Here is a 72089-nt window from a genome sequence, read left to right on the forward strand (position 1 = left end):
CCAATATCCAAGCATCAGCTTCATAAAAAATATATTTTATAAAAAAATTTCTCCCTGCGAACCAAACAAGTTTTTTGGGCATATGGATATGTGTGGACCGACATGCTTCGTATGTTTGGCTCTTTCCAGTAAAGAGCAACCATAGAAGTTAAACAATGATTTTTTAAACAAAAGCAATTATTATTAAAGCCATTAATCCTTATCTCATATTCGATCGGACATAGTTCAGCATACTTTTTGCACGTCGTAACTAACCAAGCTGGAAAATGTACGAGCGTGTGGCATGGTCGATCTTTCAACGAAAATGGACGGTCATGAACCCACGAGAAGGGGCATTCTCTCAAACACATTCTGCTCCATCTTTACAGGAGTCACCGCAAACAACCCCACGAAAACGCGCGCAACTCAACGATGAAACGCTCCATTTGTCTTCGCGATCACGGGCTCCCTGCCGTCCCTTTTGGATCCGAACGCGAGCGGCTCGGCCTCTCATCACGTCAAACCCTTGGTTTCTAACATGGGCCTACCTCAGGCCTCAGCCGTTGGCCCCGTCCAAGTCTGTTAATGGTAAAACCCTTCTTGGACTTCAAACTTCTGAACCCATGCATGCATACGAAGGCTGACCTTGTCAATCGGTAAACTAGCAAACGAGAAGATGGAAACTTGCGTAGCTATATATATGAAGAGCTGCCTTTCTCCATCTTTGTCCCAAATTTCAGAATCAAACATATAAACAACATTATTCCGCAACGAAAGGACTCACACAGTCTAGTTCTTAATTAGAGACATGGGTCTTCGCTCCAGAGAGCTGCTGTTTCTCTGCCTGGTGATCTCAAGCTTGAATCCACTCTTGGCAGCTGCGAGGCCTTTGGAAGGAGAGTGGGGGCCAGAGGACGCTGAGCTTATTCTAGAGGTGCTGAGAGGTCCAGTGACAGGTTCAAGGCCTTCGGGCTGCACCCATAACCCAGGGAACCATGGTGGTCCTTGTACCCCTCATTGATATATAAGCCGATGGGCTCATTCTGCTAATGTTGGAACTTCCATGCTATCTTTCTCTTACATTGCATATATACAATAAGAAGATATTTTTTATTTCTTTTTTTTTTTAAGTTGATGATTTGCTTGCGAATGATGGAACACCGACAACTTTGGTCTAGTGCTGTTCTTGTAATACCCCTAAAAAAAAAAAAAAAAAAAAAAAAAAAGAAAGAAAGAGAGAGGGGTGGATGGGCCGGCCCGAAAAGACCGGGCCCATCCACCATATATGTGAAGGAAAAAATTTCCGAGTTGTCCGATAAAATCGAACGCCAGGCATGAAAAATCAGTTTTAATTTTTTTTTATATTTTATTTATAACAATTATAAATATTAAATTTAACTTTTATGTAAAATTACCTCAAGCCCGTAGCGGAAGTTGGTCGAGGTAATTTGAATCTGGATCTGGATCTAGATCCCTGAAGGTAGCTCTGCAAGGCCTGGATCTGCAAGCCCTCTACTTCGCACGCACGTCGAGCTTCGTAGGAAGGTTGGACGATAACTGTATTTTGCAAAACCACTTTTTGCAAAACGGACCCTAGAAGAAACACTTTTCTTTTCTTCTCTTCTTCTTCTTCCTTCTCTCCCGTTTCCAACCCGAGAGCTTCAATTTTGGACTGATCGCAGAGGAGAAAAGAGGAGACTAGAAAGCCGGATCTGAATGCTTTCCACTGGGAGAAGATTGAGAGAGAAGGACCACTTCTTCTCTCTTCCTCTTCTCCTTTAGAAAAATCCCACCGAAGCCGCCTCTGTCTGTGAAGTTTCTTCCCAAAATTTCACGGACAGATTCACACCTTTTTCTCTCTGATTCGTTCTGTATTCAAGAGGAAAACGTTGGTCTATCTATAGGCCAACGCAGAGAGGATTTAAGAGGAGTAATGACTGTCTTTACGAATCCATATGTTATAAATTCATAACGTTTGTTTCAAAAACAAACGTGGGAAAAAAACAGTAAATCCATCCGATAACAGCCGGATTTCAAAAATCAAATTTAACCGGAATGTAGCCGGTTCAAAACCGAACATTCCGGTCTAGACGGCAGAGCGGCCGGAGGCCAGACGGTGGCACGGTGTGGAGACGAAGCCGGGAGGAAGAAGGCTCTGTTTTCTCCTCCTAGGCTTTTCTCCATCGCGGTTCACAAAAAAATCCTTAAGGGTCCATGAGGGGGAGTGGTCCACGGGTCCATGGGAGTTTAAAAACAAGTCAGCCGTAACCATTTAACTGGGATTAGTCAAATAGGAAATGGGTTAGCCCATTTTGAAATAAAGCAAGCCTATTTGGTTCTAAACCAAATTGACAGCCCATTTGAATGATTTTTGTCCCGAAAAAATTCCACATGAGTCCGACTCATGAGAGATACAATTAGGTCCAGTTTCGGCTCGATCCAAGTCCGACTTAGATCAGAACAAATATGAAATTAAATCCCAATTAAATCATGATCGAGCCCAATTACACTAATTTAGACCCAATCAAATCCAATCTCAACAATTGAGTCCTGATCAAGTTCAATTATATTAATTAAAACTTGATTGACCCGAAATACAGACTTAATTAGTTGTTCATCCATGAATTTTAGCATGTACCTCATGTTCAGTGCTAGCTGAACATAGACAGAACCAAATTCCAAATGACCCACAATTTAATTCTTAATTAAATTGGGTCAAGACCTTCCTACTTAGCTTGACTAATGTGCGTGACTCCGATAGGTTCGAACACTAAGCCGGTAGTACATGGACTACTCCATGCACTAATCGAGGTGACCATCTAGCAATGATACCCGACGTCCGGATAGGTCGAATATGCAAAGCAACATTCAAGAACCTAGACGTATGGTTGTTGCATAATTCATCCCTATGACCATCGATGCTCAAGATGACCTCAGAGTGGACTGTCGAACTCTGGGTCCGGTCATCCATAGTGTATTTCAATTAATCATATCAAGTGACCATCACTTGGTTTACCCTGGCCAAGGTTTTACTGAATTGAAATACAGCGAGACATCAACTCCTATAATCTGGAGCGGTCAATCCCATCTTGACTCGTACACAGACTTCGCGAGTACTTGACTGCACCCAGCATCCTTCCGATCCCTGAATTAGAAATTCAGGTCATCCAGTGCCTAAGTACAGTGAGTTGCTTGCAAGTCACCGTGACAGTCTCAGGTCTAAGGGGTACTTATGCCCATACGCTTTGCGAGCTAACTCCCGACAGTAGAGTGCTACGCAGGTGAGTCACTGTTCAGTGATGATGTACTCCTACATCTCACCTGTATGCCATACAGTGTCTCCACACTTCTTGGTTTAAGAGGACAACCAACTAAATGACACACAACGACCTATACTTGACATAGCTATTGTCCAATTGACAGCTCATCATTTGGTCGCGAACTGGTTTAAGGACTAAATGATAAAACCTCTTTTATCCACTAAATTAGTCCTAAGGACTTCATCACAATACACAGGAGTTCAATTTGAAGATGTAACACTTGTGATGAATAGAAAATTGCCAGAATAAATTTTTATTCATTTTAATAAAATATATACATAATCCAATTTCTTACAATTAAAAATTGGCTTTGGGACACAATTCCCAACAACTCCCACTTGGACTAAAGCCAATTTGTACAGTATCTTATACCCATCTTCGATTTGTGATAATCGAACTCCTTTACAGAAAGGGCTTTAGTGAATGGGTCAGCTAGGTTCTCCTTTCCATCGATCTTCTGAAGATTGACGTCACCTCGTTCCACAATCTCTCGTACAAGGTGGTAGCGACGCAGAATGTGCTTGGTTCTATGGTGAGACTTTGGCTCCTTTGCTTGTGCAATGGCTCCAGTATTGTCACAATACAAAAGAACTGGACCATTGATTGAGGGAGCAACACCAAGTTGATTTACAAACTTCTTGATCCAAACAGCTTCCTTTGCCGCATCTGATGCAGCAACATACTCTGCTTCGCATACGGAATCGGCTACTGAATGCTGCTTGGAACTTTTCCAGCAGACTGCTCCTCCATTCAGGGTAAACACAAATCCTGACATACTCTTACTGTCATCATGGTCTGACTGAAAACTAGAGTCTGTAAACCCCATAAGTTTTAAGTCAGATTCTCCATAGATTAACCATTGGTCCTTAGTATTTCTTAAATACTTAAGGATGGTTTTCACCACCTTCCAATGGTTCTCACCCGGATCAGACTGATACCTACTCGCTACTACTAGTGAGTAAGCAACATCCGGTCTTGTACATGTCATGGCGTACATGATAGAACCTATTGCAGAAGCATATGGGATTCTACTCATACGCTCTCTCTCTTCGGAAGTTGTCGGACAATCTTTCTTAGAGAGAGAAATTCCTTGGCCTATCGGAAGATAGCTCTTCTTGGAATTCTCCATGTTGAACCGCTTCAACATAGTGTCGATGTACGTGGATTGGGACAATCCAAGCAACTTCTTAGATCTATCTCTATAGATCTTCATCCCTAAGATGTAGGATGCTTCTCCCAAATCCTTCATGGAGAATTGTGATGACAGCCAAAGTTTCACATTTTGTAATGCAGGAATGTCATTCCCAATTAAGAGAATGTCATCCACATACAACACAAGAAATGTGATCACTGAACCGTTAACCCACTTGTAGACACAAGGTTCTTCTTCGTTCTTAACGAAGCCATATGTTTTGATAGTTTTATCGAAACGTATGTTCCAACTTCGAGAAGCTTGCTTAAGTCCATAAATGAACTTTTGTAGCTTGCATACTTTGGACTCGTCTATGGATGTGAAACCCTCAGGTTGTATCATATACACCTCTTCTTCCAGCTCTCCATTTAGAAAAGCTGTTTTTACATCCATTTGCCAAATTTCATAATCCATATATGCTGCTATAGCTAGCATGATCCGAATAGATTTTAGCATTGCCACAGGAAAAAAAGTCTCGTCATAATCGATACCATAACGTTGACGATACCCCTTGGCAACCAGACGGGCTTTATAGGTCTCCACCTTTCCGTCTGCGCCTCTCTTTCTTTTGAAGATCCATTTGCACCCTATGGGTTTTATCCCTTCGGGTGGATCAACTAGTGTCCATACACTATTGATTTCCATGGATTCCATTTCGGATCTCATGGCGTTAAGCCACAACTCAGAGACGATAACTTTCCATTTCAAACTTGTAACCAATCCCCCCGAGGGGGACGAGGCCATAGGCCGAAGGGGGGAAACGAACCATAAATGGAAGGTAAGTTTCTCCGATCGGACCTCTGCATAGCATCCATATAGGTGATCGGATCCTCATTGTTCTCATCGAGCTCAATGGGATCTGCGTCTTGGACCAAGAAACCATAGTATCTATCCACTTGACGCAGTACTCTACCTGATCGCCTTAATGGTGCTTCTACATTGGGCTCCGGGTTTGATCTAATTGAATCCGGTTCTGTGGGTTCAGTAGATTGTGTTAAATCTTTTACCTGTTGAACTTCACTAAGTTCAACCTTAGAGGCAACAATTCCTTCACTAAGGAATTCCCTTTCCAAAAAGGTTGCCTTAAGTCCTACGAACACCTTTTGTTCATTAGGAAGGTAGAAGTAATAACCCCTAGTTTCCTTGGGGTACCCTACAAAATAACACTTATCGGACCTAGGACCAAGTTTGTCAGTTTGAGAACGTTTAACATAAGCCGGACATCCCCAAACCCTAAGGTATGAAAGTGTCGGCTTACGCCCAGTCCATATCTCATATGGAGTCTTCTCAACAGACTTACTTGGAACCTTATTTAGTATTATACACGCAGACTCTAAAGCATAACCCCAAAAAGATACAGGCAGACTAGTAAACCCCATCATGGATCGAATCATGTCTAACAGAGTTCGATTCCTCCTTTCGGATACACCATTGTGCTGAGGTGTTCCTGGAGGGGTCCATTGTGAGAGAATCCCATTCTCCTCTAGATAAGTCAAGAAATCACCAGAAAGGTATTCTCCTCCTCGGTCTGACCGAAGGATCTTAATACTCTTTCCAGTCTATTTTTCTACTTCATTACGAAATTGTTTGAACATTTCAAATGATTCCGACTTGTGCTTCATCAGATAGACATACCCATACCTGGATAGGTCATCTGTGAAGGTTATGAAGTAGGCATAACCACCTTTGGCACTTACGTTCATAGGTCCACATACATCAGTATGTATGAGGCCAAAAACATCGCTGGCTCGTTCACCCTTTCCAGAAAAAGGTGACTTGGTCATCTTACCCAGAAGACAGGATTCACAAGTTGGCAATGATTCACAATCATTGATTTCTAAAATGCCCTGTTGGGCTAACCTGTTTATCCTGTTTTTATTTATGTGACCTAACCGGCAATGCCACAAATAGGCTTCATTGACATTATCTAACTTAGGGCGTTTATTAGAGGTGTACATTACATTCACAGGCAGTGATAGAGTATAAATGCCATATTTCAATTGTCCACGAAAAATTTTAATACCATTCAAAATGATATCACAAAAATTTTCTTTTATTGATAAACAATAACCATTTTTGGCCAAAAGGCCTACAGAGATGACATTCATTAAAAATGTTGGACAATAATGACAATCATCTAATATGACTATTCCAGATTCAAAAACAAGCTGAATGACTCCTAAAGCTAGGACTAGAACTGATCTTCCATCTCCAACGTTCAGGAATCTCTCGTCATTCTTGAATCTTCTACTAACTTGAAGTCCCTGCAACGAATTGCAAATATTAATTGGACTTCCGGTATCCAATACCCAAGTGGTAGAATCATAAATTGAAAAATTACAAGGTGTTATCATATAATTACCTTGTGTAGCAACTGTTTGCTGCTTTTTCTTCTTAGGCCTGTTTGGATCAAGGGACGTTATGTAAGCCGGACAGTTCCGCTTCCAATGACCCATCTTCTTACAGAAGAAGCACTCTGCCTTGCTCTTATCGGCTTTACGCTTCTTAGTCTGGCTGGGCTTAGAGACCCCAGCACGAGCTTTTTGCACCTTCTTCTTCTTTTCTTTCTTAAAGGAAGAAAGTCCTGCAGAAGTCCCACCTACCACATTCACCGACTCCTTTTTGAGTTGGTGATCCTTCTCATAGGTCTGCAGTAAACCTAGCAAACCATGATAGGATACTTCAGGTTTAGTCATTCTATAATGACTAAGGAAGGTCAGGTAGGACTTGGGAAGTGAGTTTAAAATGGCGTCCTTGCCCAATTGCTCGTGCAAAGGAAAGCCAAGTTTACTTAGGCGATCGATTTGTTCGACCATGTACAATACATGATTGGTGACCGATGCTCCTTCCCTCATGCGGGCATTGAATATAGCGCAGGAGGTTTTATGTCGTTCAACATCATCAGGTGTGCCGAAAGACTCCTTCAACATTTGAAGGATTTCCACTGGCTGCGCTTCCTCGAATTTACGACTAAACTCGTCATTCATCGAGGCCCTCATGATGCAACGCACTGTAGTGCGATCGTTGAGCCACTTCTGATAAGCGTCTCTGATTGCACGTGGTGCATTGGCTGCAGGTTCCTCAGGTGCAGGATCCGATATCACATACAGGATCCGCTCATGCTCTAATACTATTTTCATCTTTCGATACCAGCTATCGAAGTTAGGTCCATTAAGCTTATCATTGTCTAATAGTGTTCGGAGGGATAATGAGTTAGCCATATCTGAAAAATAAAGGAAAAAACCCAACTAATCAGTATATGATTTATTTAATCCTAAAGACTTGGACTTTAGTCTAAAGTTTTCTCCCACTATTTTAATCGAATTAATAGCCTCTACCTTTAATTCGAGGAATTACTTTAATTCCCTAGTGGGTACTAGAATCCGCATAGACTGCATACGGGCCCAAGGAAGGCTCGGCCAACCCATGTGCATCTAAGGGTAGGTACATTACCAATTATTTCTCTAAACAATTTCTAGCAATCAATTTTGCCCCAAGTGGTAATCAGTAGGCGGAGGCCTCCACTGAAAATCCTGGTTAGGTCCAACCATTAATGAACTAACTCGATGATACTACCTAATGTATGATCAGGCCCGAGGAAGGCTCGGCCAACCTAATCACAATTAGATAGCTCAAAAAGCTATCATATAATGAAGGATAATTCCAGTATTTAGAGGAACACCAGACGGAAGCGTCCTGCATGTTCAACTGTAATATTGGACCTATTATCATTCACCTTAATGGGAGGCTATGATCTAGTTATCTATATAACTTTATCATTTTAAGGACCTAATAATTTAGAGGATTTTAAATGATATGTAACACTGACCGATAATTCTAAATCCTCCCACTGACTTCACCAAATCATATAGAGGACTAGCTCTTATTGGTCTATTAGACACCTAAATCAGTCACACTGATTTTTCTTAATGGCATGGGTGAGTGCCAAGTATCAAGGTACCTTAATCAAAACTTGATCGACCAAATTGGCCAGGTAAGAGAGATCATGGGAGGGTTACGCCATTAACCTCTTTCCTAGACACCAACTATGTTGGCCAGGTAAGAGGTAGCCCCAATTAAAAACCATGATCAAATGCCGACTTACCTTAGACACCAATTGGTTTATCAAGTTGATTTAGGTTATCCTTGGGAACTCGGGCTCGACCACTAAGCCACAATCAGATCCAGTTGAAATGTTTGGATATGATAAACTACAACTATTGAGTTTGATCATTTTATAAACCTTGATTTAGTCTAGTTCAACTATTGATTAGATTAAATCATGTTTCTTAAGTTAGTCCATTTCAATTTGATTTCATGATTAGGTCTAACCTAGTCAACTAATCTGATTGTGCTAACCCATCCCCAAATCCCATGTTCAAATTTAAATTTTAATTCGAATTTCAAATTTTGAATTTTAAATCTTTATTTGAAATTCAAATTTTAAATTTTAAATTCAACATTTAATTCTTTATTAAATGCATTATGATCATGGATTCAAGGTGTCAATTTATTCCAAATATAAACAATTTATATTTAAATTTTGTGGTCATAATAAATTTAAAACTGAAATTTCATAAACATTAATTATGCATAATTTCACAAAAATAAACTATTTATTTTATGATACAAATTAATCTCAATTTTGTGCTAGGACAACCTTTTCACTATAAGGGGTTAACCTTATAGCAGGACAACCTTATAATTCAGCACAAGATTGATATTTTATCAATAAATCTAGATCTAATCTAAATTTAAAAAATTAAATCATGCATAATTCTAGATATTATAGGCCAATTCCATCGGCCAACCTGGCTCTGATACCAGTTGAAGGAAAAAATTTCCGAGTTGTCCGATAAAATCGAACGCCAGGCATGAAAAATCAGTTTTAATTTTTTTTTTATATTTTATTTATAACAATTATAAATATTAAATTTAACTTTTATGTAAAATTACCTCAAGCCCGCAGCGGAAGTTGGTCGAGGTAATTTGAATCTGGATCTGGATCTAGATCCCTGAAGATAGCTCTGCAAGGCCTAGATCTGCAAGCCCTCTACTTCGCACGCACGTCGAGCTTCGTAGGAAGGTTGGACGATAACTGTATTTTGCAAAACCACTTTTTGCAAAAAGGACCCTAGAAGAAACACTTTTCTTTTCTTCTCTTCTTCTTCTTCCTTATCTCCCGTTTCCAACCCGAGAGCTTCAATTTTGGACTGATCGCAGAGGAGAAGAGAGGAGACTAGAAAGCCGGATCTGAATGCTTTCCACTGGGAGAAGATTGAGAGAGAAGGACCACTTCTTCTCTCTTCCTCTTCTCCTTTAGAAAAATCCCACCGAAGCCGCCTCTGTCTGTGAAGTTTCTTCCCAAAATTTCACGGACAGATTCACACCTTTTTCTCTCTGATTCGTTCTGTATTCAAGAGGAAAACGTTGGTCTATCTATAGGCCAACGCAGAGAGGATTTAAGAGGAGTAATGACTGTCTTTACGAATCCATATGTTATAAATTCATAACGTTTGTTTCAAAAACAAACGTGGGAAAAAAACAGTAAATCCATCCGATAACAGCCGGATTTCAAAAATCAAATTTAACCGGAATGTAGCCGGTTCAAAACCGAACATTCCGGTCTAGACGGCAGAGCGGCCGGAGGCCAGACGGTGGCACGGTGTGGAGACGAAGCCGGGAGGAAGAAGGCTCTGTTTTCTCCTCCTAGGCTTTTCTCCATCGCGGTTCACAAAAAAATCCTTAAGGGTCCATGAGGGGGAGTGGTCCACGGGTCCATGGGAGTTTAAAAACAAGTCAGCCATAACCATTTAACTGGGATTAGTCAAATAGGAAATGGGTTAGCCCATTTTGAAATAAAGCAAGCCTATTTGGTTCTAAACCAAATTGACAGCCCATTTGAATGATTTTTGTCCCGAAAAAATTCCACATGAGTCCGACTCATGAGAGATACAATTAGGTCCAGTTTCGGCTCGATCCAAGTCCGACTTAGATCAGAACAAATATGAAATTAAATCCCAATTAAATCATGATCGAGCCCAATTATACTAATTTAGACCCAATCAAATCCAATCTCAACAATTGAGTCCTGATCAAGTTCAATTATATTAATTAAAACTTGATTGACCCGAAATACAGACTTAATTAGTTGTTCATCCATGAATTTTAGCATGTACCTCATATTCAGTGCTAGCTGAACATAGACAGAACCAAATTCCAAATGACCCACAATTTAATTCTTAATTAAATTGGGTCAAGACCTTCCTACTTAGCTTGACTAATGTGCGTGACTCCGATAGGTTCGAACACTAAGCCGGTAGTACATGGACTACTCCATGCACTAATCGAGGTGACCATCTAGCAATGATACCCGACGTCCGGATAGGTCGAATATGCAAAGCAACATTCAAGAACCTAGACGTATGGTTGTTGCATAATTCATCCCTATGACCATCGATGCTCAAGATGACCTCAGAGTGGACTGTCGAACTCTGGGTCCGGTCATCCATAGTGTATTTCAATTAATCATATCAAGTGACCATCACTTGGTTTACCCTGGCCAAGGTTTTACTGAATTGAAATACAGCGAGACATCAACTCCTATAATCTGGAGCGGTCAATCCCATCTTGACTCGTACACAGACTTCGCGAGTACTTGACTGCACCCAGCATCCTTCCGATCCCTGAATTAGAAATTCAGGTCATCCAGTGCCTAAGTACAGTGAGTTGCTTGCAAGTCACCGTGACAGTCTCAGGTCTAAGGGGTACTTATGCCCATACGCTTTGCGAGCTAACTCCCGACAGTAGAGTGCTACGCAGGTGAGTCACTGTTCAGTGATGATGTACTCCTACATCTCACCTGTATGCCATACAGTGTCTCCACACTTCTTGGTTTAAGAGGACAACCAACTAAATGACACACAACGACCTATACTTGACATAGCTATTGTCCAATTGACAGCTCATCATTTGGTCGCGAACTGGTTTAAGGACTAAATGATAAAACCTCTTTTATCCACTAAATTAGTCCTAAGGACTTCATCACAATACACAGGAGTTCAATTTGAAGATGTAACACTTGTGATGAATAGAAAATTGCCAGAATAAATTTTTATTCATTTTAATAAAATATATACATAATCCAATTTCTTACAATTAAAAATTGGCTTTGGGACACAATTCCCAACAATATGATCGTGCCCTAGGCACGATCGTTGGAGAAGAAACACAAGAAAAAAAAAGGGGGGGGGGGGCAGCGGCGGCGTTGGAGGCGATCGCCGGGGGAGATCGAGCGCCGGAGCCGAGAACCGGCCAACCGTGGAGGAAGCTTTAAAGCTCTTCCTTCCTTCAAGAAGATCCCCACAAATCGGGTGAAGAAGCTTGGGGATCCGAGGGTTTTCCTCTCCGATTTTGTCGCCGGAAAGGCCGCCGGAGCACCCCCATCGGACCGAGGTAAGCGTGGCTTCTTCCTTGCGTTGCATTGCTTGGTTTTTGGGTCGTGTGGGAGGGGTTTTTGGCCGGTGAATCGTCGGAGAAGAGCCCGAAACAGGGTACCCCTGTTTCGGCCTCTTCTTTCCAGTTTTTGGCCGCCGCCGGCCGCCGGGATGGCCGAGATGCATGGCGGTGGGGCTGGTCGGGTTCGTATGAAGGTCGGAGAGGGTTTTTCTAGGATGTGTATGTGATGAGGGAGGGTGGATCCGAGGTCCTCTTCCTCGGGATCCCATCCTCTCCTCCTCTTCCCCTCGTCGGATGGCCACCGGCGGCGACGACGGTGGCGGTCGTGGGCCACCGTGGCTGCTGTCGGGTGGGGGGGGAGCCAAGCCACCATCACGGTGGTTTTTCCGTGGATGAATGGAGGAAGGGGGAGGGGACCCTGTGTCGGTTTTGGGGGAAGAAGAAGAAGAAGGAAAAGAAACTTCTTCTTCTCTCCCTCTCTTGGTCGGCCACCATCGCCGGCGACTGCAACAGTGGCGGCCGGCGATGGTTCGGCCAGTGGTGATGTCGGGTTGGGAAAGGAGAGGGCACAGCCACCATGGTTGTTGCCCTTGGATCAAAAAGGATTTGAGGGAGGGAGATGTATTCCCAACCATGAAGAGAGAGGGATCATCCCTTTCTTTTGGTCTCTTCACCGGGACCGGCCATCATCGCTGGCGTGGCAGCGGCCACGGCTGGCGACGACATAGACCGGTGGTACAGGGTGGGAGTCGGGCCACCCCGACTGCCCTAGATTTGAGGGATTGAGATGTTTGGGGACCTGGTGATGGACCCCATAGTAGATATGAATTATGGTTTAGAATATTTAAATATTAAATAATTTAGTTGTGATTTATAATTGATGTTGTAGAGGAAGAGTCGGCGGAGCCAGGAGGTTTGATCAGGGGACTCAGCACCCCAGCGCGTAGGTTGTGATTCGGACCGTATTTGAGTCAGTCTACAATTTCTGTAAGGATCCTTGTACGCCAATCCTGCATGATATAATATTTTTATACTTAGATATGTATGATATGCTATAATCCAGATAAATCAAAAATAGTTTTATATTAAATTATATTTTGATCGTGTTGGCTTGTGGTTGATATTATGATCGTATTCGCTTGTGGTTGGTATTATGATGGATGCATGCATGCGCATAACTTACACCTACATAATTGGACTGATGGATGTGGTGCACTAAACTAACTATGTGATATTGGTTGCCCCGTCACGGGCTGGAAACGTGACTGTGGTTAGTTTAAAGCCGGAAATAAATATAAAGGAATTGATGTGTGGATGTAAACTGGATTGTATAAAAAGGGACTTTGGGTTTATCTTGTTATTATGGCAGGCCCCGTCACAGGCTGAAAAATGTGGTACTTTGGTAGGCCCCCTCACAGGCTAGAAATGTGGAACTATAATGTGCAGGCCCCGCCACAGGCTGAAAATGTGATACGTTGGTAGGCCCCCTCACAGGCTAGAAATGTGGAACTATAATGTGCAGGCCCCGCCACAGGCTGAAAATGTGATACTTTGGTAGGCCCCCTCACAGGCTAGAAATGTGGAACTATAATGTGCAGGCCCCGCCACAGGCTGAAAATGTGATACTTTGGTAGGCCCCATCACAGGCTAGAAATGTGGAACTATAATGTGCAGGCCCTGCCACAGGCTGAAAATGTGATAATTTGGTTGCCCCACCACAGGCTGAGAAATGTGACTGAGATTTGACCCAAAGTCGGAAAGATAATTAATCCGGATCAAGTTAATATAGAATGAAAAGAAAAAGCATTGAAAACATTAATGAAGATTTATGAGCTATCGTATGCTATATCATTCTTGCGTGGTTGGACTTTCATTGATATTTGACGTACATACTTATATTGATTATTTGAGCCTTTTGATAGCCGGTTTATGATTTCATGAAATATACATCGATTTGTCGTGGTTTTCGAATTCATATTATTATTGTGTTGGTATGGATGTGTAGGGATTCTTACTGGGCTGTAAAGCTCACCCCCTTTTTCTTCTTTTTCTTTATCAGAGTTGCAGGATGTATAGTTTTGGATGGGATGGGCGCAGAGTGCGAACACCAGAGTCATTAGTTAGTCAGTTTATTTGTCCTTCTTTGATGTCGATGAACATTTGAAGATCTTGTAATTGAACTAATTTGTTTATTTGGATATGTCGGACTTGTCTATTTGAATTATTAAATTAATCGTGGATTTATTGGAATTTGTTAAACATAGGCCTTGCATGATCTTTAGGGCACTGCTCTAGGGCTCATGCGGCCGGTCGCGTGCCGGACCCGGGTGCTGGATTCGGGGCGTGACAGTTCTAACACATTTTGTCCCTTTGAAATTATTTTATTTTCTTTTTAGTATAACTGGGAAGTTAACATTCCCGAGATAAACTGTCATATTCATACGGTAGGAAGCTCTGTAAGAAGCTTTTTGAGAAATAAAAGGTGTGCAAAATGTGATCTAAAGTTTGATGAATCTCTCTCTCTCGTGCGCGCAACCCATTTGGAAGCAAATATAATAAGTTGTACTCATTTAAGTTAGAGGGCGATGGAACACAATGCGGTGCTGACTAGCCTAGCTAAAATTGCCTCATTTTCAGGCTATGGAACCATGTTACGAAGAAACTGCAGGAGTAGATCCTTTTGTTAGAAAAAATCTCTATATACATTAATACTGTATTTAGATGATCACAGTAGTAGTAGGAGTGAACAACCTCGAGACATTGTCTTTGAACAAATTCAAAAAAGAATTACTACACATGCAAAAAAAAAAAAAAAAAAATAAATGAAAGTGATTGCTCCGATTGTTGCCTCACAAGATAATATTTAGGAGAAGCCATCATTTTGTCAAGATCCACCCCATGAGATTCCTAATGCTGTAGAACCAATAGCCCAACTAGCACCAAAAACATGGTAAGGGACAATTTTCTCAAGATCTACAGCCTTCCTTAGTGGTAATCGAGAGAACGACAATTATATGGAATAACCCAAGCATTTCATTGTTCGTGAAAAAGAACACATGACTTACAATCTAAAGAAAATCCATGTATTGATTTATGTTAGATTCTCAATATGGTGTCTCAAATTTAACAGGATAATTACTTTTTTTTGAGTTTAAAGAAAATATTGTAAATCAATGTATTACATAAAGGTCATTGGAAGCCAGTTCATAATTTTGGTATTATATGGATGTTATTTTGTTTGCTAGAAGTGATCTCGGTCTATTTAAAGGAACCAAACAATTTCTATCCGAAAAATTTGAAATGAAAGATATGGTTAAAGCTACTTATGTTATCAATATTGAGATTCATGGAGATACATCCTTAAGGTTACTTGGACTATCTCAAAAGATTTACAGATTTTTCAAGAAATTTAGGATGAAAAGATATTCATTTGGAGTTGCTTCTATCATGAAGGGTGACAAAATTAAAAAGTTATGACGGCTTCGGGGCCTTCAAGCAGCACCCACAACTCAGGGCACCATGGTGGGCATTGTCCCCCTCATTGATATGTCTGCTGATGGGCTCTTTCCGCTAACTTTGGAACTCCAATGCTACCATCTTTCCCTTACTTCAAATATATACAATAAGTACATAATTTTTATTTCTTTTCTAAATTCATGGTTTGCTTTCAAATAATGGAACACCAACTACTAGAGCTAACTAGTGCTGCTCTAACACATTTTTTCCCTTTGAATTTATTTTACTTTCTTTTTAGTGTAAGAAGCTTTTGGAGAAATAAATGGTGTGCAAAATGTGATCTAAAGTTTAATGAATCTCTCTCTCTCTCTCTCTCTCTCTCTCTGGTGCGTGCCTCCCCAACCCTTTCCTTTTTTTTTTTTTTTTTTTGGTAAAACGGCAATCCATTTCTACTAAATCAAAAAGAAGTACATCCTGCTAAATCAGAGGAGAGTAAACAGAGCAAGAAATGGGGAACACCAGCTAGACTCGTCCAGATGACGTCCCCAGCGTGGCGAGCCACATATGAGGCTACCCAATCTGCAGCTCTGTTCACCTCACGATACACATGACCAACCTGGACAGCTAACATCTCCTGAACCAGTCTGCGGGTATCTCGAATCAATTGGTGGACATCACCATATCTATCCGCCCCCCGTATCCAGTCAATCACCGTGGCAGAGTCGCCCTCAATGCACAGTCTGTCAGCACCCAACACACATCTCGCATACCGGATACCCTCCCAAGCAGCTTGTAGCTCCGCCCCAATGACCGTCAAGCCTGGAGTGCTCCGACCACCAGCTGCAATCAAACTGCCATACTAGTCCCTAATAACGAAGCCAACTCCTCCAGAAGCTCTATCCATCGCCATACCACTATCAAAATTCAGCTTAAGAAAATCAGGGGGTGGGGGTACCCAGAAAAGAGAAGCATACCTAGGCGCTGAAACAGCGGAAAAGGTACCCCAGATGTCCCTAGCCACCTCAGATGACGTCGATGGAGTCACCAAACAAACCTCCGCTGCCTGGGCCATAGCTCTATCCATAACAATCCTCGGGTGCAACCCTCTCCCCTCGAACAGGCATCCATTCCTATCCAGCCATATATGATAGGCCAGATAGGCAGCTGCAACCCCAAACATGGCTGTGCTAGATCTCCTGGTAGAATCCCTCAAGAACTGTAACAAATCCACCACTGACTCCCACCTCGAGGGTAGAGCTGCAGATAAACAACTCCAAATCTGTACCGCCCTAGGACAGCGGAGTAAGACATGATGTATGGACTCCTCGAGATCCGGGCATACCTCGCAATACTGGGTTATCCTCACCCCCCTCCTCACTAGAACGCACCGAGTCGGAAGGCAGCCCCAGGCTACCTTCCAGAGGAAAAGCGCAACACGAGGATGTAACCTCAGCCTCCAAATCCATCCCGCGTCGATCTGTCTGTCTGGCACCCTGCTCATCCAAGAGTGAATATCCCTGGCACGAACCCTCGACCTGCCGGTCGGCTCCCATATCAATCTGTCTGGCCCCTCCAGTGATGGAACAGGTAAGGCCAAAACTCTCGCCGCTAACTGCTCTCCAAACACCTCCCGAATCAGACTCTCATGCCACCATCCCTCACCGGGAGCAATCAGATCGCAGACCCTAAGCCCCTGTAATCTGTCCGTGTCCGCCAACGTCGGCAAACGACTGATAGAAAACTCCGTCATCCAACTGCATGTCCTCAAGTACATCAATGGAACGACCATCACCCACCGCCCATCTAATCACTGGCAACACCACATGGGCTCTAACACAAATCTCTCTCCAAAGGGGAGAGTAACGGTGCCCTGAACGGGTGCCAGACAGTAGGCCCCCATACTTGGCCCTCATTAGGGAGGACCACATGCTATCAGGCTCCAGCAGGACTCTAGCCGCATGTCTCATCACCAAAGCCTCCCGTCTTGCAATCAATGAGGGCACCCCCAAACCGCCCTGCTTGATCGGCTGGCACACCACCTCCCACGCCATCAGATGAATACCACCTCTATCACCCCGCCTACCCCATATAAAATCCCTGGTGAGCCTCTCGAGAGATCTCAATAATGCTACTGGGAGTATGGAGTTGGACAAAAGGTATATCGGAATGGAACTCAGGACTGACCGTGCCAAAGTGACCCTACCCATCATAGATAGGGTATGCATCTGCCATCCCTCTAACCTGTGTCTGAAACTGGTCTCTAGTGATAAACAATCCCCACTGCGTAACCGACGTCCGGTGATCGGTACTCCCAGGTATCTCAGACTGCTCTCCTGCAGACTCACCCCCAGTATCTCCATAATAGCTGTCTTTACTTGTGGTGTAATCTTTGGGCTGAAGTGTATCGTTGATTTTGCTAGGTTGACTCGTTGTCCGGAGGCAGCACAATAGGCACAAAGAATCGATCTAATCACCTGAACATCCTGCCTGGTCGCCCGGGCCATCAACAAACTGTCGTCTGCAAAGAGTAGATGGGAGATCGGCCTGGCCCCCTGCACCGGCCTATAGGCCTCCAACCGCTGGGACTCCAGAGCACTCCGCAGAGCCCTAGAGAGAGAATCTGCACATACAATAAAGAGCATAGGAGATAAGGGGCATCCCTGGCGAAGGCCAACATGAAGACTCAAAGAAATGGGAGGGTGTCCCATTTACCAGTATGGCAAATGATGGCCCCCTCACACACCCCATGACCCATCTGATCCATATCTCGGGGAAACCAAAGCACTGAAGGGAATACTGAACAAAATCCCAACACACCCTATCATATGCCCGCTCCATGTCAAGCTTGATCCCCATTAAACTTCGCCTTCTAGGTGCCCGACCAAGGTCATACATAAACTCCTGGGCAATAAGAACATTATCAGATATGCTCCGCCCTGCAACAAAAGCTCCCTGCTCTGGGCTGATAAGTCTAGGTAATATGTCTCTCAAACGTCCTGCTAGAATCTTAGCCGTAACCTTGTACAGTGTAGTGCACAAACTGATTGGGCGGTAGTGGCTCGGCTCAGTCGGCCCCTGTCGCTTTGGGATCAAAGTAACAAAGGTCCTATGCCAATCTGGAGACATCGTCGCCGTGCTGAAAAACTGCTGGATAGCATCAATCGCATCCTGTCCGACTATCGTCCAGTACCTATGGAAAAATACTGGAGGAAAACCATCCGGACCGGGTGCCTTATCCCCCGTAAGGGACCATACTACCTCCTGGATCTCCCTCCCCGACACCGGCCGGATCAATGCTGCTGTCTCCTCTACCGAAACCCCCATCGAAGGCAACGGTAGATCGATAGAAATCCCACTCCCTGACTGCTCCGTCCATCTGGCTCTGAAAAACTGCTCCAGCACCTGGTGAATCATATCCGGCTCCTCTGTCATCTGTCCATCATCTCCCCTAATAGTTCTGATCCTATTCCTCTGCCTCCTGATCAGTGTTGATTGATGAAAAAATTTAGTGTTCCGATCCCCCTCCAAAATCTATTGAGCCCTTGATTTCTGCCTCCAAAAGATCTCCTGTTGGCGAAGGAGAGAATCATGCAAGGATAGAAGTGATCTGAGCTCAGTCAACTCCCCTACCAACAATCCTCCCCTCAAGGCCTCCTGGGACTGAAGCCTAGTGATGGCCTCCTCAATTTCCTCTACCCTTCTAAAAATGTTCCCAACCTCTTCCCTATTCCACCTCACCAACCGTCTCCTTGTCAACTCCAACCGCTGGGACACTCGATACATCGCATCCCCCCTAACAGGCATACCCCAAGCCTCACTCACAACTTCCCAAGACCGGGGGTAACAACACCAAAACTTCTCAAATCTAAAGGGGCAATGGTGTGGTATAGAGATCTCCGAGCTCACCAAAATAGGGCAATGATCCGAAGCAATCCTCGGCAAATGACTCACCCGATACTCTGGATGGTCCTGAATCCAATCAGTAGTAGCAAATACTCTGTCTATCCTCTCCCAAACCCGAGCCGAGCACTGTTGGTTATTGCACCAGGTGTATCTTGGCCCCACAAAACCCAGATCAATCAGACCATTCACTGAAATAAAATCTTGAAACTCTTTCACCTTTCTATTAAGAATAAAGGGCTGCCCCCCCATCTTTTCTTGTGGGTCATCAATACAATTAAAATCACCTGCTATCAATACTGGAGCTCCCAGATCAACCAACCTGGATGCCTCCTCCCACAAAGTCCTCCGAACTCTATAATCAGTACTGGCATAAACAGCTGCAAATATCCACGGTCGCCCACACCCCTCAGATATCACCATGATAACTTCTTGATTACACAAATTAAATATATCCAAGGTGCAACAATTCGGTTTCCAAACAACAATAATACCACCGGATAACCCAATGGATTCCACGGCATAAAACCCCCAAGATCTCGGAACTGCCCTCCTGGCCTTCTGTAGACTTCTTCCGGACAATCGGGTCTCAAACAAAACACAAATATTAGGACTATACAACTGCACTAACCTGCGAAAAGCCGGAGCAAAGGAAGGTTTCCCCGCCCCCCTGCAATTCCAGAGTATGATCTTCATAAATCACCGGAGTTGACGGCACGACCCTCTCCCTCTAGGCCGCACCCACCCTTATCTGACAATCCCTCTTCTCTGCTTATCTTCTCAGCCTTCCCCTGCACTGAGGCCATCACTCGGAGAAGCAGTTGAACATGAGATGAATCCCCCTGTGCACTGTTAGTTGAAACACCCTGTGCACTGTTAGATGAAACACCCTGTTCACTGTTGCTCTGTGCCAACCGGCACACTTCATCTGCAGTGATCAAACCGGGCACTGTTGCCGAAGGCATCGCTCCCCCGGCTTCCCCCTGCCGACGTCGTATCCCCCCGCCTTGGCCTGAGTCGTGACTCCCACCAGCTCCGGCGACTGCACTCCACCCGCTGCCATTTGCACCGGATCCACAGCGGAAGCGAGCCAAGGAGCCGGTCTCGGTGTTGCCAGATCGCCATCTCGTCCTACCCCAGCCAGCGGCACCGCTCCGGTCAGCTGATTAGCCTTCGGCGTAGTCGGCGGGGGCGAGCTACGGCTTCGTCGGCGACCCTTGCCGTCGAGACGCCTCATCTCCTCTGCCGGAGTCTCCCCACCTTTGGATCTGAGCAAAACCAAATCATCCACCACAAGCTTACCTGAGGTCGGGCTGCGATTCCGTTTGAGTGAGCTCGGGCCCGCACCATGTAACCCAGGCGGATGCGGGCTTTGCTCGACACCAGCCCAACCACGAATCGGACTTTGGCTAGCCCGCTCTGGACATGGCCCATTGGCCTGCTCACTAGCCGGACCGACCGGTTCAGAGCCCCCGGTCTGATTGGTTCGGGTTGGGTCAGCTCCCTGGCTCACCCCCGCCTGAGACACCGTAGCCCCACCTGGGCGACCCTCTCCACCGGACGGGGCCGTCGAGGAAGGACCAGCTTGGAAGCTCTCCGACGACTTCCGACGGGCAAATTTAGTCGGTTTCTGCCATCCGGCATGGACCACTGAAGGACTTGCCACACCCGATCCCTTCGCCGCTGGGCTCAACTCCGAACGCACCGGCAGCACCGTCGGGTCCGACCCACCACCACCGGGCTCAGGAATCTTCTTCAACCTATTCCCTCCATTTGCCGGCCGGGGAGGGCGGATTTTATGGGTGACCAGCCACGGGCCGAAAGGCGGAGCCCCCATGGTTCCCCTCCCCTTTGCCTCCCTCTTACCCGAGGTACCCATAGGGTTGCGCCCCTCCTCCGTCGCCACCTCCCCCACAGTCTCCACCGGTTCCGGTTCCCTCGCTGCAGGAAGGATCCAACTGCATTTATCCTCATAGTGTCCCACCCGACCACACTTATAACATAGGGAAGGCAGGTTTTCGTAAAGAAAATCCTGCCAGAACTTTGTATCCGATCAATCCTTTCTCCCTTTCACAAATAATCCAGGGCGCAACGGCTCCTTGAGATCCAATTCGATCTTCACTCTAGCAAAGCCCATCTTCTTCCTCTGATCCGTGAATGAATCCACCTCCAGCGGCTTCCCGGCCTTCGCTGCCAGTTGTAGAATAATCGGCGTCCTCCAAAACTCCAGAGGGAGCCGGGGCAGCCTCAGCCAAACAACACCTCTACCGATGTCATCCCTGCCGGGAACGAAATTTGGGCGCCATCGTTCCATAGCATGAACCTGTCCAGCCACCATCCATGGCCCAAACTTCACCGCCGCCTCCCGATGGACCTCACAGGCCAAGCAGAGAGTCATGTACCCATCCATCATCGTAAAGCACTCCGGATTGTAGTCGAGCTTCAGAGCACGGCGCACCTCCTTCACCACCCAGTCCGCTGGAACCTGCCTCCCTAAGCTCCTTACCAGGACCGCCAAATCCTTCCAGAAACCCCGAGATTCCTCCAGCATTTCCTCCTCCACCTCCAGGACATCTGGGAACCGAGTCTGGATTGATCCCAGCTCCTGGTCAGAAATCTTATGAGTAGTCCATGCCTGGCGTTTCGGCGTACCTTTGATCACCTCCGCCCAAGTCGGACCCCTCCCTCCACCATTAGTCGCCGTCGTCTTCGTCTGACCCCCTTCCTTCCCTACCTCAGAAGTGGCCTTCCTCCCATTCTCAAGGTCTACCATTTTAGCCACCCACCCGTTTGAGAGAATTCCCGAAAGAACTCTCTCAGTAGCGCTCTCTCTCTCTCTAACTTACCCGCTCTCTCTCTCTCTCTAACACCCACCTAGCCTGTCTTTTCTCCAATCTTCCAACCCTTTCCTTTCCCACATACGCATGCATGTGCGTGTTGGTGTTACGAGAAACGTGCTAGACGAACCCCAAACTACTATATTAAAACATATTGGTTATACCTGGAAGAAAATATTATAACTTGTACTCATTTTTGTTAGAGGGTGATAGAACACAATGTGGAGCTAACAACCTAAACTCTAGCTAATATTGCCACATTTCCTGGCTATGGATGGAACAGTGTTATCGGTGTTTGAAGATATCCTGCAAGTGGATCCTATTGTTGGAAGAAACTGTGGTTCGACTCAAGACATTGCATTAATGTCTTTGGAAAAATTCAAAAAACCTCTAGACACACTAATGTTGTTTCTAGAGGACCTCAATATTTGTGGGAGTGGACAACCTCAAAAGATTGACTAATTTGAAGAAATTCTAAAAAAAAAAAACCTCGCAAGATAATATTCGGGAGAAACTATCATTTCATCAAGATCCACCGCATGAGGTTCCTACTGCTATAGAACCAATTGTCCAACCTCCACAAGAACCATATTAAGGGACAATTCTCTAGGGCTCCACGGCCTCCCTCAGTGGTAATCTGGAGAATAAAATTTAAATGGAATAAACTGAGCACTTTATTGGTAGTGAAAAAGAACACCTGATTTACAATCTAAAGGAAATCCATGTATGAATTTATGTTGGATTCTCAATATGGTATCTCAAATTTAATAGGACAATCGCTTTCTTTTGACTTTAAAAAAACATTATTAATCAATGTGTATACATAAAGGTGACTAGAAGCAAGTTCATAATTTTGGTAATATGTAGATGTTATTTTGTTTGCTAGAAGTGATCTCGGTCTATTTAAAGGAACAAAATAGTTTCTATCCCAAAAATTTGAAATGAAAGATTTGGATAAAGCTATCGACATTAAGATCCATGGAGATATATCCTCAACGTTGCTTGGACTATCTCAAAAGATTTACATCTCTAGAGTTTTAAAGAAATTTAGGATGAAAAGTTATTCATTTGGAGTTGCTTCTATCATGAAGGCTGACAAAATTAATAAGCTGCAATATCCAAGAAATAAAATTAAGAAAGAAGAAATAAGGTCTATGCCCTATGCATCTATTGTTGGATGTTTAAATTATACCTAGGTTGGGTTGAAAAGATGTTCATCTAGAATTTTAAAAAAAAAGAGGATGATAAGATGTTCTTCTAGAGATGCTTCTATCATGAAGGGTGACAAAATTAATAAGTTATAATGTCCACAAAAAGATATTGAGAGAGAGGAAACAAGGTCTATAGCCTAAGCATATGTTATAGGAAATTTAAGTTAAGCCGAAGTTTGGGAGAAAAGATACTCATCTAGAGTTTTACGAAATTTAGGATGAAAAGATGTTCTTCTCGAGTTCCTATCATAAAGGTGGACAAAATTTATAAGCTACAAGATCGAATCTAGAAATGAAATTGAGAGAGAGGAAACTTAGTTTATACCTTGCGCATCTGCTGTTGGGAGTTTCAACTTCGCCCAAGTTTGCACATGTCGAAACATTGCATTTATTATATCAATCCTTAGGAGGTATCAACATGCATGGTTATGGAGTAGTTCATTAGAAAGTTTTAAAGAAGGTTATGCATTACCTGCAGGGCACAAAAGATTATATTCTAACTTATAAGTGGTTAGACTATTTTGAAGTTATAGGATATTGGGACTCGGACTCTACTGGCTGCTTAGATAGTAGAAAATCCACTATTGATTATATCTTTCTACTTATAGAAGGTGCAATATCATGGACGAGTGTAAAATAAAGTCTTATCATTACATCCACTATGGAAGCAAAATATGTATTCTATTATGAGACTTCCTCATAAAATATTTGACCGTGAAATTTAATCATAGGACTTAAAGTTGTTCACCCTATTAGTAGATCTGTAGAGATATATTACATATTAGTAGATCTTCCTCATAAAATATTTGCTCTTCATGAACGAATGAAAAAGTCCACAATGTCTTGATCATATTAGTACAGAGCTAATGGTTGCAAATTTACTAAGCGTAGGACTTGCTCTGGAGATTTTCAAGAATTATGTGGCTTGTATAGGACTCATTAGCACTTTCTATGAATAATACCTATTAGATACTTTGTAATAAGTAATCATATTTGGTTTCATAACAAAGTTCATTTCACTTTGTCTAACATATTAATGAATGTTATAGATGTTTATTGTGTGATGATAATAAATACTAAGGAATTGAGATAAAGTTTTTGCCTATTATTAAATGAAAAATTCTATATAAATTACTTGGTTATAAGGTACCATTGATGTTGTGATACATGAAACATTGTGTATTGATTTGATAATGCATTTATCACCATGATTTGCACTGATCATTGCTTAAACAAGTATATAAAAAAGTCTTATAGCTTCTAGAGGACCTAAAGTTTTAAATAGATCGGTTTTCCAAATTTACAAACCTAGAAAGCTTTATTTAAGATTTTTGAAATATTTTTAAATAGTTAAAAAAAAAAGATGAATGTGTTAGGTTAGGCTAAATAGTAGATTGTTGGATCCAATCATTTGGAACCAATCTGAACGGGGGCTATGCTAACACATCACTAGGATTTGTTTTTTTTTCTTTTAATTTACATTTTGCATTTAAGATAAAGGTTCTAATATGGTGATAGGAAATAGACATGGTTGTTACATTAAGGGATGGATTTCGTTTCTTATCTTATCATAATGGAGTAGGAGATAACACCTATCCTGATACTCTCTAACTGCCTCTATTGAGTGAGGCATGTTATACAAGAATATACTATGGACATAATCCGAAATTCATTCAAGAGTTCTTATGAGGTTCTTCCCATCGGGATTTCTGAAACAAAGGTGCTATTCATGGGAGTGAGAAACATGCTCCATTCCTCTCCTCATATTCCAACAAATTCCTGGCATTACGAAACCATGACTATTATTTCTTATGAGCTAATGTTATCACCCACTACAAGAAAATGGGGTTTTACCCACCCTTTATTGCCGACGCCTTTTACAAGCGTCGGTGATTTTCGGTCCAGCCCCAACATATGCCGACGCTTGATAGAAGCGTCGGCCATAGACGACGCTAATTAGCGTCGTGGTAGCTCAAATTCACAACAAAAAAACAAGCAGCCGTTCCCCTCCTCATTCTGCATCCCGATCTCAAGCTCTGGCTCCTCTCCTCCTTCCTCCTCTCCAGCGACGAACTGCCCACCCTTGTCCTCTCCGGTCTCCGCCGCCTCCTCCGCACCTAAAATCAAACTCCCCCACAACCCACACCAAGAACACCGGCTCCCTCCCCCTACCCTACTCCGGTATCTCTCCACGAATCCCCCACCGAAGGTATGGAAACACCCTTCGTGCTTGCTTTTCTTGCAGGAATCTCTTGTTTCATTCTAACTCCCAAGTTTTCGATCTAGTGATAGGCTTCTCTGGGTTATCGATTCTGTTAGATGATGAATTTGGTTTGATTGATGTGCTTTTTGGCCTTTTTTGGGCCTTTTTTCTTGATCATTTGATGCTTATTTATGGTTGCATTGGTAGATGTGATTCCTACAGTGAAATGAGTGCTCTTTTTTCCGATTTTGGATTCCGATCTGATTTAATTGAAGTAGTTCTTTGAGACATGATCATCTGAGTAAAATCCGTTTCGTTGTTTCCGAAACTGTCTGCACGACAATGCCAAGTGGTGGTAGAGTTTGAAAGTGAATAGGAAGAAAAAGGAGAAAGAAAAATCGGGAATTGGTTTTGTGTACGGGTTTCTCTAGCGGGGTTAAACTATGGTGTTCACACTTTCACTTGTAGTGGTCCATGTAGTTAGATTAGGATCGATAATGGAGTTTGAGGTCAAGAATGTCAGGTTGTGATTATAAACGGAAGTCGATGTTGTTTTGGGGGCAAGAGTGTTTCTGGGTTGAGATTTTGAATTGACTTTCTTTCTTGGGATCATATAAATGGGGAAGGTAATGGACTGAAGATTGGAATTTCTGATATGAATTTGTTTTATCATGTGTGGTGTTTCTTTTTCTTTTGGAATCTAACTGTTGGGAGAGCGAATTGTTTGAATAAGATTGTTGCGGTTGATGCGTCCAAATACAGGGGTTGGAAGAGGGCTTCTGTGACCTACTGCATGGCTTATATTCTTAGCTGTATCACCAAGCATTCTCCAGAGTACAAGGTTTTGATGTTGGGACGTGTATTGGGAGGAATCGCAACATCTTTACTCTTTTCAGCCTTTGAGTCATGGCTTGTTGCAGAACATTTTAAGGTCATGATGATTGATTTTTTATTTCCTTTTTGTTCTTTTAACTCTGCTGTAGTTTACTCAAGAAAAGATAGATTCGGTCATCTTTGTCAGTTTGAAATCTTAGATATGCACAGCAATGAGACGGGTTTTGTACTCAACTAAAGTTGAATTTTAGTACCAAAATAAGCTGAGAAACTTGAGCAATTGTTTGCTAGTGTAATGTATCCATCAGATTGGTTCTCTCGATTTGTGTATTGGCTATTACTTTTCTGTGTTTTGCTGCTGTGTGCTTAGCTCCTTTGCTTTCTGTGTTTTGCTGTCTTTGTATCGGACATAATGCATAAATAAGGGATAGCTTAGAAGCAGCCATTCAAGAAACATCTAGGTAAGATAGGAGATATATGCAGTTCTTGTCTGCTTGAGAGATCTAGTAGGGAAAATGGTTTTACTAGGAAAGGCAGGCAAAGAAACCTGATGGTGTAATAGCAGAAATAAGATAGAAACACTACTTCAAACTAGCGAATGAAGTCTCCCATGCTAATTCACAACATATAGAAACAGCAGCAAAGACCACTAGAATCCAGGCTATGGCTTCAATTTATGGTTTTTTCAGCATCTGGCATCTATAATCATCACCTACTAATGTTGGGATCCTGGAGAATGATTAATTAAAGCAACTTGCCATCTAACATCAGTGAGGTCACTATTGTGAGGCACACCTTTCAAAATTACCAGTAATTTTTTTTTAAAAAAAGAACTATACAGTACTTAAACAAAATTGTTTAGTATATCAACTATACCTATGATTGCCCCATAATGCATGTTGGCATAAGGCTCCTCCCCTGTAAGAATTTCCCACATGACAATACCGAAGGAGAACACGTCGACCTGCATGGTATTTTGGTATGAGCGAACATTTAACCCTAGAAATCATAATATTCTTTTATTTTGAAAAACAAGTTGATGCAGTTTTAAACCTACAATCCCAAGTCTTCTATACAGAATTTCTGAAGGGTTATACAGAATGGTTTTCTGAAGGGTTATACAGAATGAATGAGACAATATAGTTTCTTAATGGTAAGAAAAACATTACTTCTATGCATTAAATTATTTTGCAATTTTAAATTATATTTCTATACTTTTAATATTTAACTAATATTGATTCTTTTTTGTGCATACTATGTTACAACATACCGCGAGGAAAACGTTTCAGAGATATTGAGTTTCGCAACATGATTCTTATATGAGTTTTGCATCATGCAGCTGTAAGATGTTAGTTGCAAACTCTATATCTCTTTACCATGTCTATATATTGAACGTTAGATTGCAAGTTGTCTGAATCATAGACTGGTTATTAGCCCAAAAATGTTATCTTTCCATGCCCAAACTTGTACAATTCCAAAGGTTTATTTGAATATTTGGAGAGCGTAATATTATTTTTTTGATTACATCGACTGCATTCTTGCCCTAGCTTGAATTTCTTGTGAGGTTTGAGCATAATGTACTGGACTTGTAAAGCCTTTTGTGACATGTAAAAAGGCTAATGGAAGGAAATTGCAAAAAACAACTAAGAAATACTAATAAGTTTCAAAAATTGATAATGCGTGTTGCTGACATTTTTTTAAATTTTTTCCATATCTTTTCTGAATCTGAAGATGACAACTTAGATTATTTCACATGACATGTTAAACAAGTTAATAAGCATGAGAAGTTATTATTACATTAAGTTTGTCAGTATATCACATTTACCTGATAGATTAATTGTACACCTTTTTATCTTGAAATTCTTGTTTATATAACCTCCTTTACACATGCACTAACTAGTTCTTTTTGCAGGACTGGACTGGGCTAACCTTCCAAGAAATAATGGAAGAAGTAGAAAAAGTAAAAACCACGGTATGGAACTAAACTACAATGGTTCTTTTTGGTTCTATTTTATGTTTCCTCTGTTTTTGGATTTTGTAGCTATATAGTTTATTTTTTCTCAAGAGGGTCAGTGATAGATGACACTATTCTTAGGGACAAATTCTAATTTCAGTTGAGCTTTAGCTGATGATATTCCGCTTTTCGTGGATATGTTCATTTGTATAAATTGTTACTCACAAATTCGTCCATGTGCTGATTGTTTGCTAATCTGGTCCAGCTGCAGCTACCCCACCAGATTGGCAACTCAATTTATGGACCTTATGGACCCCAACTTGTTGTTGCTGGAGGCAAACTACAGCAGATATGGCAAGCGCATATGGCCCAATACAGGCCGCCTCTTGGTATTCCCGCATGGCAGACCATGAGGCTGCAGGACCCATCCCTACTTCCCTGTGCTCAGCCTTCATCCACATTTCCTCAGCCTTCCAGAGAGATGCAGGTTGGATCCTATCAATCTCCTAGTTCACTGCAGCTACAAGAGCTCTTGCCAATTCCCTCATCATCATCCTTGAGAGCAAAGAAGCCACATGGTAGTGGGTTTGGCACTGAAGGTGCACCTCAACTGCAGCTGCTATGTAATGCCCAGCGCATGTAAAGACAATACCATTGGATGGCTCAGACTGGTTCATTGTTTTATTCATTCAAATGGTGGGTGGGGCATCTTTGTGTCTCTCCATCGTCGCCATCTATGTAAATTTCTTGCCAGTGTTTGCTTCACCTGAAATGACATTTCTAAACTTCAGTAAAGGCTTTTTGATGAATCTTGGAGGATCACAAGTTCAAGGGGAAGGTGCAGGTAATGAAGATATTATTCCCAGAGGATGACCATGACATTGCATGGGCCATGCCGTGCGCAGCACTCAGCTGCGGTGGATCGGTAATCTCCCATTACTTGATACATATAGGAAGAAAGTGCTGTACTCGTAACATGTTATTAGATCTAACAAAAGCAAAGCAGCCCGAGTTGTTTTTGGCATTGCTTTTTAGCTTGATTTGCCGACGCTTTAAAGCGTCGGCGAAAACCAAAAAATCTTTGGGCTTTCCCGACGCTTTAAAAGCGTCGGCGAAAACCAAAAAATCTTTGGGCCTTCCCGACGCTTTAAAGCGTCGGGAAAGCTGTTTTTGCCGACGCTTCTATTAGCGTCGGAAAAGCCCTGTTTTTGCCGACGCTTTCTCTTAGCGTCGGCAAAAACCGGACCCACGCCCACCTGCAAGACGTCTGACCCACGCTTTGGGGTGCGTGGGCTGAAAATTCGCCGACGCTTAAAAGCGTCGGTAGAGACCAAAAAAACCGCCGGGAGATATGCTTCCTTTTGTAGTGACCCCTTAAAGTTTGCATAACTTTCTCTAGCACAACTTGTGAGATACGGGGCTGAAGTCGGCAGCCCCAGCCGACTTCAGCCCCGATCCTGATATGGGAGGAACCGGAGAGGATCGCCATCCTCTCCGGCTCCTCCGGGGGACCAAAAGGGGCAAGGACGCCGCGGGTATTCCGCGGCGCCCCCCTAGCCAATCCGCGGCCAATTCACGGTCGCGGATCTCGCCCGACCGCCGCGATTTTCGCGGCGGAGGGCCGTTATGGTGGGGACGATAAAAACCCCACCCTTTCTTCCCTAGGGCACCACCGAATCCCCCTCTTCTCCTCCTTCTCCTCCCTCTTCTTCCTCTGCTCTTGCCTCCCAAGTGGCTGGCGGGCCGCCGGATCCACCACCATCACCACCCGTGCCCTCCCCTGTTTTGGGATCCACTTCCCTTTCGGAAAGCGTCGCCGTCGCCGTCGCCACCGCTTGATCGCCAGATTGAGCAGCCTCGACCAAGATCCCACTGCCTCTGCCACCGCCGGTAAGCCTCCCTCCTCCTTGCTTTCATGGATTTTGTTCTCCCTGTTTCAGCCCCAAGCAACCGAGTCGGTTGCTTCTCCTTCCCATCGGCCACAGGAACAGTCGCCGGCCGCCATGGCGGCCGGCTGGCCGTCGACCGAGAGGTGCCCTCCGGCCACCTAGGCCGGCCACCCAGCCAGCCCTTTCCCCTCTCCCCTCTTCCTTCTCTTGCTATCCAACTCCCCTGTCCATGGGGAGTTTGGGGAAGATGAAGGCCCATCGTGGGCCGAACTGGGCCAACTTGGGCCTGGTTCACTAGGGGCCCAACTTGGGCCCAGTTCAATAGTGTTGGGCCCAGATGGGCCATAATCTTTTGTGGGCCCAATTTGGGCCCAGTTCAGCCTAGTTTGGGCCCTATTTGGGTCGTACCCTTTTGTGGGCCCAATCCAAATCCGAAACCCAGTCCAAACCCGAAACCCGTTTCGAACCCGAACCCGAAATCCAATAGTATTATTTTTGATTTTTGCTTAGCTCTGAAATTAACAAAGAAATTAATTAAATGTTAACAGGTGAACCTGATCCGCCTACCTGAAGTAGGAATTAAGCGAGAAGAGGTAAGTGACTTAATACTTCAAGTGTAATTTTCAAATTACTTGATAAATAGATTAAATTCTGATAAATGTTTTGTATTCTGTAAAAATGGGTCAGGCATGTTAAATTTTATTTGAAAATCATGTTATATGCTCTGAAATCCGTGAAATATGACTGCACAGTTTATGAAAACTATTTTTATATATATGCATTCTCAGCATGGCTATGATCTGTTCTGTTCTGTTCTGGCCCCGCCAATGGGGATTATACGTTGGACCTGTCGACTTGTAATCTGTGAGGAACCGGTTTCGACACCGCGTCACCGGTGATTAGAATAGTGGTTTCTGGACACCGTTTCCACCGGTGACTAACAATAGTGGTTTCCGGCACTCTGTGCAACCCATGCCACTGGGTTACGTGGCCGTAGCCTATCATGTTGTGAGATTATGATATCAGAGTTTTATAAAAACAAAAATGATATTATTTGTAATTTGTTTCAAACATTGTCCTGTATTTTTGATCTGATATGCTCTGACCCCACTCTGGGGTATTTTGTTGCTTACTGGGCTAGTGTAGCTCATTATTCTGTTTTCTCCATTTTTCAGATCCAGATTGCACGGGATTGGGGAGTGCGTTAGAGTTTCCGATGATTCTTCAGTTATTGGCATTTTAGTTAGTTTAGTTTGGATATTTGAATTATGTTGGTATATGTTATTCTGGAATTTTGTAAGACCGCTTTTGAACAATTTAAATAATTATGTTATCTTTGAAAAGCTGTATCTGCTTTGGTATGATCTGCTGCCTTGCGCGCCCGTGCGGCCCGCCGTGCGGGCGTGCGGCGTCTGCCGCGCCTCGGGCTCGGGGCGTGACAGATTTGGTGGTATCAGAGCTTAGGTTTCAGATTCATAGGGATTATGTTTGAAACAGTCATATTTGAGCCTAAGTTTTAAGATCCTTAGGATTCGTTGGAAAGTTGAGAGATGGGGTAGTAACTAGACAAAGGGATAATGTTTATTTGCTTTGATTATTTTTGTATTATTCTCTTTGGATAAATATTTTTAAAATTTATATATTTTCATTGAATCAGAATGCCGCCTCGCCGTGTCCGTAGCTTGAATCGGATGGTTGGGCGCTCTCGGGGAAGAGCCCCCACTAACCAAACGGGCGAGGCATCGCATAACTCAGGGCCCCAGGGTCAATCAACTCCAGAAGCTGCTGCCGGAAATCAAACTCGGGTGCTCGAACTGATCGAGGAGGTCGTCGGGTTAGTACGCCAACAGAGGCAACAACCTCAGCAACCAGTCCAGCAGGATGTTGCTCCTCCTGAGCAAAGAAGGAGTATTGCAGATTCAAGAGAATGGCACCTTCGGCTTTTAAAGGCACTACTAGTCCTCAAGAGGCTGAAACCTGGATAGATGAAATGGAGAAAGCCTTCAGGGCAATGGAGTGCATCGATGAAGAAAAGGTCAGATTTGCCACCTATATGCTTCAGGACCGAGCTCATCATTGGTGGATGTCTGTGGAGCGCACATTGGCACCCGAGCAGGAGGCACTTACCTGGCAAAGATTCCGCACCGCATTCTACTCCAAGTATTTTCCCTCCAGTCGCCTGAGGGGGCTAGAGAGGGAATTTCTCAATCTGAATCAAGGAACTATGACTGTGGATGAGTATCAGGCAGAGTTTGACAGGCTATCTCGGTTTGCTCCCACCCTCGTCATGGATGCAGAGTCCCGGATGAGAAGATTTGAAGAAGGATTGAAGCCTCACTTACGTCGGAGTTTGGCCGCAATACACTCGACAAACTATGATGATCTGGTAGACAGGGCTAAGAATTTGGAAATCGTCTGGAAAGAAACATATGATGCCAAAGATAGGAAACAAAAGAAGAGAAGCAGAGATTATGATGCTCGCAGTGGACAGAATTCTAGCAAGACTGCAAAATCTCATAATCAATCTTGGCAATCAGGGAAGCAAGGATCTTATGGAAGAGCTATTCAGCAAGAGAAGCATAAGTGTGATGCATGTGGTGGTATGCATAAGACTGAACACTATAGACGATTATCCGGTGCTTGTTTTAGATGCGGCCAGCAGGGTCATAAGGTAGCTGAGTGTCCTCAACAGGACCTTCGATCAGTTCAGAGGCCTCAAACTACAAGAACCCAGCAAGTGCAAACTTATCATGCTCCGGCTCAGTCAGCTCAGCCTTCTTCTCCTAAGCAGCAGAAAGGGGGGAGACCACACACACAGGGTCGTATTTATGCACTGACTCAGCAGGATGCTCAGGCATCCAACACTGTGGTGTCAGGTACATTGCTAGTTGCTTCTGTTTATGCTCATACATTATTTGATTCTGGTGCTACGCATTCTTTTATGTCATCTACATTTGTGCAAAAACATGACCTGCCTTATGTGCAATTAGAGTATGATCTGCATGTTAGCACTCTTGCCGGGAGCAGGATGATTGGTAACCAGGTCCGCAAGACTTGTCCGATTCAGATAGTAGGTAGAGACTTGCCTGCTGATTTGATAGTTATAGATATGCATGACTTTGACATAATCCTCGGTATGGACTGGTTAGCATCACAATTTGCCACCATTAATTGCCATGAGAAACGGGTAAACTTTCAGATCCCCGGAGATACCGAATTCAGCTTCGTAGGGAGTGGTGCTTATACCTCCCCTCGAGTTGTCTCCGCTATGCAAATTAAGCGGCTGCTTAGAAAGGGGAGTATGGCGTATATTGCCACAGTGGTTGATACCAGACAATCAGATCAAAGATTGGAAGATATTCGAGTAGTGAATGAATACCCTGATGTCTTTTCGGAAGACCTTCCTGGCTTGCCACCAGATAGAGAAATTGAATTTGCAATTAATTTAATTTCTAGTACCACACCAATCTCTAAGACCCCCTATAGAATGGCTCCAGCTGAAATGAAGGAATTAAAGGAGCAGTTGCAGGATCTTCTTAATAAGGGTTTCATCAGACCTAGTGTTTCACCTTGGGGAGCTCCAGTCTTATTTGTAAAGAAGAAGGATGGTAGTATGAGATTATGTATTGATTATCGAGAGATAAATAAAGCAACAATAAAGAACAAGTATCCTCTACCAAGAATTGATGACTTATTTGATCAGTTAAAGGGTGCTCAGATATTCTCTAAAATTGATCTTCGTTCTGGGTACCATCAATTAAAGATAAGGGCTGAAGATGTGCCTAAAACTGCTTTTCGTACTCGTTATGGGCACTATGAATTTTTGGTCATGCCTTTTGGACTGACAAATGCCCCTGCAGCTTTCATGGATCTGATGAACAGGGTGTTCAGACCCTTTCTGGACAAATTTATAGTAGTCTTTATTGATGATATCTTGATCTATTCTGGGAGCCAGGCCGAGCACGAGCAACATTTAAGGTTAGTACTGGAAACCCTAAGACAAGAGCAGTTGTATGGTAAGTTGAAGAAAAGTGAATTCTGGCTAGACAGTGTGATGTTCCTAGGGCATGTAATATCTAAAGAGGGTATCTATGTGGATCCAAAGAAGATCGAGGCAGTGGTCAACTGGAGCAGACCCAATAGTGTTACTGAGATTCGCAGCTTCTTGGGCCTAGCAGGATATTATAGACGATTTGTTGAGGATTTTTCCTCTATTGCTGCATCTTTGACTCGACTAACTCATAAAGGAGTTAAGTTTGAGTGGTCAGATAAATGTGAACAGAGCTTCCAGGAGCTTAAGCAGTGTTTGGTGTCCGCTCCCATCCTTACCCTTCCCTCTAGTGCCGAAGGTTATACCATCTACAGTGATGCCTCAAAGAAAGGATTGGGTTGTGTACTGATGCAGAATGATAAGGTTATTGCATATGCTTCCCGACAATTAAAGTCATATGAGGAGAACTACCCCGTTCATGATCTGGAACTTGCTGCTGTTGTGTTTGCATTAAAAATTTGGAGACATTATTTATATGGTGAATCTTGTAAGGTGTACACTGATCACAAAAGTTTGAAATATCTTTTTACCCAGAAGGAACTAAACATGAGACAGAGAAGATGGTTAGAGTTACTGAAAGATTATGATTTGTCTATTCATTACCATCCGGGAAAAGCTAATGTGGTAGCAGATGCACTGAGCAGAAAATCTACTGGTAGTATTGCTGCCTTACTCACCTCTCAGAGGAAAATTCTGGAAGATCTGAGGAGAGCAGAAATTGAGGTATGTTGGCATGACTCTGATGCACAATTGGCAAACTTACGTGTCCAACCTACCTTGATAGAGAGGATGAGAATTGCTCAAGCAGATGACCCTCAGTTGCAAAAGCTTAGAAGTGATATTGAATCAGGTTCTCAATTAGAATTCAGACTTCATGAGGATGGATCATTGAGATACAGGAACAGAATGTGTATTCCAAATGACTCCGATTTAAAGAATGAAATTATGAAGAAAGCTCATAATACTGGATATACAGTGCATCCTGGGGGTACTAAGATGTATAGGGATTTGAAAGGTACATTTTGGTGGAATAATATAAAGAGAGAAATTGCACAATTTGTGGCTCGGTGTTTGACATGTCAGCAAGTTAAAGCAGAGCATCAAAAACCGGCAGGGTTGTTGCAGCCCCTACCACTTCCTGAATGGAAGTGGGAACACATCACTATGGACTTCGTCTCCGGGTTGCCTCGCACTCTTAAAGGTTATGATGCTATATGGGTGATTGTGGACAGATTGACAAAGTCGGCACACTTTTTGGCATTCAAAGTAGGAATGACCTTGGAAAAGTTTGCAGAGCTCTACATTGAACAAATAGTGAGGTTGCATGGAGTACCCGTATCCATTGTTTCCGATAGGGACTCGCGGTTTGTATCTCACTTTTGGAGTAGTTTGCATAAAGTCTTGGGGACCACTCTGAGCTTCAGCACAGCTTTCCACCCTCAGACTGATGGCCAATCAGAAAGAACCATTCAGACCTTAGAAGATATGCTAAGAGCTTGTGTAATAGATATGAAAGGTTCTTGGGACCGTCACTTGCCTTTAGTTGAGTTTGCATATAATAACAGTTACCAGGCAAGTATTCAAATGGCACCTTATGAGGCTCTATATGGAAGAAAGTGTAGATCACCTATCTGTTGGGATGATGTTGGTGAAAGAAAAATTATGGGCCCCGAGATTGTGCAACAAACAGTAGAGAAGATCCAGCTGATCAGAGAACGCCTCCGGATAGCTCAGAGCAGACAGAAAAGTTATGCAGATAATAGAAGAATGGAATTAGAATTTCAGGTCGGAGATCATGTGTTTCTGAAAGTATCTCCTACTAAAGGGGTGATGCGATTTGGAATACGCAGAAAACTCAGTCCACGCTATGTCGGCCCCTTTGAGATTCTGGAAAGAGTAGGAGCTGTGGCTTACAAATTGGCACTTCCACCTTCACTGTCTGGAGTTCACAATGTTTTTCATGTTTCTATGTTACGAAAGTATATTCCAGATATGAGCCATGTGGTAGAAGTGGCCCCTTTGCAGCTTAGAGAAGATTTGATATATCCTGAGCAGCCTGTACGAGTGCTTGATAGAAAAGAGCAAGTGTTGAGCAGGCGCACGATTCCTTATGTTAAGATCCAGTGGAGCAATCACTCAGAACGAGAGGCCACGTGGGAGCTGGAGGACGAGATGAAGAAAAAATATCCGGACCTTTTTGCAAGCTAAGGTATGTTAAATATGGAAGACCTAGAGTTTTTTTTTAAATTTCGAGGACGAAATTTTCTTAAGGGGGAGAGAATGTGAGATACGGGGCTGAAGTCGGCTGGGGATCGCCATCCTCTCCGGCTCCTCCGGGGGACCAAAAGGGGCAAGGATGCCGCGGGTATTCCGCGGCGCCCCCCTAGCCAATCCGCGGCCAATTCACGGCCGCGGATCTCGCCCGACTGCCGCGATTTTCGCGGCGGAGGGCCGTTATGGTGGGGACGATAAAAACCCCACCCTTTCTTCCCTAGGGCACCACCGAATCCCCCTCTTCTCCTCCTCCTCCCTCTTCTTCCTCTGCTCTTGCCTCCCAAGTGGCTGGCGGGCCGCCGGATCCGCCACCATCACCACCCGTGCCCTCCCCTGTTTTGGGATCCACTTCCCTTTCGGAAAGCGTCGCCGTCGCCGTCGCCACCGCTTGATCGCCGGATTGAGCAGCCTCGACCGAGATCCCACTGCCTCTGCCACCGCCGGTAAGCCTCCCTCCTCCTTGCTTTCATGGATTTTGTTCTCCCTGTTTCAGCCCCAAGCAACCGAGTCGGTTGCTTCTCCTTCCCGTCGGCCACAGGAACAGTCGCCGGCCGCCATGGCGGCCGGCTGGCCGTCGACCGAGAGGTGCCCTCCGGCCACCTAGGCCGGCCACCCAGCCAGCCCTTTCCCCTCTCCCCTCTTCCTTCTCTTGCTATCCAACTCCCCTGTCCATAGGGAGTTTGGGGAAGATGAAGGCCCATCGTGGGCCGAACTGGGCCAACTTGGGCCTGGTTCACTAGGGGCCCAACTTGGGCCCAGTTCAATAGTGTTGGGCCCAGATGGGCCATAATCTTTTGTGGGCCCAATTTGGGCCCAGTTCAACCTAGTTTGGGCCCTATTTGGGTCGTACCCTTTTGTGGGCCCAATCCAAATCTGAAACCCAGTCCAAACCTGAAATCCGTTTCGAACCCGAACCCGAACCCGAAACCCAATAGTATTATTTTTGATTTTTGCTTAGCTCTGAAATTAACAAAGAAATTAATTAAATGTTAACAGGTGAACCTGATCCGCCTACCTGAAGTAGGAATTAAGTGAGAAGAGGTAAGTGACTTAATACTTCAAGTGTAATTTTCAAATTACTTGATAAATAGATTAAATTCTGATAAATGTTTTGTATTCTATAAAAATGGGTCAGGCATGTTAAATTTTATTTGAAAATCATGTTATATGCTCTGAAATCCGTGAAATATGACTGCACAGTTTATGAAAACTATTTTTATATATATGCATTCTCAGCATGGCTATGATCTGTTCTGTTCTGTTCTGGCCCCGCCAATGGAAATTATACGTTGGACCTGTCGACTTGTAATCTGTGAGGAACCGGTTTCGACACCGCGCCACCGGTGATTAGAATAGTGGTTTCTGGACACCGTTTCCACCGGTGACTAACAATAGTGGTTTCCGGCACTCTGTGCAACCCATGCCACTGGGTTACGTGGCCGTAGCCTATCATGTTGTGAGATTATGATATCAGAGTTTTATAAAAATAAAAATGATATTATTTGTGATATGTTTCAAACATTGTCCTGTATTTTTGATCTGATATGCTCTGACCCCACTCTGGGGTATTTTGTTGCTTACTGGGCTAGTGTAGCTCATTATTCTGTTTTCTCCATTTTTCAGATCCAGAGGCTTGATTGCACGGGATTGGGGAGTGTGTTAGAGTTTCCGATGATTCTTCAGTTATTGGCATTTTAGTTAGTTTAGTTTGGATATTTGAATTATGTTGGTATATGTTATTCTGAAATTTTGTAAGACCGCTTTTGAACAATTTAAATAATTATGTTATCTTTGAAAACCTGTATCTGCTTTGTTTTGATCTGCTGCCTTGCGCGCCCGTGCGGCCCGCCGTGCGGGCATGCGGCGTCTGCCGCGCCTCGGGCTCGGGGCATGACACAACTAGCTAGCTTCCAAACTATTTTATTCTAAGGGCATACCATACATCCATTATTAAGGACTCTGCAGCATGAGTCAATAGTGAAGATATCATTTTCATGAGTTTCCATACCGGAACATTTAAACTTGAGGGCCTGGGAATGGACAAAAGATCCTGCATCATTTCTAGTTGCCTTGATTCATGAAGAGAGAGTGGACCAAACAATCTAATGTTCCATTTCATATTTCTCTAGTTCTATTATGAAATAATAGAAGTGTTAGTCTTGACTGCCCTGTGATTCAACTATTATTGTAAAGCTCATTACGTATCTTTGGTGATTTTTTATAGTCACAATCCGAAATCTCTAATCATCTTCTTTCCTTTTCTTTTGACAGAGTTCTTTGTGATCTCATGGATGTCTGAGTTTGCTTTCTGTTAGTATTTTCCTGCGTTATAACACTTATATTTTTTATTTTTTCACCTAAGGGCAAAAGTCATTTTTTTCTAGCTTTTGGCTGCCATGGGGGTTAGCATACAAACTGGTACTGTTTATTAGATGGTAAATTTTTTATACTTAACCAAGTATTGTTTATTACAGGTAAATTTTTTATACTTAGCCAAGTATTGTTTATTAGAAGCAATTCAAGGCGTGCTTAACTATGCGAGTTCAATGTAATCAGGAAGATCCCCTTGGCAGATACGTCAATGAGGGGGACAAAAACCACTATGATTTCTTAGGTTGTGGGTGCATCCTGAAGGCCCCAAAGGTATCACCTGACTGCATTTGTTGACCCTTATAATTTTAAAACTTTAATTTTAGAAGATCATGACATGTACATAAAAAAGCTCTAGTGGGATTAAATGTCTAGGAGATTTAAATATGAAGTATTACTGGAATATGCATTACCATGAATCTCATTCACCATTAGATATCAACATGACAATTTTGATGTGCCTAGGCTAATAATACATTGAAGCAAATACTGTAGTAATTGGAGAGAACTTCTGCCAACGATTTGGTGCCAACTTCAGTCCATTTATACATTATTTGGGCCATATGAGGCAAACCAACGTTCTTGTAGCACAACAAATGCTAACCTTCACCTTCTTTCTACATTTAACTGACATATTAATTAAAGCTCAATACACATTGTACACTTAAAGTAAGAGATCAGAAAACAACGTCGAAACTTTATTTTATGTTACATCAATGCTGTACGATCTAAGTTGGAAATTTGGATAAGGTAGCAGATTCTCTGCAACTAAAGTTGTAAGCATGGGTCCCATGCAGATTTTCCCTTGTTGCCAAGTATAGATAATACATCCTAATGAAATTTAGGACTCTTCTAGCAGATTTTTTGCGAGACCTGCATATGTGTGTGAGAGAGAGAAACATAGAGAGAGAGAGAGAGAGAGAGAGAGAGAGAGAGAGAGAGAGAGAGAGAAATTTTAGATCATATTCACCCACCTTTTATTTGTCAAGAAACATATTTTACACATCTTTAATTGTGTGTTGCATAACAGTGTATCTTGGGAATGTTAACTTGCCAAGTATTTTAAAAAGGAAATGAAAAAAAAAAGTGTTAGAGTAGCACTAGCTCTTATTGTCGATCTTCCATTATTTGTAAGGAAACCATCTAAAGGGTGCAGAGATATCATGCGAGTTCTCATGCAAGCAGAAAGAGCCCATTGGCAGACACGTCAACGAGTGGGACAAGGACCACCATGGTTTCCTGGGTTGTGGGTGCAGCCCGAAGGCCCCGAAGGTGTCACCGGACCTCTCAGCACCTCCAGAATGACCCCACCGTCCTCCACACCCCACTCTCCTTCCAAAGGCCTCGCGGATGCTAAAAGTGGATTCAAGCATGAGATCACCAGAACAAGAAACAACAGTTCTCTAGAGCAAAGACCCATCTCTACAAGAACTAGACTCTGAGTTGCTTGTTTGTGGAATTGATATTGCGGATGTTTGATGGCGGAATAGATAGGGACAAAGGAGGAGAAATGCATGCAGCTCTTTATATAGCTAGAAACTTTTCCATCTTTTACCGGTTGACGAGGTTAACCTTGCGTAGGTTTAAATGGGTTCAAAAGTTTGAAGTCCAAATGGCGACTGGACCCCGTAAACGGCTTAGTGGTAAGGGGCCGGGATTCACGATGGCACTTGGACCATCTAATCTACGTACGCGGTTATGACTTAATGCGTGTAGTTTTTGGTTTCATCGCCGGGACTTCTTAAAGGTCGGAGCAGCGCCGTGACTCCGTGAGTTCGAGAGAGTGGCACCTTCCCGAGGGTTGATGACGGACCGGGCTCCTTCAAAGCGGACCGGTAAAACGTGGACCGAGATGTAGGATTGAACTATTCCAGATTAATTAACCAAGCAGGTCATGGTCACGTCAAAGGTCTGCTTAATTTGACCTATTAAAAATGTGGGAAGAAGGTTGGTAATTGCATTTGCATTTATTTTTCTTTGAACCTTTTTCTGAGTTCTCTAAATAAATAGCTGCGCATTTACTGTTTTTTTTTTCTACTTTATTTCTACCTACTTTGACAAGCACATTCACCTCCGGCCCCATTTAACAAAGCTTTCGGAGGATCTTCTAGCCCTCTAAAAATATATTTGGATGGCATAGTATCGTTTGGTAAAAAATTTAAAAAATAATTTATTTTTGTGAAAAAATGAAAAGATATCTATAAAAAAAAAAGCTCTATTTCATATCTTCTTTCCAAAACTACATTCTAATATATATTAGAAAGCTATTTTGATTTTAATGAAATTTTACTTTCATACCAAAATACTCACGGTTAGCAAAAAAACCTAAATACTCATGAGAAAAGCCTTTCATTATATGCACCTCTTTGAAAATAATGCATGAACAAGGGAGGAGGAGAGCATTGTTGAAACCCTAACTCTCGTCCTCTCACAGTTAACTAACATGCGAGCTATGGATAGTCACTTCGGCCTCGGCCACTATTTACTAGAACTTTGTCTGTTAGTCTTATGTAAACAAAAAGAATATTACCTTTTGTGGCTGGGACAACCACCATGACAAAGTTTAGTGGGATTAATATAATTGTGTAATTCTGTATTTGTCATTTTTATGTTCATTTTTTGACAATATACATAATAGGCTTCTTCATACATATATCCCGATATTTGATACTTGACATCCAATTTGCATTTGGCTCCACATTAGCTAGCAAGTCCATCACATATTGCAACTATAACAACTCATACTAAACAAAATCGAACACTTAGAGGAAGTTTCCTTTGAGATGCACCGAGCATATTAGATTTCACATTTTTGCTGAATAGAATAGGTTCGACCATTGTTAGATAATATTTCTACTTTGAATTATACATGTCCCCCCATGATAGGGTCCCATCGATATTGTAAAGATCCTATCCTTCCAACACTTCTAATGCCTCTTCTTGAGTCCTCCTGCCAAAATGCCTATTGCTAAGGCTGCAAATGCATTAGGTTGACCCTTAACCAGATCCGACCCGACCTATTAAAGAACCCGTGGGATCAGGTCGAGTTCTAAGATTGGACTCATTTCACTTTTCAGGTTAGGCCTGGATTTACTAAATTCAGACCCGATTTGACCTGATCCATTTGATTGTTTGGGGGAGAGACTTTGGATTTTTAATCCTATGAACCGACCCGACCCGACCCGAACTCAAAAAACCCGTTAGGCTCATAAGTAGCAGGGGTAAAAGTCACGACTCTCGACCCATCTTCGTGATCGAGATCCGTTCGTTCTCCCTCCAAAATCGTAAATCTGAAGATTGAAATCCCCCATTCTTCCCCCTAGGCCATCTCTCTCTCTCTCCCATTAAAGCTCTCTCTCCCATCGGCCATTGCGACCGTGAATACTCCTCCTAGAGCATCAGCCATCGGCCATCGGCCGTCCGTGATAGTGATCGTGCCAATTCCTCCCAAACCCTAGCCGCAATCTGGCATCGCGATTGATCTCCACCTTAGGTCCGGCAGCGAATCGATCTCTTCAGCGGTGTCCGGTGACTTCGACGTGCTCATCCCGACTCTCGAGGTATACCCTCCTTCGAAATCCTAGAACTGTATCTTGCCCTACCTCCCCTCCATCATGATCTATTGGCCATATATATCTATGAATTTCAAGGTTATTTATTGTTGCATGATATCTAGATTAGTTTATTTTGAAATATATGCTAAGTAATACACAAAACATGGATGCTTTTTGATATCTTAGTTAAAAATACAGGAACCAGTTACTTTTGTGCTCTAGGTGTATGTCATTCCTGGATGCCCAGAGACCCCTTGAAGATATATGGAAGTGTGCTATAGTGCACATACATTCTTGTTACATTTCCTGTGCTTTAGGGTTGCTGTTTTCTAATTTTCAATTATTACAAAATATGAAGCTCCCAGTTGAGTCCTGTTGTGTGTCTTCTGTTAGAAGACAGTATGTTGTTGTTTGATCCATCTAATTGTCTGTTTCTATTGAATTACAATATGGAGGATCCCTCCATTAATTTAGTAAATGGCTAAGTTAAATGTGATCTTCTTAGCTGTGTTTGTATCCTTCGCCTTTTGTTATACTTCAGCAGATTTCATTTTGTCCAAAAATTTGACAGATGAGCTGCTGTTATGTGATTTAGGTGTTATTTAGCATTTCAGATTTCTTTTTGGCCCATGCATCTATTCTGAGTTCCAAATGAACTTGTGAGGCACTACAAAAGAAAGGATATCTCCCGGCGGTTTTTTTGGTCTCTACCGATGCTTTTAAACGTCGGCGAATTTCCAGCCCACGCACCCCAAAGCATGGGTCAGACGTCAGGCAGGTGGGCGTGGGTCCGATTTTTGCCGACACTAAGAGAAAGCGTCGGCAAAAATATGGCTTTCCCGACATTAATAAAAGCGACGCTAAAAGACTGAAAGCCGACCCTTATAAGCGTCGCTAAAAGTCGGTTTTGAACGACGCTTTTTAGCGATGCTTAAAAGCGTCGCTAAAGGACTCAAAGCCGACGCTTATAAGCGTCGGCGTTAGCCACCTGTTTTTTTTAAAAAAAAAAACAGAGTAGCACTAATTGCCTCAGCCTCTGCTGCCGAGGCTTCAACCAAATATTCCACACCTTTGCTCAGTCTCCTGCACCAAAGTCAATCCTAAGTCAAATATAACTTGAGGAAAATTATGTTACGTAAGCACATGCAAATATATTATATATGTGAACAATAGCGACTCTAAGTAAATTTAGATAGCATTTGAACTAGTCCTGGCACTGGGTGTGCCGAGACTGGTTCGCATGTAACTTGAGGTTTATGGAATGTGAGAACTTGGGGAAAAAAGATATTTGTGGAAAAAGGCTCTTTCAAGAGAGGAACAGCAGGCATCCAAATCTGGAAACCCTGCTGTTGGCAAAACTGGAGGTGGGCTTGGAGTAGCGGTGGGGACGGCGAAGGGGGATTTCCCGCTACCTCTGGATCTCGGAGGATTTCGGCCCCGGTGCCGGTGTCGTTCTTCTGTTGGGTTGGCGGTGGCGGATCGAAGGTGGAGGCAGGGGAGGCTTCGGTTCGGACCGGAACCTGCTGCTGCAGCGGCGCCGGATTTGGGGAATGAACGGCTGCCATCTGGTGATGAACCGGAGCCGGTGCCGGATTGGAGATCTTGGCTGAGTAAGATCGGGCGTCGAGAGAGGCCGTGTGGAGGGTAGCGTTGTGGTACCAGATGCGGAACTGGATGGACATGGCCTTGGAGGAGGGGATGATGGAGTACCTGCTGCGCTCCTGAACGGTCTCGAAGGCGAGGCGGCCGACAAGGAGGCGGATGACGTTGTTCTGGGCGAAGAGGTCCGGACGAGCGGGGTGGTTGGCGGCAAGCTCGGCGCGGCCCAGGCGGCGGCCGCCTGGGCGCTCATCGGCCTCCCCTTCTTGAGGAGCTTGGTGAGGGCGGAGCAGACGCCGGCGTGAAGCAGGCTGTGGACGCCCTCCGGGTCGCGGCCGAGAAGGCCGAGGGTGCGGGCAGCGTTCTCCTAATCGTCGGCCCGGCCCTCCTTGACGAGGCGGAGGAGGTGCCCCACGCCGTCCTCCTTGATGTTGAGCTTGGTGGTAGTGGAGGTTGTCGCGGGCCAGGGAGGCGAGGTCGGCGGCGGAGCAGGGGCAGCAGCGTGGGATCTCAAGATGGGTTGCGGCGGACGGTGCGGGCCATGGTCGATGCGGCTCGGGCAATCCGGCAGTTCCGACCGGCCGGGTCGTGGGACTCGGGCTCACAGATCGCTGACATGGGTGCTCAGGGATGATGATCGGAGCTCGGGAAGCGAGATGGGGAGGCGATCGGAGCTCGGGGACGCCGATCAGAGCTCGGGAAGCGAGATGGAGAGGCAATCGGAGCTCAGGGACCCTTTTGAATGAGAGGAGAGGAGAGCAAACTTGACTTTTTAAGGCAGCTAGGGCATCAATCGAGAGGGTTGGAAAGGATTTGGCCTACGACGACGCTTATAGGCGTCGTCGTAGGTCCAGCTTACAGCGACGCTTAAAAAGCGTCGTCAATTCTAAAGATGTACCAACGCTTTTTAAAAGCGTCGGTAAAATTTGGCGCTGATCAAAACTATCCCGACGCTTTTCCCTAGCGTCGGAAAATCTACCTTTTCCTGTAGTGAGGCTATGCAATATCATGACTCCCGTGAAAGAAGGGCAATGCATTGCAATGCCTTGTATGAAGGTCATCATGTTTCTTAATATTATTGACTTTGAAATCCTACTTAGTACATGCTGCAGAGGATCCGAACTCTGAGTTGCTTATTACATAGAACTGCTCCCTTTGAGATACAAAGCAACTTGCATTGGTAAAGCAAGGTATATGGTAGCTTATGGCTGTGGAACTAAAACTAGTTTTGTTATTATTTAATTAAGCACTTTAAGTAATGGATGCAGATTTGTCATAAAGATGTGTACTTGTTAACATTTTTTTTGTGTTTCCATCGTATTTAGTTGCATTTCATGCTTAAATTTTTTATTGAATTTGTGCAAAATAAGTTAATGTCTACGATGGGTAGTAATAAAAACACAACTAAAGTTTCAAGTGTACTTGGTTGTAGTAGTTCTTATGGAGCCCTTTAATATAGATAGCACCAAAGCAAGCAACAAAAGAAGGTCAGAGATATGGAATCTTATTGTAAGGTAGAAAACTAAAAAGACAAGGCTAATTGCAATTTTTGTCATTTTATTTTTGCCCAATTGATCCTAAAAGTGGGACAAGTCATCTTCATAAATATACAAAGAATTGTAGGTCAAAAAAAAAAGTCTTGATAAGAGGCAGAAACAATTAATAGGTAATATGACTTCAAAAGATCGTGTTGCAATGAATGAGTTGACTCCCTATTCATTTGAACAAGAAAGAAGCCGTGAGGACCTCTTAAGAATGGTAATTTTACAACAGTTGCCATTTACAACAATTGAACATCCAGCTTTTTGGATATTTGTTAAGAATCATAGACCTGAATTTTATGTTGTTTTCAAGGACAACATCGGCTTCTAATTGCTTTAAAGCATATAAAAAGGAGAAAAGAAGACTTCATGATTTGTTTGAGGTAAACTGTGAAAGAATCAACTTAACATCAAACATGTGGACATCAAATCAGACATTAGGATATATGTGTCTCACTGCACATTACATCACTAAAGATTGGAAGCTTAAAAAACATATTATCAATTTTAAGATGGTTCCTTCACCACATACAGGCTCAGTCCTTAATGATTCTATAGCTAGCTGCATTTTATATTAGAATATTGAGAAAAGGTTGGTTTCAATCACCCCGATAATTTGTCAGCAAATACAATTGTAGCCATAGAATTTCAAAGATAATTTAAAAGAGATATACTTTTGGATGGTAAGTTCTTTCATGTGCATTGTTGTCCACATATTCTTAATTTGATTATAAAGGATGGGTTGAAAGTAGTAGAGGGTGCTATTCATATGATTCGTGCATGAGGCTGTTAAATATATAAAATCATCTCAAGCAAGGTTGAAAATGTTTATGTAAATTGTGAAATAATTAAAAATGAATGGTAAGAAAAGGATATGCATAGATGTACCTACTCGTTGGAATTCTATGTATCTTATGTTGGATGATGCTATACAATTCAAGGATGTGTTTATGTGACTTGAGGCATGAAATCCTAATTTTGAAGATGCGCCAACTGAGAAAGATTGGTCTCAAAGAATCATTATTTGTAAGTTCTTAAAAGTTTTCCATTATATAACTAAATTTTTTTCAAAAATAAAAATCCAACTGGAAATTTGTATTCTATGAAATTTGGAGAATACAGATGCTCTTGATTCAAGAATCTAGGAGTTCAAATGCAGTTGTGATGATGATAGCCTTAAAGATGCAAGAAAAAGTTGACAAGTATTTGAAGAAATTCTCTCACATTCTTGCCGTAGGGGTTATTCTTGATCCAAGACATCAGATGAAGCTTCTTAAGTATCACTTTCAAAAAATCTATGGTAATAGTGATCGTGCTTCATTTGAGAACAAGAACATGCATAATGTTCTTCAAAATTTTGATGATGATTATAAAATTTTATAGGCTTTTTGTATATATACCTTTCTAAATATATAAAATTGCACGAATACCCTCATAAAATTACTATTTGCATGTACATTCTTCTTTTTTTTTTCTTTTTTGCATATGTACTTGTACCATCTAATGTCGTTAAAAAATAAATAATATAAAAATAAAGTGACTAAAATATCCTTATGGGTAGATATACAAAAAAAGTTATAAGGATATAATTGTAAATAGTAACTTTACGAGGGTATTCATGCAATTTTCCATATTTAGAAGGATATGCATTCAAAAAATCTATTAAAAAAATTAAAACTTAGCTGAAATTTGTTAAATCTTTTATGATTCAGTTAGATCGACAAGTCAAAAAAGGATTGAGCCACATTATTAATTTTTTTTTTTAAGATCATGACTCGGTCAAGTTGAAATATTAAGTGATCATTTTGGTAATACTATTTTCTATTTAATATTTGATATAATTATCATTATTTAATCTATGACATCTATATATTTTTTATTATTTTTAAAATATTAAAGTAAATAAAATTTAAATTAATTATAGATGTCTAGATTAGTAAAATATTTTTTAGTAATTTATAAATATGAGTTGTTGTTTTTTTTAGATGAGAATTTCATAAAAACAAAATAATTCAATCTAATATTAAAATTTTTTTTGCTAACTTTTTTTATTAAGAAGAACTAAATTATCTTTACTAAAATTTGAAGATTTGTTTTTGGATTTTTTTAAGTGTATGCCGTTCTAAATATGCGTAATTGCATGAATACCCTTGCAAAGTTGCTATTTGTATATGTATCCTTATAAAGTTTTTTTTTTGTGCATCTATATGTAAGAATATTTTAGTCATTTTAAATTTAAATTATTTACTTTTTAACGGTGTCAAATGGTATGGGTACCTATATATAAAAAAAAGAAAAAATAGGGTATATATACATGCAAAATAAGTACTTTATGAGGGTATATATGCAAATAGCAATTTTATAAGGATATTCATATAATTTTGTAAATTTTTGAGGGTATACATGCAAAAAAATCTAATTTTATATGGCGCAAATATCTCTCATATTCAAGTGGAGAAGGATGGTGTCTACATCTCAAGGTAGAGGAGATGAGAGTCTTTTTAAGCAAGATTATGTAGAATTTATCTAAAAGAAAGAAGTTACCCAACCATCCAAGTCAGCATTGGAGACCTATTTGGAAGAGAAGGTATTTTATGATCTCTAATTTAGATACCTACATTAAAATATAAGTCAATAATACTAATAAAAATGACTTGCAAAGTACTTTTTTTGAGCAAGTTCATTTATTAGGGGATCAAAATTTGGATATTATAGAGTATTGGAGATTCAATGAATCAAATATCTAATATTGTTTAGGATGGTATGTGATATCTTCCCAATTCCACTTTTTACCGTTGCATCAGAGTCTGCCTTCAGCACTTCTAGCAAAGTTTTGAATGATTTTCGTAATAGCCTATCCCCGGATACGGTTGAGGCATTGATATGTATACAAGATTGGCTTTGAGACATCTTGTCCCATCTTGCAGGTTCAATTTCTAAAACATTTATAAACTTTATCATGTACTAGTGTTTTAAAACTTTTTATTTATTAATTTTATAATTTTTTTATTTGTAGATGGCTCACCTCCTCTTACAAACTACAAGGTTGAAGATTACGAAATAACTACTATTATTAATTTTGATGATTAGCTTATGCTGGCAACAATCATCTTTATTTATGTTTACATTGTTAAGAATATTGTAATTTTTATGCATAGCTAACTATATATCTATTATCTAAGAGAAAAAGGATTTTTTTTGCAGCTATTTTCTATCAAGTCCGGATCGCGTTGTGGTGCAACTGTGTGAATTTTGGAACTTTGAAAACTTGTAATATATGCTTGATGATTATTTTGATCATCTATGGACCTTATTGTTATATGCTTATTTAGGGACTGATTTATTAGTTACATTTGTTAAAGGTTGTTTTAAATTTTGATCTAGAGCTATTTTCTTTTGTAACCTTATCTTAGAAGTTCTTGATAGTGTAAAGCTAGTTGGCTGAAAGTTCTTTTATCAGGCACTTGAAAGTGAATCGGTAACTTGATAGTTGTTTCTTTGGTAAAGTGAAAGGGATGTGAATGATATTATGTATTTTGTTTGCAAACATCAGTTGCTAAGGTGAGCATCCTTATGTGCTGCCAATTGCAATGAGAGATCAAAGTGAAAGGTTTACCAAACAACAATTGATGAGGTGAGCATCCTTATCATATAAGGCAAATTTCTGATCATTTATTTATTTACAAAACGGAGAAATAAGAAAGCTATTACGATGGGAAGGAGAGAAGAGGAAGTTTTATGGTTGTGGTGGTTATGAACATTTATGTTTTCCCGTTAATAATCCCATGCAGGGCATTTTGCGTTCTAAGATTGCGGTCAACAAATCAGAAAAATGAAAATACAAGGTCAGATTGTGCAGATTTTATTATATCTTCCTAAGGTTGTATGCATCATCTTTTCTCCTATGTGTATATGCCGGAATCATCTGTCTTTAACTCAAGTGGGAAAGCTTCAAGTGGGATCCTGGGGATATCAAGTATTTGCATCTGTCTGACTTAGGTTGTTAGTGTTGCTGCTTCTGTGATGCGTTTGCATTAAAGAAGCCTTTTGACTTAGGTGCTTCTTGATTCTGTCTAGGCATCACTTGGGGAATCTACGAAGGACAAAGGAGTTGAAATGTGCCAGTCATTGTGAAGTCGAATGATCAAAAACTAGTGCTTGGAAATCTTTCTGCAGTGAAGTGTGCCCAGATCTCATACCATCGGGTATTCGAGAAAGAATTTGAATTGTCTCACATCTCCAAGAATGTCGGTGTATATTTCTGTGGATAAGAGTTGGTCATGCATGACGCTTTTGGATATCCTTCTAAGTGTTCACTTGGTATGCATTTATATCATTGTTTGTACTTGCCGTAGTCATGTATTAACCTGACAATATTATCAGTTTGTTAGCACCGGCTGGTGAACCATTGTCTCTTTAGATGGTTAATGTTGTTGGAGTTGTCAGAATACTTACTTTAAGTAGGCATAATTAATCTGATAGGACTGATGTGGAGCATCTGGTTGATCGATAAACTGAGACTCTTACGAAGGTCCATGTGAAAAACCACTTTTTCCAATCCAAACAACAGCCAAGACATTTTTCCTGAATTATGGGACATATTTAAATTCAAAAATAATGGTTGTGGCAGGCTTCCAATTGAATATGTAAATTTCATCATGATACGACATTGTTATTCTTCAAAATATGTCTAAAATTCCATTTGTTAATAGGGTCTCCACTTTTTCTTATGTATTTGGGGATGTTTAGCTTGGACTAGTTAGTCCAAAATATATATGTTTAAACTTGCTTATCTTGGTAAAGAAAAATTTTAGATAACAAGTTCAACCAGAAAGTAGTAAACTATGTCTCTTTATTATGAATTATAGTATGGTCCATCCCGGATCCGAATCGGATCCGAATTTTTTGGGTTGAAACCGGGTTATATGTGGACTCAATCCGACTCGGATGACTCGTTAGGTCAAAAATTGTAGCTGTGGATCTGCCCCGACCCAATCTTCTATTTGGATGAGTCTAGGTCCAACATTAGGACCCGAATAAGAAATCAGGCTGGGTCAAGGTCACTCATGACCCAGTTCAACCCGACCTATTTGCACCCCTACCTATTACAGCAACGACCACATTTGGTAGTAACTTGATAGTCAACACAAATATACTGCAATAAAGAGGATGGCATAGGATTTTTGAAACCAAAGTGAAAAATGAGAGTTCACTAGCTGATGGTGAAATTAGATTATTTTAAGAGTAAAATCTAATATCGGAAGGCTTTAACATGCTAGTTAGGAATCAATGCAACATCAAATGTTGTGTATTTTACCTTTTTCTTTAAAACAAAAATATTGTATTATATTACCAATTAATAATATATACATTTTATTATATTATTGCATTATTATTATAACATTTAGATTAAAATAAAATACATAAATTATAGATTAATAATATGTTATATTATACAAATATGAAAACAAAATTGATATAATACTATTACAACATTATACTAAAATATAATAATATCATTTTTATACATTATAATAATATTATACTATGTAATACTATTTTAATATGTAATAATAACAATTGTAATACTTTATATCAAAATATTGTATTATAATTATTAACTAATATTAGTTATATTATATTATATTATTACGCTACAGTATATAATATTGTGTTACTCTATATTATAATAATATTATATTATATCACAATATTATTTGATATTATACTACTTTAAAATAATACTATACGATGTAATAATATTTTAATAAATAATAATATATAATATTACATTGTATTATACTCTATTGTATAGGACAATGCAATATCCTTTATTATTATTTTTTCATGCCAAAGTACTTTTTTAGTTTGATTACCAAATACATGCTAAAGGTCTGCAGTACTTTAGAAATGTAGTTACTATACAACAAGCAACATTTTGTAGAAGCTCTATTTTCTAAAAGATTTACTTCTTAAAAGCTCTACTTCCGAACGTTCCAAAAATTCTACTCCCAATGGCAATCCCAAAGATAACCTTAGTAATTGAACATATATAATTCTCATTTTTATTAAGAAAAAAGTGAGCATATATACATCTATATGTATATATGCGTGTGTATACAATGAAGAGAAGATTTTTTAAAAAAAAGAAAAAGAAAAAAGACTTCCTTGTGAAGGATTAATTGGGTACGAAAGTAGAAGAAGGTGGAGATTGCTAGAGGAGCACACATTAAAACATAAAAAGATTATGCAGTATTATAGTTGTTAGTCTTTTAAGTAAGAGTTACTGTGCTTTAGCTCATCTTTGAATCTAAGGCAATTGCACGACCTACCCCATGGGCAGTGGAACAGAATCTAAAAGACCCCTCACTACTTGCACATGCATTGTTAAAACAAAAAAATCAAAAATATGGTAACTCAGCAGCCGCATCAGATTTTCATTGCTTTTTAATGTTTATTACTCTCTCTCTCTCTCTCTCTCTCTCTCTCTCTCTCTCTCTCTCTCTCTCTCTCTCTCTCTCTAAGTCCATATACAAAATATCCAAAACAACAAAAAGAAAAGTATACCTACTAGTCCGGTCCATATGTCAAAAAACAAGCAATAACAAAATATGCTTGGTGTGGATAATTCATATTGTACCTTAGAATTCGACAACACTTTTTGGTGTACCAATAAATTTTGAAATTGCTCTAAAGTTTGAAATACTAGAAGATAATATGCATGAATATTTGATTCCATGTGTAAGAACGAGTTGTATATAGATACATGAAACTAGTCAACTAGAAGCAAGTGAATATGGCCAAAGTTTTCTTCCCCATTTTACTTGTGTGTAGGTAATGGCTAATACCCTAGTAAGCAGTGAATGCAACTGGTTAATATTTATTGACGTAAGCTGGATACTTTATGGAATCAATATTGATGAGACGTGTTAGAGGGCATCCTTTGCTCTAAGACATATATTGAAGGGGATAAGCCATTATAGGAGTCATGCATAATAGACTCAAAAGCGCCCCTTCCCCCCCACCCCTCCCTCCTACCAAACTATATATGTATGTATGTATGTATGTATGTATGTATGTATGTATGTATGTATGTATGTATGTATATATATATATAATGGCTTCAGCCTAAGTAGGGGTGGCAATCGGGTCGAGTCAAATGCAGGTCGGGTCAGAAAATCATAAATCTGAACCTGACCTGTTTATTAAACAGGTCAGAAAATCATAAACCTGAACCTGACCTATTTAATAAACAAGCACTACAAAAAAAAGAAGCAAAGCCGACTCTTGAATACCGACGCTAGAAAAAAGTATCGGCAAATTTGTCTCCCGCGCCAAATTTTTCTGACGCTTTTAATGAGCGTCAGCAATTTAAAAGAATCAACGACGCTTAAAAGCGTCGTCATAGTCCTCAAGAGAAAACGATGCTGGAAAGCGTGTGAATGGACCTAGGACGATGCTTTTACGCGTCATTGTTTCCCAACCTACAACGACGGTTATGAGCGTCGGTCTACAATGACGGTTATAAGCGTCGATCTAGCACGACGCGTATAAGCGTCGTCGAAGGTGAGGACACCTCTTAACCCAGCAGCCGACCCCGATCGAGCCCTTATTTTTCGTCTCCGGCACTGCCCTAGCTTCTGTCTTACTCGTCTCCGCCGTTGCCCTAGCCTTCCGCTTCCTCCTCTCCGGTGCCGGTTGTCTGACTCCAACCTCCTCTCCTCCTCTCTCCTCTCCAGCGCTGACCGACCGATCCCAACCCCCTCTGCCCGAGATATTTTTCTCCTCCTCCCTCCGCTCCCTCCTTCTCGCTTGTTCTCCTCCTTCTCCACCTCCACTTGTTCATGTCTTCGTGGGTATTTTTTCTTTTTTTACTGATTCTCTAGCTTCGCCTCCGCCCGAGGATCTCCTCCTCCTCCCTCCTCTCCAGCACCGTCCGAGCAGCCCCTCAAGACTCGATCGAGCGGTATCCCTCCTGTCCGGAGACCTACGTCGACCGACCGACCGACCTGCGAATTCAAGTATATAGTGATCAAGGGGAGACCCTGCAAGGTTCGTTCGAATTCATCGTGAACTCTTCCATTTTTGTGATCTTTGTTCATTTTTATCTTCGGTTTAGTAGGTCTGGCAGGGATTCTGATTGCTTTGATGGTTTGTGAAGTGAATTTCCGTAGAACTTTTGTTCATTTCTGTGATGTTTTTTTTTATCTGATTGACGGTTTGTACTATAATCTTCACGTGCTTTCTCTCTGTGAGATGAGTTCTCTAGATTTCTTATGGATTAATGGTTTGGCTTGATCTCTGACAAGGTTTTTCTCGTGAGATTTGTGATTGATGTTTAGGGGTTACGGTGGCTCTATGTTGTTGAATTCTATTTGTCCTTAACACCCATTTGTAGCTATTGATGCCCATGCTGATGGTATTCTGAATTTTGTACTTGCTATGTTCATTTTGTGGGGTGTACATGTGTAATTGCCATGGTTATGGAATCTGTGAGCATGAGTTCCAGGGAGTCCTGTATCTGACTTCCAAAATAGGGTCACCATATTGAACAAGACAATTTATCATCCTTTGCTCTTGTCAAATCGATTCAGATCACATGTCAATGCATAATGTAATATTGAGAAAAGCAGATATAACTGAAGACCTACTACAACAATGTCAAATAAGAATCAGATTTCAATGACATTTGTTATGAATAAACTCCAAATTGCTGCCATATGATTTCTTATTATACAGGATACATGCCAGGCCCATAACATGGTGAAGAACTGTGAGATACTGGGCGCTGAAGCCGGCAGCCCCAGCCGACTTCAGCCCAACAACCCTTTCAGAAGGGGCGTAGCAGGGGATCGCAAACGCGATCCCCTCCATCTTCTTCGGGGGCAGAGATGCCGCGGGCATCCCGCGGCTGCACCGCGGTCGTCCCGTGTCCACCTCGCGGCCGCATGCACGGCCGCTGATTTCGCCTCCGCCGCAATTCCCGCGGCGGAGAGCCGTTACAATGGGGCTATAAAACCCCCGTTCCTCCTCCTTCGGAGATCACCCGAGCCCTCCTCCCTCTCCTCCGTCTCCTCCTCTCCCTCTCCTCCCTCTCCTCCCTCTTCTTCCTTTGTTCTTGCCTCCCGAGTGACCGGCGTCCTCTTTCCGACTGAGTGCCGTCCGGATCCCCCTCGCGGCCATTTCCTGTTCCGAGATCCATTCTCTCGGTTTCGAATGCCGCCGTCGCTTGACCGCCGGATCGAGCAGCCGCGGCCGAGATCTTCCTCCCGCCGCCTCCGTCGACCACCGGTAAGCCTTCTCTTGCCCTGTATTTCATGTTTTTTTTTCCTGTTCAAGCCCCAAACCGAGGTCATCCTCGGATCCTCCCTCCACGGCCGAGCCGCCGTGGCACTCTGCCGCCGGCCACGACCGCCCTACCGACGACCGTGTCCCCGCGAGCCGCCGGCCGGGTCACTGTCCGGCCACCTAGGCCGGCCCCCCCTTCCTCCCCTATTTTTCCATCTCCCCTGTCCATAGGGAGATTGGGAAGGAAGAAGGCCCGTTATGGGCCAAACTGGGCCAAGATTGGGCCCAGTTCATGGTGGGCCCAACTTGGGCCCAGTTCACGGTGGGCCCAACTTGGGCCCAGCTTTAAACCGAACCCGAATCCGAATCCGAACCCCAACTCGAACCCGAAACTCGAACCCGAAACCCGAACCCATTTGGCCAATAAATGAAATTTTGCAGTTAAGCCCTTGACAGTATGTTATTTCATAAAAGGATCTTCTGTATGTTATGTTTGATCCCTATAAGAAAGATTATTACATAAGAGTCCCCAAATGTATTCGATTGCTCCCTCCACTAAAGTTTTATTATAAAACAGTACCCTGTAATTAAGTATTAGCCCCTGCAATGCATAAATAATCCATTAGAGACCAACTTTGGGGGCCCTATTGGGCTGGATCTATGCGGGCCAATTGGGCCGTGTCCGATATGGGCCCTATCGGGCCATGCCCATTATGGGCTAATTCTAAGCCCTGTTGGGCCATGTCCAATAGTATTACTTTTGGTTTTGCTTAGCTCTGAAATTTACAAAGAAATTAATTAAATGTTAACAGGTGAACCTGATCCGCCTACCTGAAGTAGGTATTAAGCGAGAAGAGGTAAGTAACTTAATACTTCGAGTGTGATTTCCAAATTATTTGATAAATAGATTAAATTCTGAAATATGTTTTGTATTTAGTAAAATGGGTCTGGCATGTTAAATTTCATTTGAAAATTATGCTTTGAAATCCGTAAACTATAACTGAAAAATTTATGAAATCTGTTTTTATGAGGAACCGGTTTCGACACCGCGCCACCGGTGATTAGAATAGTGGTTTCTGGACACCGGCTGCCATCGGTGGGTAAAAATAGTGGATTTGGCACTTTGTGCAACCCATGCCACTGGGTTACGTGGCCGTAGCCTATCATGTTGAGATTCTGATATCATATTTTTGGAAAAATGATAATAAGTTTTGAAAACAGTAAAAATGATGTTATTTATGATTTATTCCAGTCATTATTCTGTATTTTAACCTGATATGCTCTGACCCCACTTTGGGGTATTTTGTTGCTTACTGGGCTAGTGTAGCTCATTATTCTGTTTTATCCACTTTTCAGATCCAGAGGCTTGATCTCACGGGATTGAGGAGTGCGCTAGATTTTCCGACGATTTCTTCAGTTATTGATCCTTTAGTTAGATTGATTAGAGTATTTGACTTACGTCAGCATATGTTATTTGAAATTTTGTAAGACTGCTTTTGAGCAACTTAAATATTTATGTCAATTTTAAACATCTGTGATTGCTTTGATATAATCTGCTGCCTTGCACGCCTGTGCGGCCCGCCGTGCGGGCGTGCGGCGTCTGCCGCGCCTCAGGCTCGGGGCATGACAAGAACTTATACATATCACGTTATACAACCTCTTCCCATGAAACAAGTCAATTGAATCATAAACATATATGACACCCACGCACACATGCATCATGCACGGTGCGTGGGACCAGGTCAATGAGTTGGCTTTTGAAAAATAAGTATTTATTGTGCAATAGCCAACCCAAGCTGATGACACAATCAGGTTTATCTTTTATGGTTATGTCTAGATCTATATTTGATAACAACTAAAACAATCTCGATATATTAATTGAAGAAACCAGTTTTCAGTGAATATAAATTAGTATTATGGGTCTGTTAAGCAAGGTAAATTTACTCTTTGGAGAGAGTATCAACCTGGAATAAATGAAACTTGTCTAAGCAAGTTAGAATGAGTGTAGAAAACCTTTGTTGAAAAAAAAAAAACTATGGTACTTCATCTTTATACACGTACAAGAATTGAGAATAATTCATGAATATTACCAAGATGCTGAAGCCATAAACTTCAAACTTAAGGTTTATTACTTTTTGGTCTCTGATCCATGATAAGTCCGAAAGTGGGTGGTAATATGAGGTATGTCAGTGCTTTTGAGGGGACATATGTCCATTCATTAGGTATAAGCCAAGATATGTCAAGGATAAGCCTGCAAAATAGGGAGATTTTTCTTAAGCCAAGATATGTCAAGGATAATATGAGGTCCCACTGATGTACCTCCTTTCCATCAATGTTATGTTTTAGAATTCAGTAGAGTGTCCATCAGTTTAAAGTTGGACTCCATATTTTAGCTGAATTTATTCCCACAAGAGACAGCTTTTAAAGTAATAAAACATCTGTTAGGCCTTTCAAGGATGAATATAAATTGACCAGAGTATCAAATAAGATGAACAAAAACAGCAAGAATATTGTTTATCTTATTGTTTGGCCGATATGTTTTGTACTTCTACATATCCTAATTTTGTTTATCTTTTTTATATAAATTACAGTTCAATCGGTATTCTAATAGAATAGACAAAAGTTGGATAAATAAGTTGAGATCCAGTGCCAAATATTTGGATGGAGTTCAGAATTTCATTAAGTTTGCTTTTGAGAAATCTAATATGAATGAAAAGATTTTATATCCATGCCAAAAATGTGTAAATGGTTCTGCTCTTGATCCAAAAATTATTGAAGAACATTTGGTGTGGAATGGTTTTCTAAAGGGTTATACTGAATGGGTACTTCATGGAGAGTTCACACCTTCATGTAACCAACCCTCCTATCTAGAACACACCTTCAATTTTGGAACCAGTGACACGGAACAAAATTTTGTAGAAGAAGATGATATAAAAGGCTTACTTAGAGATGCTCTTGGACATAGTATTAGAACTGTAGGAGAAGATGAGCGTACAGTTATTGATCAGTCCATGCATGTTGAGGAATCTATACATTCTGTTGACATAGCTCGTTATAATAACTTGGTAAAAGATTGTCACTACAAAAGAAGGAATAAATCCCGACGTTTTTTTTTGTCTCTACCGACGCTTATAAGCGTCGGCGAATTCCCAGCCCACGCTTCCCAAAGCGTGGGTCAGACGTCGGGCAGGTGGGCGTGGGTCGGGTTTAACCCGACGCGTCAAAAAAGCGTCGTTGGTCTATGTCGACGCTTTTAAGCGTCGTTCCGTTTATCATACCCCGACGCTTATAAGCGTCGGCGAGAAGGGTTGGTTACTGTGGTTTTAGGCCGACGCTTAAAAGCGTCGTTAAAGGCGTGCCAATTTACGCTCTTGTTGCTTTTCCCGACGCTTTTAAGCGTCGTTCCTTTTATCAGACCCCGACGCTTATAAGCGTCGGCGATAAGGGTTGCTTACTATGGTTTTAGGCCGACGCTTAAAAGCGTCGTTAAATATCATATTATCATTTGTCAAACCATTCGTCCTGCGCTTTAAATCATCTATTAAGATCATTATCCATTTCTCCATCAAAGCTTATGGATGTCATGAGTATCTGTTAATCTGTGTGTGAGAGAGAGAGACTTTAAATTCCAATCGCTCTCTCACATTTAAGAGATTTACTGAAATGTCATAGATAGCCACTTCAAGGTGCCAGCCAATATATCACAGAAAATGTATTTTACTGTCACTTCTTAATGTGAAAATCACCAGGGCGACATAGTTTGATCTGCTTTTTGACCTTTCGTTACATCCATAGATCAAAATGGAATTTGGATGGTCTGAGAGGCTATGGACTTCACTGACGAGGAAGACCTTAACGTATCTCTTTGATCAGACCGTCCATGTCTGAGGTTCAAGCACTTGCTTTTCAGAATTCAAACCAGGAAACTGACCAATATCATGACCAGCAACATGTGGATCGAAGATACAAGGAATCCCTGGAGTGTTGGTTGGAAGAGCAGCACCCCTAAGAGAACCAAGCATATAATATCAATAAATCCTTAGCAATCTTATATAAAGTTTCCATGAACAACTGTGAGAAAAGAATGAAGCAGACCATAATTGGACTCGTGTATAAAATGGACACTGAAGTGATCCCTTAGACAGTCCAAGAGCAAATTCTACATCGTTAAGCAAGTCCTCCTTTACTTTTTCTGCTGTGACTTTAGGGATATTCTCCTGATGAACATGAAAATTTCCATTAGAAAACACCTATAACATTACCATGGGATTACAATTTCTCAAAAATTCGCAAAACACTAACAATGCAGGATTATGGATTTTTCCTTGCCATTAATTGTTGTAAAATAAAAGAAAAGATTAGTAAATTGTCAACCTGTGGCACTTTATTCCTTTTTCCATAAGCAGCCGTGCTGAAAAAAGTCCAACACTGAGGCATGTCACTGTGTAAAGGAAAAAGTTTGCTGGTGTTGTTGGCCATCCATGAAAGAGAATCAACACCCTTTACAAAAGCTCCTTCAAAGTCTGTAAAAGCTCCATTATGAGGAATTGAAAGTGGATCTTTAAATGCTGCAAGAAGTGCCCAGACAGCACTCAGTTCCAGTCTCTACAAACACCAAAATTAAGTTGAATCAGAAATATTTGTTTATTCAGTTTGAACGCCTGTTTAACCCTAATAGTTTGTAGTATCAGAATGCTTCCAGTAAGTTGTATCCTTAGAAGCTAAGTACCTTCATCTGTCTTGTTAGCAGTGGCAAGCCAGATGTCGAAAGCACGATTTGCACATTTTCCTGGTGATGAAGAACGAGAATGATCAACTATCCTAACATGCATAAAAAATATGAAACACAATTATAGTTAATAATAATTCGAAGAAGGGAAACAATCATATATCTAAATTAAGCAAGTCTACGTGGTCCAATGGTAGTCTGTTATGGTTAATCTCAAACAAGCAAGCATTCAAACTTCTGCCATGAAGTAGAACAGTAGAAGCACAAAATTGCATCAAGGATTGTACATAAACATCAGTTCATAGCACATCGGAGGTGAAGACAATAATTTTTAAATACTCTGTGTACATTAAATTCTTACAAAACAATAGAAACAAATAGACTGAATCACATATATAACAAAATACGAGTCACAAACAAGAATTTTGATTACATTCATATTATCATATTTGATTACATTGTACTTCAAAAACATTCTAAAAACATACAAGTCAAATTCCTAAGTACACAATCTACAATATGTATCAAGGGTCGGCATCATCATCTCTACGAGTAGATAAAGTATCATCAACCTGCAAGAAAAAAAAATATTTTAGAAACTAAAAATACGAAAGTCATCACGCTCATACAAGAATACATTATAATTACATAAAATATTCAAATAGATTTAGTTATGTACTGGAGGAGCAAATCTCTGCAAAAAGGATGAAATATGGTCAAGCTGGTCCTGCAAAGATTGTATCTTCAACTCTTGGCTTTGCTTCAACTCCGCCATATCAGTCATATGACTCTGCCTCATCTCCTCTATCCTTGTCTCATATGACTGCTTTATCTGTGCCATCTCTGTCTTCAAACTACAAACCTCTGCAGTGCTAGTACCTTGTCTGGCATCTTGGGTATATCGGCTCACTGCAGACAGCTGAGTGGGGGTAACTCCGATACCGTAACCCCTCACGCGACCATAACGTTCTGGGCCCATCAATTCTGCATAGACCTGAGCCTCGACGCGGCTGGCCGCGTCGGATGATGATGACTCCCCGACGCGCTCTGAAATGAGATTTGTAGCTCTTTCCTATATCTCTCTCAAAAAAATAAACAGTCACATTAATAATTTAAAAGAAGTAAAATTAATTAAAAAATTATGATAAAATAAAAAATGAATACATAATACATACAACTTTATCTCTCGACTCGTCCTGGACAAAGCTGCCATCTCGGTGAGTGTGGGTCATCTTATAAAACTCTACCTCACCAGGCTCCCTTCCATGCTCTACTATCTACACATACGGAAAGTATATGGGCAAACTATATATCATGATACGTGCTATATGTTAGTAGAGTTTCAAATAGTTTCAAAAGAACTTACGAATTTATTTCTACGTCTCGCATAACTCTTCGAGCCTGAAGTATGAGGAACTGCTTGAGATGCTCGTGCAGCTCTACCAATATTAGAATATGTCTGCCAAAATAAAAGCACACAGTATAATATGATTCAATGTATATATTTGCAATCTATATTAATAATAAAGATAATAGAAGATATTGAAACATAATACGTGACCTGTCCTCTTTCAGAAAACCAGTAATGAACAAGCTCCCTCCACTGCTGAGGGTATACATCAGGAGGAGTCACACGAGCAACCTCCTCCTCTGTCATACCTTCGCGCTTGAAGTCCGTCTTCAATTTTGCTTTATATTCTTTCCATTTGCAATTGAGGGACTTTAGCACCCAATCATGGCTCTCTGGAGGGAGTACAAACTTACCCTACAACAAGATTCAGAATGTTATAATAATATTAAACATCTAAAATAAAATTATGATACTAAGCAAATTAATATACAGGAGGTGTCGAATTAAAAAGAATAAATTCAATTCATTACCTGTATAAGTCTAAGAAGCTCAACCTTATACGAAGGAAGCATGTCATTCCACTTCGTATAGTTGAGTGGACACAGCTGACCCTTGCATGCAACCGATCCTAAAAAGCTTGATAGTAGACTTCCAGCTCTATTGATGGGCTGCCCCAATTTGTTGCATCGGATGATGATCTTCTCACCCGGAGGAAGCTTCCACACATCCTTTGCTTGAGTGGGTCCCCGTCTCGTCCTCACCGTCCCTTGTCCATCTATTAAAATTAAATAAAATATGTCTTAAAAAGTTGAAGACAAATATGAACATAAAATATGAACTTTAAATCGAATTACCCTGGATCCGGAGCTCATCCTCCGGGCAATCAGTAGGAGGCTCGCGCTGAGATCCTGACTCGTGCTGCTGATGCTCACATGGCTGCTGGGACTGCTGGGACTGCTCAGAAGTAGATCCCACCTGAGAATGCTGGAACTCCACATCTCTAAATCGTCTCCCTCGGGGCATATTGTTACCTGGTATGCACAAAAAAGAATCAATATTTGGTTAAATGATAAATTTATACTCAATAAAGTTCCATTGCTTTCATGGTCGTAAACATATTATCTAGATAAATTATATCAAAGGAAAAAAAGGAACTCAGAAAAGAAGTAAACTGATGGCAGGTGTCATGTATTCATGAATTATAAATCATAATTATCAGAAAATATAGCTATATTACCACTGCCACTATACGACAATCTACTCCACTGACCTGCAATAATAGGTTGCTCTAACCATGTTTTTCACCTGTTGATAGGCAGTGAATTGCATGACTGGTGCTTCAGAAATCGTTGACAACCTTCTATTATGAGTAAAGGAGTGGATCATCGGTCATGAGAGTACCATTCTAAATACCCCATCTGAAATTCACCATTGTTCAGTCCATTGAAACTATAATAGAAATATAACCAAGCGAGTAGCTTCTATATTTTGAATTAGCAATCAACACCCGGATGGCTTAAATTTGATCAACACCTTACATATCACTGAACTATACATTTACATCAGCATACTTGATAGTACTATTTAAAAAGGTGCTACAAAAGTTATTTTTTCTATTTGGCACGTAAGCATATGCTGTTTCTAACCCATACATTATATTTGAGCAAAACAAACCATCAAAACAGTACCATTCCAAGCATTTGTTTGAGAAACCAGGGCCACAAAAAGAAAGAACCTGGAGTTAACTCCTAGACCACCCCTAGACAACTATCAACCCCTAGACCACCGAGGTTATTATCTACAAGCCCCTGACCCCAAAGTAAAAAAGACAACCATCTTTAAAAAATATAATACAAGCATTTGCCTTAAAACAACCAATATCTCTCGGATAACTTTTCCCTATCATTGAATATAACTGCAAAAATCACATCTTCTATAGGGGATCTGATGAACTTGATGATGAGATGCATTTTCCACAGGGCTAAAAGTGATCCATTAAGTGGTCACCCAATGACAACAATGAAGAACGACATTTCATTAATGGGACACCAAATGACAATGGCCTAGTTAGTCAAACAATAGACAGATAGATATTCACCCCATAGATAATGCAATGGTTGAGAAGAAACTGATACAGAATTCAAATATCTAGATGAATATGCCAATTAAAGCTTCAACAAGGATAAAGATGATGGGGGTAGAAGTACTTGCTCCTATACAACAGATCAGAACAACCCCTCACCCACACACAGAAGAGAGAGAGAGAGAGAGAGAGAGACAGAGACAGAGAGACAGATAATAGGAAGACATAAGAGGCTAAAACAGAAAATACTGAATAACATAGTAAATAATAGTTGTAAAGGAAAATAAAGAGAGAACACATCTCAGACTTGTCCCAACAAAATGCATAAGAATCCAAAAGCTTCTTACATATTGTTGCTGCTTCTATCACAATAGACATCAATATCTTGAAAGCATACCATGCATAAGAAAATCTAGGGACATAGCTATAACACATAGATGACATCTAGATATGGTCCATGTGGATTTAAATTCTAACAGATCACTTATATGTATAATGCATACATCATTTTGTGTTAATTGTGGCCTTCCCTAGACCCTGGTATAGTTAACTGTAGATGTTTCCATAGATTTAGACATGACCTATCTCCTAATTAGTGGAGAATTGCATTAGCACTTCCAGATCCTTGCAGATTTCCTTAATGATGGAATTATTTTAACATGGGCAATTATTTTAACATTTATCTGGAAAAGAAAATCAGGGCCAGTTGCCACATATACTGCAAAAGGTGGAATAAAAAAATACAACAAAAAAAAATATATATGACCCCACTGGAGCAGAATCTAGTACAAATTACAACATTAAGAGTACTAAAATTGTCACTTCATGGCTGCACAAGAAGATCCTCTGAATTCAACAAAGAGCTCTGCAAGCACTTAGCTAACATATGTTTCCTTTTCCCATATATTATTATTTTTCTGTAGAGATTATGAGGACCAAGACATGCACTGAGAACAGATATGCTTGAAACCATTCTATTATCAACTAACATATATATTGCAAGATAGGTATAGTCAAATTGCACTGAGAACAGATATGCTTAAAACCATTCTAATATGGATGTCCAATCCTTTCTCAAATAACAAAATTTAAATCCAACAGAAACACACGTAGAAAGAACAATATAAGAGCATAATGCATTACCTCGTTGCTTCAGGCCGGTCGGTCGACGCAGGTCTCCGGACAGGAGGGATACCGCTCGATCGAGTCTTGAGGTCTGCTCGGACAGCGCCGGAGAGGAGGGAGGAGGAGGAGAATACAGGGCACTCTGGGATCTTCTCAATCCATTCTAAGTTAGACAAGTCAAACTTTTCCACTCTATGATTTGAAAAAGCATCCTTAACAGGAAAACTACCACCAGAAACAAGCTCACTTGGTTTAGAAATGTTAACTCAAGGGATGTTCTCCAGACACCAGGGCAGATGCCGGCTTCATCTTCCCATGATAGCATTACAGTTCAAACTTCAAAGGAAAGAAAATTTACCATTTGTGGTTCTATTTACACGTTGGGTCTGTCAGTTACTTGTAGAGGCAATTTGGTGTCACATTACTGACTTCATTTGTATGTGTAGCTGTCCAGGATTAATAAAGCTTGGCCTAATTCGCTGGTATTATTTCTTTTAGAGATTATATGGATGGGAGTCCCTCATATTTGGGAGATTCTGTTGGTAGATTTTCAGTGAATTAATCTGGTAAGGTTAAGGCTCCAATTAGTGTGATCACGAATTTGGGTAGTAAAGCAGTATATAGCATTCTTGCTTATGGAGCTAGTCTTTTGCACAGAAATATTACCAACAAAAATGGAGCAGTATCCATGATGAACTCATTTGCTTCAAGGGAAGATGAAGCAGGTCTTGAAGCCTTCTAAACATCCTGCCTTGATGAATTTCTAAAATTTTATAGCAGTAACAAGCTCACTTGGTTCAATCAGACTGAGGTATACACACACTGAAGAGCAGAATCACAATATTAAATTGCAATAGAAACATGACAGACTAGTTTTAGAAAATACCTCGGGCGGAGGCGGGGCGGAGGCGGGCCTGGATCGATCGGGACTACCTCGAACAAATTAAAGAAGGAGAAAAACCCACGAACACCCGAACAACAGGAGGAGGAGAAGGAGGAGAACAAGCGAGACGAAATGAGAGGAGGGAGGAGGAGAAAACTACCTTGGGGTCGGTCAGTCGACACCGGAGAGGAGGGAGGTAGAAGTCGGACGGTCCGCGCCGGAGAGGAGGAAGATGGGGGCTAAGGCAGCGTCGGAGAGGAGGAAGATGGGGGCTAAGGCAGCGCCGGAGACGAGGAAGACGAAGGCTATAGGGCAGCGCCGGAGAGGAGAATGGGGGCTCGGGAGAAGCTAGGGCAAGTATGGGGGCTCGGGTTCGGCCGCTGGGTTTAAGGGGGCGTCGGCGACGCTTATAAGCGTCGTATTAGGCCGGAAAATACGACGACGCTAATAAGCGTCGTCTATTCCTAAGAATTGCCGACGCTAAATAAAAGCGTCGGCAAATGTATGAGCTGTGGAATTTTTACCGACGCTTCATCCTAGCGTCGGTAAAAAAGCGTCGGAAAAGGTCCAGTTTCCTGTAGTGTGTAATCAAGAACTGTATCCGGATTGTAAGAATTTTACGAAGATTTCTTTTCTTCTATATTTATTACATTTGAAATATTTGAATTGGTGGTCCAGCAAGTCTTTTACCATGCTTCTTCAATTATTAAAGGATGCATTTCCGAAAGGTGTTACTTTGCCATCATCTTCATATGAAGCCAAAAAACTAATAAAAGAGTTGGACCTTGGATACGAGAAGATACACAGTTGTCTGAATGACTGCATTTTATATCGCGGTGAAAATATCAACCAAGAGTCGTGCCGAATATATAGAACTTCACGATGGAAAAAATATAAAGAAGACGAGAATCATTCGTTGACTGAAGTGGATGCTGCACCGACTAAGAAAAAATCGGCTAAAATTTTGAGGTATTTTTCTCTTATACCAAAATTGAAAAGGATGTTTGCATCACCAAAGACGGCTTCCTCGATGAGATGGCATGACGAAGGTCGTACAAAGGATGGAATGTTACGACACCCAGCGGATAGTCCCGCATGAAAAGCATTTGATGATAGGCATCCCGAATTTGCTTCTGATGTTCGCAGTGTTAGGCTAGGTTTATCTACCGATGGGTTTAATCCATTCTGAACGATGAGCTCAACATACAACACTTGGCCGATTGTTTTAATTCCATATAATTTGCCACCATGGATGTGTATGAAACAGTCTTCAGTAATTCTGTCAATGATTATTTCAGGTGACAAGGGCCCAGGTAATGATATTGATGTTTTTCTACAGCCTCTAATAGAGAAATTGAAACAAATATGGGAGGGTATTGATGCATTTGATACTTTCGCTGGCCAAAATTTTAAATTGCATGCAACTCTTATTTGGACTATCAATGATTTTCCTACATATGCTAATTTATCTGGTTGGAGCACTAAGAGGCGTATTGCATGTCCTTCTTGTGGAGATTCAACCCATTCGTATTGGTTAAAACATGGAGGAAAGTTCTGTTATATGGGCCATCGTCGGTGGTTAGAAGCAAACCATCCATTTCGATTTCAGAAAGACTTTTTGATGGTACCATAGAGTTGCGATCTGCCCATATTCCACCAATTGGAACTGAAGTCTTTAAACAAATGCATGGCACCAATTATATTCCGGGTAAGATCTCCATATATTCAAAGAAGAGGGGAAGGGAGCATGTTGGCAGCACATTGAATGAAGGATTAATAGCAGAGGATGCTAAGGATGCTGACAACTTTTTTGAGAACGAAGACAACGTATATGATTAGAAAAATGATGATGACTCAATGGCAGCATCTACACAGAAACAACTATGGAAAAAAAAGAGCATTTTCTTTGATTTACCTTATTGGAAGTATAATCTTCTTCGGCATAATCTTGATGTGATGCATATAGAAAAGAACGTTTGTGATAACCTGATTGGAACATTGTTAAATCTTGATGGAAAGACCAAAGATAACTTGAAAACGCGTCTTGATTTAAAAGATATGGGCATAAGACAAAAGCTTCATCCGACAAAGCTTGCCAATGATAAATTTTATACACCTCCTACATGTTATACAATGTCTACTCAAGAGAAAGATCTTTTTCTACTGATTCTGAAAAATATGAAGGTTCCTGATGAGTACTCATCGAATATTTCACGATACGTAAATCTCAAAGAGGAAAAACTTTCAAATCTTAAAAGTCACGATTGTCACATTTTGATGCAAGATATCTTTCCATTGGCTTTAAGATCGTCCACACCGAAACAAGTTTTCGCAATTGTTTCACAGTTGTCTTCATTCTTTAAGGCATTATGTTCCAAAGTTCTTGATCCTAGGGAGCTTGATCAATTGGAATCTAATGTTGCACTTACACTACGCCATATGAAAAAGATCTTTCCTCCTGGGTTTTTTACTATTATGGTTCATCTACTCATTCACTTAGTGGCGGAAGCTAAACTTGGTGGATCGGTTCACTACTGATGGATGTATCCTATTGAGAGGTGATTTTTCTAAACTCTAATGTCCATATTTAATAATCAGTTTGATTTTGATATTTATTTTCGAAATTTATTGTTGAAGGTTTCTTGTGCGCTTAAAAGATTATGTACGCAATCGAGCCTATCCCGAGGGCTGGATTGCTGAAGGATATATTACTGAGGAGTGTTTGACATTTTGTTCGAGATATCTTGAAGGTGTTAAAACAGTTTTCAATCGACCTAAGAGGAATTGTGATATCATAGAGAATGCAGATGTTTATAAGTTCTCATCTGGTGGAAGAATTTTGAAAAACGTTGAAAGTGTTGTTCTTGACCAGAAATTGTTGGCACAGGCACATCGCTATGTCTTACTTCATAATGATATAATATTTGAGTCTCGCAGGTTAGTACAGTTAATTGAAATCTAAATTTACTGTCATGTTAGGAGAATGTAATATTGGTACTTAATTAAATATTTTCTGATCGTGCAAAGAATTTTTAATAGCTCAGCGAAGTCTCAACCATAACATTCGTCCTACACCAAGGATTGAGCAATGATGGTTGGTTGAGTTATTTCCAGAATGGCTTTTTAAACAGTTTATATGTCTAATATATTAAGCTTTTTTTTAATTTTTATAGAGAGAAATTAATCATTACTGCCATAATTCTCTTTAGGTACCAGTGATGATGGAGAGGAATTGTTCTGAGGAGTTAATAGTCATTGCTCGAGGTCCAAACAATATTGTCAACAGATATAATAGGTTCATTATAAATGGTTTTAAATTTCATACTAAAGAGCATGAGAAATTTAGAAAAATCCAAAATAGTGGAGTTATGGTCGAGGCGGACGGGAAAAATTATTATGGTGCTCTAACAGATATTTATGAGCTGGATTATTATGGAAAGTTTAAGGCAGTATTATTTCGATGTGATTGGGTGGATATAAACTCACCTAGAGGTTTGAGGCAAGACATAAATAGATTCACACTTGTAAATTTTTCAAGGTTGATACATACTTGTGTGTTATTGAAAGATGATCCATTTATTTTTTCATCTCAAGCTCGACAAATATTTTTTCTACAAGACTCAAAAGATAAAAATTGGTCTCTTGTTATTAAGACGAAACCTAATGACTTGTATGATATGGAAAAAAGGTTGGAAGTGGAGAACGATGATACTTATACTCAGTGTATGCCTTATAATGTTGTGCCAACTGATGAAGTAAATGCACCAATGAGTTTGATTAGGATGGATGTTGAATGAGAATGTAGTTTCATAATGGTAAGTAAAATTTATCAAGTATACGTTGAATGAGTTATTATATTCTCTTTTATTAGCACTTTTTTTTTATAAATTTATCATTTAACCAAATATTGATTCTTTTTTGTGCATACCAGGTAACAATATGCCCCGAGGAAGACGATTTAGAGATGTGGAGTTTCAGCATTCTTAGGTGGGATCTACCTTTGATCAGTCTCTGTAGTCCCAGCAGCCATGTAAGCACCAGCAGCACGAGTCAGGATCTCAGCGCGAGCCTCCTGCTGATTGCCCAGAGGATGAGCTCTGGATCCAGGATAATTCGATTTAAAGTTCATATTTTATGTTCATATTTGATCTTCAACTTTTTAAGACATATTTTATTTAATTTTAATAGATGGACAAGGGACGGTGAGGATGGGACGGGGACCCACTCAAGCAAAGGATGTGTGGAAGCTTCCTCAGGATGAGAAGATCATCATCCGATGCAACGAATTGGGGCAGCCCATCAATAGAGCTGGAAGTCTTCTATCAAGCTTTTTAGGATCGGTTGCATGCAAGGGTCAACTGTGTCCGCTCAACTATATGAAGTGGAATGACATGCTTTCTTCGTATAAGGTTGAGCTTCTTAGACTTATACAGGTAATGAATTGAATTTGTTCTTTTTAATTTGACACCTCCTGTATGTTAATTTGCTTACTACCATAATTTTACTTTTGAGATTTAATATTATTATAACATTTTGTATCTTATTATAGGGTAAGTTTGTACTCACTCCAGAGAGCCATGATTGGGTGCTAAAGTCCCTCAACCGCAAATAAAAAAAATATAAAGCAAAATTGAAGACGGACTTCAAGCGCAAGGGTATGACAGAGGAGGAGGTTGCTCGTGTGACTCCTCCTAATATATACCCTCAGCAGCCGAGGGAGCTTGTTCACTACTGGTTTTCTGAAAGAGGACAGGTCACGTATATTGTTTCAATATCTCATATTATATTTATTATTAATATAGATTGCAAATATATACATTGAATCATATTATACTGTGTGCTTTTATTTTGGCAGACATATTCTAATATTGGTAGAGCTGCACGAGCATCTCAAGCAGTTCCTCACACTTCAGGCTCGAAGAGTTATGCGAGACGTAGAAATGAATTCGTAAGTTCTTTTGAAACTATTTGAAACTCTACTAATATATAGCACGTATTATGATATATAGTTTGCCAATATACTTTCCGTATGTGTAGATAGTAGAGCATGGAAGGGAGCCTGGTGAGGTAGAGTTTTCTAAGATGACCCACACCCACCGAGATGGCATCTTTGTCCGGGACGAGTCGAGAGATATAGTTGTATATATTTATTTTTTATTTGTTCATAATTTTTTTATTAATTTTACTTCTTTTAAAATTTAATGTGATTGTTTTTTTTAGAGAGATATATGAAAGAGCTACAACTCTTATTTCAGAGCGCGTCGGGGAGTCATCATCATCCGACGCGGCCAGTCGCGTCGAGGCTCAGGTCTATGCCGAATTGATGAGCCCAGAACATTATGGACGCGTGAGGGGTTACGGTGTCGGAGTTACCCCCACTCAGCTGTCTGCAGTGAGCCGATATACCCAAGATGTCCAGACAAGGTACTAGCACTGCAGAGGTTTGTAGTTTGAAGACAGAGATGGCACAGATAAAGCAGTCCATACGAGACAAGGATAGAGGAGATGAGGCAGAGTCATATGACTGATATGGTGGAGTTGAAGCAGAGCCAAGAGTTGAAGATACAATCTTTGCAGGATCAGCTTGACCCATATTTCATCTTTTTTGCAGAGATTTGCTCTTCCGGTACATAACTAAATCTATATGAATATTTTACGTAATTATAATATATTCTTGTATGAGCGTGATGACTTTCGTATTATTAGTTTCTAAAGTATTTTTTTTTGTAGGTCTGCTGATACTTTCATCTACTCGTAAAGATGATGATGTCGTCGACCCTTGATACAATGTGGATTGTTTACTTAGGAATTTGAAATGTATGTTTTCAGTGTGTTTTTTAATTAAATGTAATCAAATATGATAATATGAATATTTTGAATGAAAAGTTCTTGTTTGTGGCATGCATTTTGTTAACTATGTGATTTAGTATATTTTGTTTTGTTGGAATTTAATGTATAACAACATTAAAATTGCTTTTACGAAATTTTTTTTTAAAAAAATTTCTATTGCCGACGCTGTTAAGCGTCGGCAAATAGCCAAGTGGCACGGAATCTAGCATGCCTTTAACGACGCTTTATAGCGTCGGGCAAGACCGACAAGCCGACGGTTTTAAAGCGTCGACCTAGTCCGACACAAACCAACGGTTTCCAAGCGTCGGTCCATATTAGCCGGAGCTTTAAACGTCGGTTACCTCGCAGATGAACGACGCTTAAAGCGTCGGCATACATGGCCGACGCTTTCCTTCAAGCGTCTGCGTAAACTGAGCCCACCCCCACCTGACCCGACGTCTTACCCACACTTTGGAGGGCGTTGGCAGGAAATCTACCGACGCTTAAAAGCGGTCGGTAAAGACCAAATAAAGTGTCGGGTATATTCTTTCTTTTGTAGTGAAGTAATTCCGACCTGACCCATTTAACTTGTTTTAATAAACAGGTAAGCTGTTTACCCAATCCGACCCGACCTCTTTAACCCATTTAACCTGTTTAACCGTTTAACCTATTTTCTAAAATCGAATAGTCATCCATTAATGCTGCCATTCATATAGACATAATCAATAAAAATCAGGCAACCTGCCCATTCAATTACTGTTATATGACTATTTTAAAAACAATTTTTGCAACAGTTTTTGGGTTTATACATACTTCATAAAGACATCCAAACACCTAGATAAAAGGAATTTATTAAGTATCAAAGACAAAATGCAAAAAGACGCGCAACAAGGATCTGCCGTAAGAAAGGTTCTAGCCAGATTATGCCAGCAGAAAAGAACCAGTAGTAGAATAATTCTATAGCTAACAACTTCAATCATCCACGGGCAAAAGCAATATACTGACAAGCGAATGCATGCATATGTTGGAATCACTAGATTATAAAAGCAAACACTGCAGGGGAAATTAATATGATAGACAGCAGAAAACTGAACAACTATCATTACAACCCAAGTCAGTAGGAGCTTCTATTCTAAAGTATACAGATTTCTTTTAAATACGCCATGCATCAATCATAAG

The 72089-nt window shown here is 41.2% G+C and overlaps 3 protein-coding genes and 1 long non-coding RNA gene across 4 annotated transcripts; 1 reads left to right on the plus strand and 3 right to left on the minus strand.

Annotated features, from left to right (window-relative positions):
* Nucleotides 1-21358: 21358 nt before the first annotated feature.
* Nucleotides 21359-22078, minus strand: LOC120111717. Its single transcript, XM_039129580.1, has one exon. The coding sequence runs from the start codon at nucleotides 22076-22078 to the stop codon at nucleotides 21359-21361; it is 720 nt and encodes a 239-aa protein (XP_038985508.1).
* A 3242-nt stretch (nucleotides 22079-25320) lies between these two features.
* On the plus strand, nucleotides 25321-29175 carry LOC103719381. Its single transcript, XM_039128958.1, has 3 exons — nucleotides 25321-25562; nucleotides 28303-28362; nucleotides 28610-29175. The coding sequence occupies exons 2-3, from the start codon at nucleotides 28333-28335 to the stop codon at nucleotides 28985-28987; spliced, it is 408 nt and encodes a 135-aa protein (XP_038984886.1). The 5' UTR covers nucleotides 25321-25562; nucleotides 28303-28332; the 3' UTR covers nucleotides 28988-29175.
* LOC120111577 lies at nucleotides 26684-27452 on the minus strand. The gene is made up of 2 exons (XR_005512796.1): nucleotides 27267-27452; nucleotides 26684-27185 (listed from the first exon to the last, which is right to left on the minus strand). It is a non-coding gene; the product is annotated as an uncharacterized LOC120111577 (long non-coding RNA).
* Nucleotides 29176-58779: 29604 nt separating the features above from the next.
* Nucleotides 58780-59645, minus strand: LOC120111718. Its single transcript, XM_039129581.1, has 4 exons — nucleotides 59640-59645; nucleotides 59285-59515; nucleotides 59006-59127; nucleotides 58780-58915 (listed from the first exon to the last, which is right to left on the minus strand). Exons 1-4 carry the CDS (start codon nucleotides 59643-59645, stop codon nucleotides 58780-58782), a joined length of 495 nt encoding a protein of 164 aa, XP_038985509.1.
* Nucleotides 59646-72089: the final 12444 nt, after the last annotated feature.

The sequence above is a fragment of the Phoenix dactylifera genome, chromosome 8 (genome assembly GCF_009389715.1).
Source record: "Phoenix dactylifera cultivar Barhee BC4 chromosome 8, palm_55x_up_171113_PBpolish2nd_filt_p, whole genome shotgun sequence".
Taxonomy (NCBI): Eukaryota; Viridiplantae; Streptophyta; class Magnoliopsida; order Arecales; family Arecaceae; genus Phoenix; species Phoenix dactylifera.

What these genes read in the sequence shown, in the direction of transcription:
- LOC120111717 (XM_039129580.1), bottom strand. Translation starts at nt 22,078, where the DNA reads ATGGTAGACCTTGAGAATGGGAGGAAGGCCACTTCTGAGGTAGGGAAG.
- LOC103719381 (XM_039128958.1), top strand. Translation starts at nt 28,333, where the DNA reads ATGGAAGAAGTAGAAAAAGTAAAAACCACG. An exon ending in TAGAAAAAGTAAAAACCACG is followed by an intron (nt 28,363 to 28,609) that starts GTATGGAACTAA and finishes AATCTGGTCCAG; the next exon opens with CTGCAGCTACCCCACCAGAT.
- LOC120111718 (XM_039129581.1), bottom strand. An exon ending in AAAGGAATAAAGTGCCACAG is followed by an intron (nt 59,128 to 59,284) that starts GTTGACAATTTA and finishes CATGTTCATCAG; the next exon opens with GAGAATATCCCTAAAGTCAC. An exon ending in TATACACGAGTCCAATTATG is followed by an intron (nt 58,916 to 59,005) that starts GTCTGCTTCATT and finishes TGGTTCTCTTAG; the next exon opens with GGGTGCTGCTCTTCCAACCA.